This window comes from Spermophilus citellus (assembly GCF_964194105.1).
Source record: "Spermophilus citellus genome assembly, chromosome: X".
Lineage (NCBI taxonomy): Eukaryota > Metazoa > Chordata > Mammalia > Rodentia > Sciuridae > Spermophilus > Spermophilus citellus.
Genome location: NC_138190.1, coordinates 28,914,106 through 28,986,194, shown reverse-complemented (window position 1 = coordinate 28,986,194; position 72,089 = coordinate 28,914,106). Strand labels below are relative to the sequence as shown.

General features: G+C 35.4%; 1 long non-coding RNA gene across 1 annotated transcript; it reads right to left on the bottom strand.

The window, feature by feature from the left end:
• Positions 1 to 21,292: 21,292 nt before the first annotated feature.
• On the bottom strand, positions 21,293 to 54,180 carry LOC308639277. The gene is made up of 5 exons (XR_014020029.1): positions 54,108 to 54,180; positions 43,610 to 43,793; positions 40,513 to 40,639; positions 33,379 to 33,680; positions 21,293 to 21,772 (listed from the first exon to the last, which is right to left on the bottom strand). It is a non-coding gene; the product is annotated as an uncharacterized lncRNA (long non-coding RNA).
• Between the last annotated feature and the right edge of the window lie 17,909 nt (positions 54,181 to 72,089).

Below are 72,089 nucleotides of genomic sequence, written 5' to 3'. Positions count from 1 at the left end.
TTTTATGATCTTTATTACTTTTCTATAGATATGAGTTCTGTGAGTTAGCAAGACATTTTCTAAACCATAGTTAGTTTTAATCATTTGTAGATTTTATAATCAGTTTTCAAAGTCATCTTTCTTATTTATTTGCAAATTTTACTTCCAAATATTTTTGTTGAGTGCTTAGTCATTCCCTTTTCATTTTATCCCAATTGGAGTGAACTGTGACACAGATTTTTTTTAACAGCAAGCCTATGCATTCCTTTTGCCCAAAAAAAATATCCAGGATAATTTATATTAATGTAAACACAGAATACTTGCTTTTGGGTAATGGTATAGGTAACACTCAAGATCTTGGTTATCAAAATATAATAACCAATTTACTTTAAAGTACCTGGCTTTGTGTCTTGAAATAATAGTTTCACAAAAGAAATAAAGCTTTTGTGTTAAATAATAATACTATCAGTAGTTTATGATTCTAACCCTCAAATTTTCCTGTCTCACATCTTTCTCATAGCTGTTTTTTTTTCCACTTTTGTATATATCATCCACTACTCATTGGTGACAATCACCCTGGGCTTAGGAAATTGGGAAAACAGTACAGCCAAATAATAAAAGCATATAAAAAATAGATGTGAAACAATTCTTCATAATTGACATTCTAAAGAGTGGCAGCTATAGATGTTTGCTCATTCTCATAATAAGATATTCAAGCTTTCATCTTATTAACTGACAAACCCTTTCCTTCAACTTCATACTGTTTCTAAACTGACAATCAATTTTCTTGGTTTAATGGTTTTTTCATCTGTAAATGAAAATTATTTTCTTCTTACCAGTGATTGAACCCAGAGGCACTTAACCACTGAGCCACATCCCAGCCCTTTTTATTTTTTATTTCGAGACAGGGTCTTGCTGAGTTGCTTAGGGCCTTGTTAAATTGCTGAGGCTGGCTGTGAAATTGTGATCCTCCTGCCTCAGTCTCCTGAACTACTGGGATATCAGGCACGTACCACCATACCTTGCTGAAAATTATTTTCTAATGAGGTTTTTGTTTGAATCATCAAATAAATGGAGATAAATATTTTAAGTATATGGCTTAAATATGAATAAATATCTGGTTACAATTGAGTAGTGTAGCTAGGTGTGGTGGTACATACCTGTAATCCTAGCAACTCAGGAGGCTGAAGCAGAAGGATTCCAAATTCAATGCCAATCTCAATAACTTAATGAGGCCCAAAGCAACTTAGTAAGACCCTGTTTCAAAATTAAGTAAATAAATAAATAGGGATGGGAATATAGCTCAGTGGTTAAGCAACCCTGGGTTCAATCCCTGGCACAGCAACAACAACAACAAAAATAGTGTATACCACTATACACTTTATTTAAAAAATTAAGATTTGTGTTGGGTATTTTATGAAATATATCAGAATGATATTTTATCATATTATTGGGGAAGTCAAATTATATGTAAGAATATTTTTGACTCAATAATGGTAGAAACATATAAAATATAAATTCTTTTATATTTAATATACAAAAGAAACACATTCTTCTCAACAGTTTCCTCATGAATCTCTATCCTAATTCTAATGTTAGGATGGATTCAACAAAGCTTATCTAATTTATACTCAATATTACTGTCATAGCAGCCTCAGAGTTTCTCAGTTGCCAAATTATACTTGATTTATATTGGGCTTTAGGCAAATAAACTCAGGAGGTTTTGTTAGTTTTTTTGGTTGTTGGTTGGTTTGGGGTTTTTGCACATTAATTTTAAGGTAATTCTTCATCATGCAATTGATTTTTTAAATATAAGTGCTAAATATTGTCATCCAATCTCTTGGTTATGACTCAAGTTCTATAATTCTACTTGCAAGAAATTCCTTTTGTCTTTAATCAGTTCTCCCTTTTTCTCCATCTGTCTTTCTCTTATTCACAACCCAGCCCCCCCCCCCACACACACACACCACATACCTGGCCAAGGCCCAGTGGAGAGACTTAAACATATTGCTGTTACTGTTCTCTCTATAGGTTACCTTTAGTTTTCTATTTACCTGTTCACACTCCTTGAATGTAGTTATTCTATTCAACAGACAATGTTTTGTCTCTCATACTACATTAAAAACAATTTCTTAATAGTTTAAGAAAAGATTAGGTGCACTTAAAATCCTAGAAATCTATCCAGAACTTCCTAACCTACTTTTATTTTGACTCCAATGAAGAAAAGGAATGAGGTCAGTTTGGTAGTGACTCGTACTTCAGAGAATGTATAGGTTCCTAGTGACCATTGGTGTTCTTTTTCATTCTTGTGTTCACATACCATAGGCCTGAAAATTCATTTTGGATATTATTTGTACAAAAGAACTAAGGTTACTTAACTTTAAAGGTCAAGTTCTACCATTTTCCTTTAGTGTTTAGTTTCTTATATTACTCTCATTCTCATGATATCTTAAACATGACTTCTGCAAGACCTTTCAATACTCTAAAATTGGATTAGGGTTAAAAATTCATTTTAAGATCTGTTTATTTTTTTCATTTTTTGTGAGTACATAGGAATCAATTTTAATCTTAATAAAATGCAGATTTTTGTTCAGTGGGTTTGGCCTGGGACTTGATATTTGTCATTGCTGACAAACAGGTGATGCTTATGCAGCAACTTGGGCAGCAAGCAACTGAACAGTGATTTTTCAACTTCATTGTTCATTGGAATCCCCTGGTCAACTTTGCAATAAACAATTTCTGGGTTCCATCCCCAGAGTTTCTGATTTAATTGACCTGGAGTATAGCCTGAATATCAGGAATTTTAGGAAGTTCCTGATTGTAATGTTCAATCAAGTGTAGTTTTTCCCTTTCAATCTTTTCTGACCCAGTGACTTATTTAAAGGATAGTATGAAGCAAATTAGGAATTATTATTTTAAAATAGAGAAATTTGCTTTCATGAAAATATACTGATGCTTCTAATAAGGCAAGAACAATATCTTATGATATGAATGCCATATTCTGCCACTAGCATACTAGGACCCTGCTACTGTCAGTGTGCTCTGGGGACAATTCATTTGGAAACTTTAAGTACAGAATCTTAGGCCTCATCTCAAACAATTGAGATCCAGAATCTATCTTTTACCGAGATGTACCAGGTGATTATTGTGCACATTAAAGTTTGAACCTCTCTATTCTAGGAACCTCACTATTCTCAAATTCTGTGACAAAAAAATGAATTATTTATTTTAGTTTACAATTTCAAAGATTTCTGTCCATGGTCAGCCAGCAGAGTATTTCTATGGGCCTGAAGGAAGGCAGAAAAACAGCAGAGTAAAGCTGCCCAGCTCATGGCAGTCAGGAAGCAGAGACACAAAGTGGTGGGAAGAAGAGGCCAGAGACAAGATACAGTTGTACAGATATGTCCCCAGTGATCTAGGTCCTTCAACCATGTCCCAACTCTTATAGTTTCCATCACCTCCCAGTAGTTCATTCAGCTATCAGTGGATTAATCCACAGATAAGATCAGAGGTCTCAAGATTCAATCATTTCCCCCAAATCTCCACCTCTGAACATTGTGGCATTGGTGACCAAGCCATCACCACATGAGTCTTTGCAGACCACTTCATATCCAAACCAAAAAAGAGGCTTTTTCCTCTTCGCAATTGCTCTGTGCCAGATACACAGTTCAGCCAATCCTCTCTGTTATAATGGCCTTAGAAGGAAAGAGAAGAAAGAGAAAGAGCAGAATAAAGGTGAAGTATTGAGAAAATTTTTAATAAAACCTTGCAAAAAAGTTCCAAAAGATATTCACAATACAGAATAGGTTTTGAATCTGTTAAGAAAGTATTCATTTATGTAGCAAAATTTAGAATAATAATTATGATTCATTTATACAACAGTCTTTAAAATACACACACACACACACACACGTATGTATATATATTTGGCAATTAGCTACATCAGCATGCCCTGCAATTCTACAACTCTTTATCAGTAGTTTTTAACAGGTGATATTTTTGCTCTACAGAGAATATTAGGCATTTTGGTTGTCATGACTTGAGGGAAGGGGCATAAGTGTTATCTAGAGGATAGAGGCAGTAATATATTACCAGGGATACATCCTATATAATGCACAGCCACCCACAACAAAGAATTATCTGTCCTCAGATGTGACATCATCACTGAGGTTGAGAAGCCTGTTCTACAACCTATCAATTTAGAATAATATATAGATGTGATTTCTTGGAAAGGCAAAACATCACTTGTACAAATGGAATAAGATAGTTAAAGATATCCTCAACTAAATTACTCCATTATGAGGTGGTGAATGATCAAGATATTAGAAAGGGCTAGGGATACAGCTCAGTTGGTAGAATGCTTGCCTAGCATGCACAAGGCTCTGGGTTCAACCCCCAGTACCACATTAAAAAAGAAATCTGCACCTGTGGTGGACTCAACAACACATAAATGCTTTAAAAAACGATATTAGAAAAACAGGATGGTCTCAATTTGTACAAGCTGGTAAGAATGCATTTGTAGCTCTGGGGTATAAAGTTTATTTTCTTAGTGTGTGCATTAAACACTGCTAATTGGCATTGTACAAGCAGTCTGGTAACAGTTCATTGTCAACTTTTTAATTCTCATTAGTGAATCCAATGTCAAATTCCAGGAACTACTTAGTAAGCACCCTTGAGATGATGCCATTCTATTATGCACTCTTAACAGGTTAATCCTAACTGTAACCACTTGTGAGAGTAATTTACAATTTTTAAAATGCACAATTATAATATCTGCAGAAGAGTTCTCCTGGTTGTACTCTCTGTGGTCATTTAATGAGATCGCCTTTAATCTGCTGGAGTTGTTGAGTCTCTGCTGAGGAGAACCTGTGTTGAAGTATGTACACAGGAAATCATCAGCCAACCATGGACATTGATAGGGTTCCTTGTGTAGAAACAAGGTACGTTAACTGTCAGTGCTGGGCATCAATAGTGAGGTGCTCAACAAACCATGATGGGGATAGTTCTTGGGAACATGAAAGCTGGAAAAAGATGGAGACATAGCCCCAGGGATCTGGCAGGCTAATGGTTTTGACCTTCTTAAGTTCTCTGCCTCCTACCTAGAACACACCTTTTCAAGGTGTGCCATGTAACCCTTGGGGGTGCTGGAAGAAAGTATTAGACCTTCCAGTAACAGTGATTTTCTAAAACTGGAAAGCAATGAGGTTTGCTAATGATTAATATCTGACTTTCACACTTGGTTTGTCTGCCAAATGTTTGTATCACATTCTTTCCTGAGGAAAGCTTGGGGTCTATCCACAGAAGAGACTTTATTACTTTATTTGTTTTCAACAGATTGTGATTTACACAATTCAAGTATATTATTTTACCATAGTAAATGGTAGAATCCTCACAATATTTCATATTGGAGTGAGGTGTAAGCATAATATATTTTATCCCCACCAAGGTTCACCATTTAACCCCTGATAAAATGCAAGAGAAATAGTTGAAATTAGACATATCAACATTGTCTTTTAGAAAATGATTGGTGTCAATTTGTTGACCTTTTCAGGGATGATCAGTGACTCTCAGTAGCTGCTACCTCACAGGCATGTAAAAGCAAATGCATACAAGTTATCTGTAGCTTTAATATTAAGGGGAATTTTACACATAATGAAAAGTAGTTGTTAAAAATAACTTTTGCTATATAGAGAGTATTATAAAAATAGAAGATGTTTTGGACTTTTTCCCATTTTTGGATAGTTTTATTGTTGAAAAATACATGTGGCCTATAAAAATTCCGAGATCTGGTTACTTTAGAAACTAAGATTTAGTTTTCTAAAGTATTTATATCTTTGATAAGCATCTTTTAATGTTTTTATTAGTGCTTTATAGTTATACATAATAATGTGGTTCATTTTTACATAATCACATATGCATGAAATATAGTTTGCTTAATTTCAGTCCCCAGTACTTATCTTTTCCTCCCTTCCTCCTTTCCCTGCTCTCCTTTCTCTATTCTTTGTTCCCACACTGAGTTTCACTGGTGAAGTCCTAGCAAAGCACACACACACAAAAAAAACAAAAAAACATGATGTTGACATTAAAGCCATGATTCTTTTTCTCCCTGATGCTGGAATTTGAACCCAGAGCCTCATGCATGAAAGGCAAAGGTGCTATCCATGAGCTACACTCTGATTCTGCTATTAATGCTTCTTTAAAAAAATATAAAACAATAGGACTTGATTGCTGGCCTTCTCAGAGATAAGCAACTGTAGTTGCTACCTCATTTAAAGACACAGACAACCAATCAGAAGGACAGTCATCAAGAATACGAACTAATAAATACTGGAGAGGATGTGGAGAAAAAGGAACACTATTACACAGTTGTGAGAATGCAAATTAGTATAATAACTATGGAAATCAGTATGGATGTTCCTCAAAAGACCAGGCAGGGTACCACCTATGACCCAGCTATACCACTCCTCCTTATTTAGCCTAAAGAACTAAAGTCATCACCCTACAGTGATACATGCGTATAGCACCACAATTTACAATAGTCATACTATGGAACCAGCCTAGGTGTCCATCAACAAATGAATGGATAAACAAAATGTGAACCAAACTCAGAAGGTCAAGGGTCATATGTTTCATATGTTTTCTCTCATATGTGGAAGCTTGAGAGGGAAAAAGGAGAAGAAAAGTGGAGAGGGCAGAGATCTCATGAAAATCAAAGGGAGATATGTAGATGAAAGGGGGTGGAAACAGGGGAGGGGGTAAGTGCTAGAGAGTGATAATGGCCAAGTTATAATGTTGTATTGTGTTCATGTACAAATATGTAACAAAAATCCCATCATATGTTCAACTACAATGCACCAATTTAAAAATGTAGAAAAAGACAAAGAAAGACACAGACACATTCATTTTTGATATGTCAGTTAAGTATGTATTAAATAACTGTTTGAGTCATAATACACATACCTTAAACTTCACACCCATTCAATTTTTTTAAAGAGAGAGAGAGAGAATTTTTTAATATTTATTTTTTAGTTTTCAGCGGATACAACATCTTTATTTGTATGTGGTGCTGAGGATCGAACCCGGGCCACACGCATGCCAGGCAAGCGTGCTACTGCTTGAGCCATATCCCCAGCCCTCAATGTTTAATTTAGGGGTTTTGTTATCCACATAGTTGTACAACCACCTGCATGATTTTACTTCAGAACATTTTTATCACCCCAAGGAGAAAATTATATCCATTAGCAGTAACTTCCCATTCCTACCTCCCCTAGCCTTAGACAATATGGTCATAAAAGTCTACATACTGAGAATAAGCAACAATAACTTATATACTTGCTTCAAAACATGTTTTCTCCTAAAATATAAGATTGAATTCACTAAAGTTATTCAAAGCTTTTATATTATAAACTAAGTCCAATTTTAAACAGTTTCCCACTTCACAAGATCAGTTTTAAAATCACTAAAACCAGCTGGGCGCTGTGGCACACTCCTATAATCTCAGCTACTTGGGTGGCCAAGGCAGGAGAATTGCAAGTTTGAGGCCAGCCTTGGCAACTTATCGAGGCCTTGTCTCAAAAAATAAAAAAAGGGGGCTGGGAATGTAGCTCAACAGTAAAGCACCCCTGGGTTCAATCCCAAGTACAAAAAAGAAATACTAAACCCAGACTCTAAAAGACTATCAATATTTTTTCCTGACTTCCCCATTCTGAGATGCTACTGAGACTCCATGGAGTTCTTTCTTATGACAGTGAGTCTAATCAACTTTGCTTTGCTTGATCCACAGGTGTTCTCATTCCTTCAGTGAATCTGATAGACTCAGCTTTGAGTAACCAACAGATGTTTGTGGTGGACACTTAGAATCCGCATTTGGCAGTTCCCTCACTCTCATAGTTGGGTTTATTGGGCAAAAAGTCAAAGTGGTTCCAGCCCTGTCTTGTTTGTGATCATGAGTAACACACATTTCCCCTTGTCAAGCTCTTGGAGTGCAAGATGATTTTAATACATTTACCTTTCTTTTCCTTTGCCATCAAAAAGCTCTGAATTTTGCATCTGACTTGCCTTCATAGTTTCCTAGCCAGTAGTGATATTCCATTGCACTGTCACTTGAAAATGCCAAGAAACACACATGAGGGTCTCGGCTCCTTTAAAACCCCTCTTTTTAAGTTCAAGGTGGGATATGTCCATCCACACCTTGCCCCCCTTGGGATTGGTGGAAGATAATCAATAAGACCACAGTATGGCAACAGCTTCCTTCAAAGAAATGTCACAAATATATTCTTCAAAGTCAGCTCTTTAACACCCTTAAAAGATGTCAATTTTTAGAAAATAGCAGTCTATTTTCTTTGAAAGCTTGAATTTGGGATGACAGCCACACTTTGGAATACCATGTCTATTGTATCCCAGCACTTCAGTCAAAACTCCCAGTGTGACATTCAAGTACAACTTTGGGTGAATGGACCTAAAGTTTATTTACTGAGAAATATGTGCCATTAAAAGTAATTTAGGAGACCAAGTATATCATCTAGAGTTTCCCATACTTTAATGTATATACACAATTGCCTTGGTAATCTTGTTAAAATGCAGATAAGTGGATTATGGTTCAGCATGTCTGGAGTAAGGTCTGAGCTTGTGCATCACTAACAAGCTCCCAGAAGATGCCAACGCCACTGGTCCACAGACCCTGCTTGGCATAGTGAGACTTCAACCAGCCTCCCTGTTCAGAAATTGGATCAGAATTGTGAATTCTGTGAACTGAGAAATTGAAAACAGAACAACCAGAATGTAATCACTCATCCTGTTGTTGTCTAAGCAAGGAAAGAAGGAACAAGAATCTGGCAGAATATGAAGAATGATGAAATTGAGATATTGTAGTGGTATAGGAGGTGCAGGAGGATTTCAAATGGAGCCTAGCTGAAGATGTGAGACAGCAGGAAGGAGATAAGAATAGGTCAGAAGAGCAAGTGAGATTAATGAGAGGAAGAACACAAAAAATCATTATGCTATGGCATTTATGGTACATGTTTTATTGGATGAACATACTGCCAAATATCAGCTTTGCTTATTGTACTTATGAGAAATATTAGGTTCTCAGATTTTTTGACTGATATTAAAAGAAACCGAAGGGGTGGGAGAGAGTCTAATAATTGGAAAAACATGGTTCTATCCCAGGCACAACATGCCAATTATTTTCTTTTCTGTTTGTTTTCACATCCACTGTTGCTATGCCACATTCACAAACTTTTCTTGAGTATCTAAACTGATAGTAAAAAATATTGCAGAAGTTGGAAAAATAGAATTATGAAAAAGTTCAGCCTACACAAAAATACATTTAATTATCTTGTAAATTTGCTGTAGCTAGAAAAACTTCCAGGATTTTCCCTGTCAAGGACTATTCACCATTATTTTTCCTTTTTTAATTAATACAGAAATTGGGGTGGGGTCAAAAGAATCAATCATTTTCATCAGTATTTCTTGAAAGAGCAGAAATGATACTGCATAAAACAGAAGTGTCCATAGGCAGGGATTCTGTTACTAACCATTGCCATCCAGGGAAGAACTAACCATGTTTTATCATTTTATTGCAAAGCAACAATGAAAGTCAGGACATCTCACCTACCTGTCATATGACCTGCTTGTAAATAAATGTGTTGAGACAAATTGGTAAGTGAGACACTTTGCACAGACTACAATTATCAGGGGTAATGAATCTGTTTCTGGTTCAATGACATGACTGAAAAAGGAAAAGAAAAGAAAACGAATAAAAACAAGTAACATATTTTTAGTCTACTCACTGAACTAGAGAAAAATACTTTCGGTTCTAAACTTTAAAAATATTTTACAATGGTTCTATTTATAAGAAGCTGCAGGTTATTTCAGAGGCAACTTACCATCTTAAAAGTTGAGAAATGAATTTGACTCCAGCTAAGCAACATATGTGGTTGCCATAAATTGAAAATCTTGACAAAAAGAAAATAAAAATTTTTCCTGTTTCTCTACACACACACACACACACACACACACACACACACACACACACACCTCTTTTGATTACCTTTACTGTCTAAAATGTATGCCTTGGTTAACTTAAAAATAATTTTTCCAGTCACTATATTTATATGCTGGTATCCTTCTCATTATCATTTCTGTTTCTTCTTTTGGGAACAGTTTTATGAGTGGTTTCGTGACAGAAAAAATAAATGCAGATGAATCATAAAGATTCTTTAAATGAACCTTAAGCCATGTTAAAATAGTTGACTCATTTTTGTTTCCCTCCCACAGGAGTAATAAAAATTCATTTAGTCTAAATCTTTTCACTTTATCTACCAGTTTCTGTATTTCTCAAACCTGAAGGATTTTTCTGAGTATTTCCATCTAAGGGATTTAGAACCTGTGTGTCTGACCCTGGGTAGGAAGGATCATTTGACATTATCTTATATGATGATTTTAACTTTGGGGGGCATATCAACATTCAAAATGTTTAAAAGAATAAAATAGGGGCTGGGGATGTGGCTCAAGCGGTAGCGCGCTCGCCTGGCATGCATGCGGCCCGGGTTCGATCCTCAGCACCACATACAAACAAAGATGTTGTGTCCGCCGAAAACTAAAAAATAAATATTAAAAAAAATTCTCTCTCTCTCTCACTCTCTCACACCTCTCTCTTTAAAAAAAAAAGAATAAAATAAGTGATGACTATCTCCATTAAAGTAACCAAGAGAATGAATATTCATTTTCTTCATTTGCTAATTATAGGCCATTTTCTCTGTCTACATATCTGCATTATCCTGATGACTAGTTTTATTCCAAAGAATGTAACTTTCATGAATTAAAGTGAGCTTCTTGTTCACTCTTATTGATTAGCTTAATTAAAAATTAAAATTTTTGGTACTTTTTAGCCTTTAGGGGTTTTCAATTATACTGATTTAAGGTAAACCCTGGAAGGGACCTTTTTGGAATAGATGTGGATGGCAAGTTATTGAAACCAAGATGATAAATACATTCCCAATCTATGCCCACATAATGATCCTGAGTTATTATTATAATTGTGGTTAACCAGTGTTATTTCAGTTAACTATGTATTCAACTAAAAGTATGTAAGCCTTGGGCTATTAATCATTCTTAAAAGACAGAGTATCATATCTCCAGCTCCAATGGAGGTGTTAATTGTTTTTTTTTTAATTAGTTGTTCACAACATTACAAAGCTCTTGACATATCATATTTCATACATTAGATTGAAGTGGGTTATGAACCCCCAATTTTACCCCAAATGCAGATTGCTGAATCACGTGGGTTACACATCCACAATTTTACATAATGCCCTATTAGTAATTGTTGTTGTAATGGTTCTCTAGAACAGAGATAAGTTGGCTTAGAAACTTGAAATTCAGTTCTACTATACTGTGTTAATCATTTGTATTGAGTTTAAGGGAAACATCTTAACAAAGATTCCTTTTGACTTAAACTTTAATAAGGCTCCTCTGAGTCCCCAGCTTGACTAGAGCACACCTTAAACTTCCTTCCCTGTCCTTGCAGAATCCAGTTTGAGCAAGAATTCTATTAAGTCAATTTAGGGAACATCTTCACCCTTCATACCTGACCACTTTTAATATTGGATGACCCTAGACTACCTGTAGCATTGATCCTATGAAGTCTGTTTAGCCATAAACACCTTATCTTTGATACCTTCTCTTAGTAATTCCACCCACTCACCCCATCCTGCTCTTGGATTATAAATCTCCATCTGTCTTTGTTATGTTATAGTTAGAAGTTATAAATGAATATGGGCAAAATAAAATGATTTCCTGCTCATTTCTAAGACTATTATTGGACTGGATTGGCATGATATGATATTTCAAAGTAAAGACATCTATGAGAAAGCATGCTTACACTGATGCGCTTCACTACCAGGTTGATAAATACAGAAGTGTCAGATCCCAAGGAGACAAGCTCTATACCATCCAGTATGTGTAGATGAGTTCATTCCCCACAAACACCTGTGTTCTCAACTTACTTTATGCCAAATAGCTATTAGTGTAAAAGAAAATTGGCTAAGAAGTACATATAAAAGGATAAATAACTGGGTAGGGCAAACTTAGATGAAAAATAAGCAATGCTGAAATAGGAATATGTATTTCTTTTGCAACTTCTTCTGATTTGGATATTATTAACCTGTGAACTAGAAGCTTTCTATCCATGCTAGGGTTACTGCAGGATATTTTTCATACTTTAGGTTCCTCAAAGGTCTCTACTATTTTGAAATATGTTTTAGAGAAATAGTGTTAATTTATTTCCTGACACTTCACTATTGTGTGAAGACCAAGTGTTCTTAATTCTTCTCCCTCTACCCTGTGCTTGTTTAAGTTGTTCAAATCTTTGAATTACTGAGAATTATCTATTTTCCATATATTGAAGTGACTCAAAGTACCTTTCTGATGGTAAATCACCTCCTGTTTTATATTCCCTCTTCTTGGAGGGAATATAGCATTTTTCCTGAATACTAAGGAATTAAAAAATAATAATTTCAATAATATTAATATTATAATACTAATAATAGTAATATTATCTCGGGTGACCAACACCATTTAGAGTGATACCAAATTAACTTACAGTGGGAAAGTGCTTTTCTGACCAGTTTTAAGAGAAATGGACTATTTTGGCACCTAAACATACTTGTGAGAAATGATAAAAATGTTAATATCCTGGTATAGAATTCTAAATAAAATCTGCCATAAGATATGTAAAAGTGCATGTAGGTTTATTTTTTGGTTATGGAACAGAAGATGGGTGGGTGGAGATATGTGGGAGCTGAGTAGCACAGTGAATACAATTTATTATTCATTTTGGTTTGTTGGAGAAAAATTACTAAAGGAGCTGGGCTACAGCCAGTAGGATTAGCAACAATTCTTTATGGTAATGATTCAATGCTGCATTGGAGCTCACATTCCTGGGATTGTATTGTGCAACACAATGGAATTTGAACATCAAAGAAGATCACAACTTAACAGGTATTTTTGGTTAAGCAGTACTTTCTTAGAAGGAGCTTACTTGTCTTCATTAATGAAAATATAATTTAGAGAACCAAATATTCAAAATACTGTATCATTTTTGTCAATGTGATAGCTTTCAATACAGGTTTACATTGAAAAAAATGGAAGATTAAATTTTGAGTTAAGGAATGATGAGTGTTAACTGGGAAATGTATGAGAATGGAGACTTCAAGGTATTTCTCCCCAAAATCAGTCTCCTCTAATAATTAGATCAGAAAGAAATAAATGGATTTGTCTCTATGTGACAGGACTCACAAAACGGTACCAAGTCATATACTAACAAGATCTGGGGTGATCGAGAAAGCTAACAAGTTGGAGGAGGTCAACTAGCCTTCAGGATGGGTAGATATTAAAAGAATTATGAGGATTGAATTTTATACAAGGTAGACAACATGAGACCAAAAAATGGTTTCACTAAGACAAATATATCTTCAGAGAATGGCGATTGTTTAAGTCTGCCTGGATCACAAGGCTCTTTACCCATAGTAGCAAGAAGAAATTTTCTTTTGGAGAATTTTGACCATCAGCCAAAAGAATATGGTCACAACATTTTATGTGTATTTGATTTTATTTTTAACAGACAAGAGACATTCTCACTGAAGTATTTCAGGAAGGTAAATTTAAAACCATAAAAACTTAATTAGATATAGGAGACTCTTGAGACCATTAAGAAAAAGATTGGGATAACTTCTGCATGAAGTGATAAGATTTGGGCTTTGCTATATGAAGGGCAGTCACTATGAAAGGTTGTGTGAAGGGAAAATCATGAGGATTTAATGAACTAGTCTTGAGGGAGGAGCACTAAGAAAATTCAGAACAACAGAGCTTTAGAATATAGTGACTTGGAGGTCAAAAGTAATTTTACTAGTGAAACAGAAATTCCAGAATAGGGCATAGTTGCTTTTATATAATATACTGGCCAGGGTAATTTTGGCAAGATCTATAAGACAATAAAGTGGCAATTACATTAGTAAAATTTTTTTATTAAAAAAAATCTTTTACAAAAAAAGAATACTGTTAATTCATGGTGGTAAAACACAGGCATTATATTTTTCTTCAGAATTTTCTTATTTTTTTTTTCTTTTTTAAGGTAACAAAAGAAATTACATAAAAAAGAATAATTACATATAAGTGTGTTAAGAACCAAGAGTTCAAAGAGAAGTAGGTTGGCATATTCTTAGTTTGGTCAAAGCAGAGAATGCAAGTGAATAAGGGGAAATTGCCATTTAGTTTATGAAAATAAAAAGATGGAAGGTAGTGGTCATAGAGGAAAGGACTGATCCCATAATGCCATAGAGAAAAGTACGTTTCATGAAATCAGGAGTTCTAGAAACTTTGGCAGGAAAATGGGCATCTTTTTCTGGGATAAGGGGTTGAGCTGAAATTCAGAAGATCATGTGGAGGTGGAGGGGTGGTGTTTAGAAGGTGGATTTCGAATCTTATGTGCTTCAGGTTTCAACCAGTTTGGACATTATTCATCTATTAATAGTAAAAGATGCTGTAATTAAATTATACTCTTGAAGAATGTATAAATAGTTTGGAATGGCTTCCACATTCATTATAATAGAAATTAAACAAGAGGAACACTTTATTATTATTATTATTATTATTATTATTATTATTATTATTATTATGGAGCAGTGAAAGAGCACATTAATTTTTAGTGGATTTTCAAAAACAATAATCATAATTTTCTTAAGATCAACTCTTGATAGCAAAAGCTTGGGAATTGGTATAGCAGGTCAGGTAGTTTAGAAAATAAAAATTGCTACATGAGAAAGAATGAAAATAACACTCCTGAGAGTCAGCAGCTGATAACTGGTTTTGTTGTTACCAGGTAGGTTATAGTAGATTCTTGTTAAACATAATTTTACAGAACATCAACATTGGACAAGGATACTCTGTGACTCTAATAAAACAAGACAAAAATAAAACCACTCTAGGATCTTAGTGCAACAGAAATTTAAATAGCAACAACAAACAAAGCCTCTTTGCAACCACAAAAGTGACAAAACAGTACCCACCAACTTAAGTGACTGTGTATATTCTCTAGCCCTGCTCATGAAGTTCCTTCTACCAACTAAGAAAAATTGCTCCTGCTTTCTACAAAACACATGCCAGAACAGACATTTACTTTGAGACTTCTCTAAAATCAATTAACATAATCCTAAATCCTAGAATAATCCCCCACTGCTTATTGGAGTGTCTTACTATTCCTCATGGTTTAGTCTCTCTTGTTGCAATCATAAACTTGTTGAACATGTGTATTCCTGGTGGTTCATCGGAGAAGGGCATCAATATAGGGTACAAAATAACGTATCACCATCATTAGCATAGCTACTCTTGGGTACAAGCTAGGAAAACACAAGCAAAAACAGAAAGAAGATAATGGATTGAGAGACAGAGGGGCCAGAGAGAGCACTTACAATAATGGCAGAAAACTGGTTTGGTGTATGAGGGATTTGGGGCATGAAACAGCAAAGGACAAACTTCAAAATGATAGTGTCAAATTGAACTCAGCACTTAGTATTTAATGTTCAAAGAAAAGCTTCTTGAATTTGGTAGACTATTACTCTCTTTAAGGACTGATTTTATTTCAAAAATTGAATTTAAGGCAAGGTTTTTTTTCCCTTCAAATGAATAGACATTTGCACATCAATTCAAATTTGCACAGTATGTTAAAAACACAAAGATGCTCTAATGTTCCCTTTCCTCCAATAACATGGTATGGAAGAAAAAAGAGAAGCATCCCTGGTCCAAGAGGGGAGTGTGCTTTTTTTTCCTCTCTTGCAGGGTAAAGGAACTTAAATTAAATGAAATCCATTTCTGTTGTCATTCAAAGATCACCATTAACTACCAACTTGTCAATGGAGAAAAATATATATCATTAAATATTAAGTCTGGTTTAAAGTTAGTCTAAAAATACTAAAGGACATTTTTCAAAAAATATATATGATCAGATTTAGAATAAAATATGTTATGTATACCCCTCACCAAATCTCCTACTTCTCTCCTTAACCTAGTGTCAGAGTACATGATGGAGAGAGTGGATTTGAGGATTTCTGTGACATGAAAAAGAACCAAGTTCTTAGATATGACACCCTCCATTCTTCTTGTCTCTGTCACAATGTTCCCACAAACATGTATGTAATTAATCTTGCTGCCAGTTATGGCTGAACTCTGTGATTGGTTCACTTAGTTATCTGGTCCTCTTTCAACTTGTTCAATATGACTGGACTTCAAGCAGGTCTCCATTGGCTACTGATCACAATTGATCCCCCATCATATTTGCTGGATAGACAGCTATAGTAAGCCCCTTGGCTGGCTAGCCAGATCCCAAACCAATGCCTGTGCCATATGAGAATTGAGGTTGCTCCAAGGCTTCCTTCTGTCAGATTTCATTGTAGTTTCAAGTTCCTTAGAGTCTTGTTCAAGTTTTTTGGAAGAGGAGCAGCCCAAGAAGTGAACCTTTTCTAACTCTCTCAAGAGCCTCCTTCTCAGCTTTTAATGTTATCCTTATACTCTACAGCCACCAGTGGAGAATGTAAGAGTCTGCTTATATTTGTTCCTCTGTCCCTCCTTTTTTTTCTTCCAAGAAAAATTATTTCCTACACAAAACAGGAAATATTTCTATACATATTCCTATCTTCTTTATATCGCCTGGAAGTAAGCTAAGATTCTAAAGTCCCACATGGGTAGGGTAAGGAATAACTATAAATTGTCTTTATTAAGTTGGCACTTCCAAGTGTACTTGCAAACTACTTGCTAAAAAACAATACCTGGTTTGCAAGGCTGCCACCTTGTGGCATAAACCAACTTGGAATATGATTAATTATTACCTAGGCCTTCTGTAACAATTATCATTACTCCACAAGAAAATGGATACCTAGAGAAAACATTCTTCACTCAATTGTAGTTTAACGAGAAAGTAAAAAAAAAAAATGTTGGTTCAAGGAGAGCTGATTGATAATGGAACTAAAATTATAATAATGGTATCAATTCATGATACCATAACAACAACCAAACAGAGCACTAAAGTTTCTGATATTGCATATCTTGACATGTTATATTGGTCTGAGTGTTTCAGGTGGAGTTGGGGTCCTCTGATTTCTTCTGTTCCTAGAGGAATATTTGTTTGATAACTCTGAGAGAGACCATACCTTTATGATTGTATATTTTAGGCAATTTACTTTCCCTTTTAAGGTCAACAAGCATATGACATGGTGAATATATGCCTATATATATATTTCATTAAAAATCTGTAGTCTGTAGTCATCTCAATGAATGATTCTATTTTTCCGTCTACAATTTGATTCACTTGATCTATAATTCCCTGTTGTAACTCTACTAGAACCACAAGGGAAGTGCCAGGCATAAGATGTGTGCATTTTCCTAATCAGAGCAGAGAAATATTTTTAAAAGTCTGTTTAAAATGCTCTAGAGTCTATGACGAAAATTCTAACATAACAAAAAAGCATACTATTAAACATATTTATACACCAAATATTTCCTAATGTTGCACAAATACTAAATCTTAACCCAAACTGGTTTATGTTCCATTATTAAAATTTATTTTTTCTACTTCATGAATTATTTCAAAAGCAATTTGTAGGAGCATGTGACTATAAAGTGCTGGTATTTTTAATCCTCTGAAAATAAATCCAAAGTTTAAACACAGTGGGAAGTTTCTCCTCTGTTGGAAATTTTATACAGCTGTGCTGAGCAAAAGATGTTGAGTTGTCTTTCAAATTGGACATTAATTTAACTAAAGTAAATTAAATTCCATACTTTAGGATGTCAACCTGATTTTAAAATTTGTAGCTTAAAGGTTAAAGAATACTCATTTCATAAAATATTAAATTGTAGGGTAACAAATAGGATAATTATCTAACATCAGTTAAGATGTCAAGTTGCATATATTTGGAAATAAGTGGTTTACATATATGGCATAGTGTAGTGCTGATTTAACAAAATATGTTCTATTTCCATTAAACATTTTTATATATACATGTACATAAACAGCCTGCATAATATTCATTATATTCTATCATTAATATTCACTTAATAAAAATACTGTAATATCATTTCCATAATTATCATTAATTTTCTATATAGGAACATTTTGTCTTGTTTTGACTAATTCTAAGATTGTACTATGGAGTGTTTTCATGGATTTTTAAAATTATTTTATTAGTGCATTATAGTTATACATAATAGTGGGGTTCACTTTGACATATTCATAAATGCATATAACATAGTTTGCTTTTCCCTCCTCTCCTCTCTCCAGCTTTTACATTTCAAAGGGCAAAGGATGCTCTTCTAGGTAGAAATTTCTGGTAAGTCCCTACAAATAGGGCAGGAGTCATATAAACTAATCCTTTGATTCTCTCCAGTGATCTCATGTGCCTACATTAAAAACAAATCTTTCAGTATTTGGAACTATGTCCTGATAAAAAATTGGCCTTTTGATCTAACCCTACTCAACCAGATAGATCACAAACTGAATAGAATGTGAAATAGTCTATGAGGTAGTAGTGTTGACTAGTGCATAAAGGCAAGAAGATAAATGGAGAGATTCCGTTCCACTTTGCTGAATTAACTAAGGGTACTAGGATGATGGCTAATGTCCAGAAGCTTTAATCGATATAGCTGTTAGATCCAGAGAAGCCTTAAAATTTTAGGCTCATTAGCAATAAAGACTGAAAACTCTTATTAATTAATCTGAGCACAGTATATTGTCCCCTTAAGCACAAAGAAAACAACAGAATTCAGCAATGTTGCGTAACTTTGGGGACAGAAAATAGTGACAAGAAGGCATTGAGTTTTAGGCCATCATAGTGAAGGTTTTGTGGTGATAATGTATAGGAAGTCAGAGGCTCAGTGGAGGGAACCCAACTAGAAAATGGTAACTAGATAGGAAAGGCAGTCACCTAAAACAAATAAGAATCAACACTAAAGAGAAAGATGTGTGGGATGTCTTCAAAGCAGGAGCACAGATTCTTAGACAATTTTACTGATAAAAGGTGATGTCTAATTCTCTTCTTGAATGTAGACTGGTCTTAGTTACAAGCTTCTAACTAATATAATGTGGCTACATTGATGCTTCATGACTTCTGAGGTTAGGTTTAAAAAGGCAGTAGTTTCCCCTTGGTGTTCTCTGTCAGGATGTTCACTCTGGAAATCCATGCCACATAACAAGGCACTGTGTAGGTGTTTCACTGACAGCCTTTGCCAGAATCCCAGCACTCAGTGAGAATTACCTGACAGCCATCTATGAGCTGAATTCTCACAGATGACTCTAGTCCCTTTCACTGTCAAACTGCATGAAAGACTAGAAAAGTGCTTCCTAGCTAAGAACAGTCAACACTTCAAACCTTAAGGAGAAAATGACTGGTGTTGTTTTACTTCTTTATTGGGAGAGGTCTTTATTTATTTATTTATTTTTTTTGGAGTTGAAGATGGACAGCATGCCTTCATTTTATTTATTTGTATGTTGTGCTAAGGATCGAACGCAGTGCCTCACATGTGCTAGACAAGTGCTCTGCCACTGAGCTACAGACCTAGCCCTTGGAAAAATTTTTATGCAGTAATAGACAACTGAAACAATGTGACATTTGCAAGGGCAGTGGTCCAAAGGGGGATTTGAGAGGACATTCCTGCTGAGATTAGCATGTCACCTTCATATTTTCCAGGGTTTAAAACAATTCTCAAATCTCCATTAGAGGCACTGAAATGCAATTCATGTAAGAAAGCATGTGATTGCAAGTAAATATGATAGCTTTATGCAGTGGCTCTTAACTATGAAGTGAAGTGATTGTTATATATTCTAAGAAAAGTGGTCGGGTGTAATCCCAGCCGCTTGGGAGGCTGAGGCAGGAGGATCACAAGTTCAAAGCCAACCTCAGCAAAAGCAAGCCCCTAAGTAACTCAGTGAGACCCTGTCTCTAAATAAAATATAAAATAGGGCTGGGGATGTGGCTCAGTGGGTGAGTGCCCCTGAGTTCAATCCCTGGTACCATACCCCACCCCCACCAAAAAATAGTGGAGCTAAAGAGTGAGAATTCTTCCACTCATGTCCAACATTATTCAGGAAAAAACTGTGATTTGATCATCTGCTATAAGTATTCTGGATACAATAGTCTGATAGAATTAATCATTTAATGATTTATGCCTATTTAATTATTTACTTATACCTAACATTGTTTTAGAAAAGATATGAAGAAGCTTAAATGGATACATCCATTTGGAACAAAACATAATAAATATAAAATGTGGCAAAAATATGACTCTAATCATTATAACATTTAAAATAAAATACAAAATATAGACAATTACATAATTTTCAGGGTTAAAAATTAAACAAAACAATTGCCTAGGAGTATTCTTATTCCTAGAAAAAAAAATTGAAATAAATTATTCTTCTTTTTGGACATTGTCACAAAGAAGTAATTATATGTTGTATATAAGCAATGTCTTTTCAATTACTACACACGTAAGTTCTTGAATATTTTTTCCTGGCAGTTATTTTAAGTTCAAAAAGTAATATATTTTGCCTTTAAAAAACCCCCAAAATAGTAGGAAGGCATGTGAACTCAAAAATGATAAAATATCCCTTATTTTTACCCCAACCCCGCCATCCAATTTGAAATGTTACCTTCATCAAATGAGAAATTGGGACTTTATTTAATTTCATAGATTTGTTTTTTCCTGCAACAGTACCTCACAGTTTAACAAGATGTTAAACTCAACTTCAATAAGGCTAGTGGTAAAAACATTTCTGCATATAGGGGTATCAGGGATGCAGTCAATATGTGATTTAGGCATTAGATCTTCTGGTGTAAAAACTTAAAAGTAATTTAAAAATATCTAGAAAAAAAATATATTGCTTTAGTCAGCTTTTTGTTGCTATGACCAAAAGACCTGAGGAGAACAAGTTAGAGGAGAGAAAGTTTATTTGGGCTCAGAATTTCAGAGGTTTAGTCCATGGTTGACTTGAGTCTATTCCCCTGGGACCAACGTAAAGTAGAACAACATGGTGGAAGGGAATGGCAAAGGAAAGCTGCTCATTTCATGACAGCCAGAAAGCAGAGTAATCCACTCACCAGGGACAAAATATAAGCTCCAGTGATCTACTTTCTTCAGTCACTCCCTACCTGCCTACAGTTATCACATAATTAATTCATATCAGCAGATTAATCCACTGATTAGGTTACAGCTCTCATAATTTTAATAATTTCACCTCTGAACATACTTGCATTGTTTCACACAGAAGCTTTTCACACAGGGAGACATTTCATATTTAAACCATAACATATATACAACACATTTCATTCAAACAACATTCCTGATATATTACTTTTGATCAGTTACACTGGTAAAAAATACTAAATGTTTGAAAATGTAAGATTACTTCATTTAGTAATTGTCTAGAATGTAGACATTAATTAGTTCAGGATAATAGGTTATCTGTAGCAATTTAAGGGTATGGGCTTAGCATCTTTATGTGAAAATGTAATATAGATCCATCTGTAATAGAGGATAAGGACACCCACACTGAGGAGAGTTGAGAGGGGTCAGGACATACCCACTCAAAGATTCTGTATCTCTTCAATAACCTATTTGAATGGACTGCAAGTCATCAAGAATTAGATAACCAGTGTTTTAGGGTTCAGCTTTAAGGCTCTAGTCAGATGGTGATTAGCATTATCTTCATTAGTTTTGTTCAGTAAGTAGGTTCAGACATTATTTCCTACAGAGAAAGGAGAAACAGACATTTAGGTATGAATGTACAAGCCTATTCTCAGTCTTATTTCCAATACAAAACATTTCTATGGCATTTTATTAAAAAAATTTCTTGCATGCTTTGAAGGAATGGGTTGACCATCTAGTACCTAATTAAACTTAGCCAAATGAATAGAATCAAATGATAAGTTGTATTGTGAGTGATTTTATCTTTGTATACAATGAATATTAACTATGTTTGTTGGTTTTCTTGATGTGCTGGGCACTGTCTTTGATGCTGGTTTTAGAATGTTTAGCAAGATGTTACATGATAATCTTCTGTTTTCCTAGATTTCATATTCTATTTGGAAACACAAACAATATATTAAAAATTATAATAATTCCAGTTGCTAATGAGCATTATAATGCTTTAAAACTGGGTTTTGTCTATAGGAAAAAAAACAAGTTTTGTAGTATAATTTAAGGCCTGGTATTATCATGCCTCCTACTTCACTATTTCCAGTAAGAAATGCTTTGGCTATTTTGGGCCTTTTATTTTTCCAGATGAATTTCATGAGTGATTTTTCCATTTCTATGAAGAATGTCATTGGAATTTTAACAGGAATTTCATTAAATCTGTATAGCACTTTTGATAGTATGCCCACTTTGACGATATTAATTCTGCATATCCAAAATATGGGAGATCTTTCCATCTTCTAAGGTCTTCTTCAATTTCTTTCTTTAATGTCCTGTAGTTTTCATTGTAGAGGTCTTTCACCTCTTTTGTTACATTGATTCCCAGATGTATATTTTTTGAGGCTATTGTGAATGGATAGTTTTTCTGATTTCTAGTTCATTTAATTCATCATTGTTGTATACAAATGCAATTGATTTATGGGTGTTAATTTTATATCCTGCTATTTTTCTGAACTCATGAGTTCTAGAAGTTTTCTGGTGGAGCTTTTTAGGTCTTCTAAATACAGAATCATATTGTCAACAAATAGGGATGGTTTGATTTATTTCTTTTGTCTAATTGCTCTGGCTAGGGTTTTAAAGGCTGTGTTGAATAGGAATAGCAAAAGAGGATATCCCTGTCTTTTTCCAGTTTTTAGAGAGAATGCTTTCATTTTTTTCTCCATTTAGAAGAGCTATAGTAACAAAAACGACATGGTATTGACACAAAAACAGACACGAAGACCAATGGAACAGAATAGAAGACACAGAGAAAAACCCACATAAATACAGTTATCTCATACTAGACAAATGCACCATAAACATACACTGGAGAAAAGACAGCCTCTTCATCAAATAGTCTTTAGAAAACTGGAAATCCATATGTAGTAGAATGAAATATAACCTCTGTGTCTCACCCTGCACAAAACTCAACCGAAAGTGGATCAAGAACCTAGGTATTGGACCAGAAATCCTGTGCCTACTAGAGGAAAATGTAAGCCCAACTCTCTACCATGTTAGCTTAGGAACTAACCTCAATAAGTTACCAACAGTGAAAGAAGTAAAATCAAGAATCAATAAATGGAATAGTATCAAACTAATAATCTTCACAGCAAACAAAACAATCAAGAACATAAACAGAGAGCCTACAGAATGGGATAAAGTATTTACCAGCAGCATCTCAGAGCACTAATCTCTAGGATATACAAAGAACTCAAAAAACTCAAAATAAATAAGTAAATAAATAAATAAATAACCCAATCAATAAATGAATAACCCAATCAATAAATAGGCTAAGGAACCAAACAGGCACTTTACAGAAGAAATTCAAATGGTTAAAAATATATGAAAAAGTGTTCAACATCTCTAGCAATTAGAGAAATGCAAATTAAAACTACTCGATATCATCTCACTCCAATCAGAATGGTAATTTTCAAGAATACAAGGAACAACAAAGGTCGGTGAAGATTCACTCATTTGTTGCTGGTGGGGCTGAAAATTGATGCAACTACTCTGGAAAGAAGTATGTAGTTTCCTTAGAAAACTTAGAATGGAACCACCATTTAACCCAGTTATTCTGCTCCTCAGTTTATACCCAAAAGAATTAAAATTAACATACAATGGTAACACAGCCACTATAATGTTTATAGCAGCTCAATTCACAATAGTCAAGATATGGTACCAACCTAGGTGCCATAAAACAGATGAAGGAACAAAGAAAATGTGGTATATATACACAATGGAATAATACTCAGCCATAAAGAAGAATGAAATTATGGCATTTGCCAGTAAATGGATAGAACTGGAAAATATCATGCTAAGTGAAATAATAATCTTCCAAAACAAAAGGCAGAATGTTCTCACTGATATGTGGATACTAACCTACAACAAGGGAGGGAAAGATTAGAAGTTCATTGGATTAGACAAAGGAGAATGAAGGGAAAGGGAGAAAGATGGGAATGGGAAAGACAATAGAATGAAATGGACTTTTATTTCCTGTCCTTATGTATGAATACATGACCAGTATAACTTTCCATTATGTACACCCACAATAATGGTATCCTAATTGGAACAAGTTATACTTATTTTATGTATGTATAATATGTCAAAATGCACTCTGTTGTCATGTATATCTAGAAAGAATAAATAAATAAATAAATAAATAAAGTTTTGACTGAAAACTTTAAACACTAATAGGAACAGAATATACACACTGTAATCTAGTTTGGGTAAAGTCATTTCTCATGGGAATACAGAGTAACTGTTCCAAAGTTGATATATCGGTATACTGGGATGGAACAGAAAATAACTGGATGGTAGATGGTGGGAATCAGGTTTCTCATTGTTGGAGCAGAGGTTCAGAGAAGCAAAGTAGGTAGGAAAACAAAACATTTATTCTGGATCAGAATTGGGGACATCAGTATAAACTCTTTTAGTTTAATTTAATGCGGATGAAGATGAATATGTACCTAAATATTTTAAATAACTTCATATATATGATTCAGAACACATATTTGCTTTCCTTACCTTTGCCCATTGAGAGGGCTTATAAGAAAGCATATCTCTGTAGCAACAAGCTCACTCTGTGAGCAGCTTTTAATTTTTAATACCATTATCCAATTAAAGTAACTGGTGCTTCTTGGAGAAACAGCTTGGGTAGAGACTACAGGAAATGAACCTGAAGCATCTTATAGTACTAGACATATAATGTAATGTTCAAAAAACAAAAGGTTAACAGTGCACCAAAGGGACACAGGAGTCAATCTGAAATAGTTCCTAGTGGCCAGACTAAATTGAGCAACAAAAAATAATATAGTAATGGGTTATAATAGAGAATGGTAAATAGATACCATGTGCCTATGCAATAAATAAATAAGCAAGTAAATGTGGAAGAGAGGGCAGATCTCTGGTACAAAAGTACAATTTAGGTAGATCCTCAGTCCTCATGGAATTGGACTTAATACACCACCCCTTGAGTGTGGAATGTACTTAACTGTGATGAAAGAAGAGACAGTGGAGTAATTTTCCAGTGGAGAAACCCAGTAAACACTACTCCTTATCAATGGTCAAGGTTAACAACATCAATGATGTTATCAAGTTGATATTATATATATTGGATATGATGTCATGAGAACAGCACCTCACTTCTGATGTCTTCCCCCAAAAACCCATAAACCCAGTCTAACCTTCAGAAAATCTTTAGACAAACCTAAATTGACTACTGGGTTTTTTTTAAGAGAGAGTGAGAGAGGAGAGAGAGAGAGAGAGAGAGAGAGAGAGAGAGAGAGAGAGAGAGAGAGAGAATTTTTTTAATATTTATTTTTTAGTTCTCGGCGGACACAACATCTTTGTTGGTATGTGGTGCTGAGGATCGAACCCGGGCCGCACGCATGCCAGGCGAGTGCGCTACCGCTTGAGCCACATCCCCAGCCTAAATTGACTACTGTTTTACAAAACATTCCACCAAAAATTTCACAATTTAGGTAGATCCTCAGTCCTCATGGAATTGAACTTAACATCCCACCCTTTGAGTGTCGAGTGTACTTAACAACTTTCTTCCAAAGAGAACTGTGATGGGAGAATTTTAGTTTTTAATCTTTAAAACATATAAGGTCGCAAAAATAATGAAAATTTGAGAAACTATCATAGACCAGAAGAAGATAAGGAAACAAGGTAACTAAACATAATATATACTGATTGTACCCTGGAAACAGAAAAGAACATTAGGTAAAAACTAGCAAAAATCAAATACAATGTGAAGTTCAGTTCAAAGTAAAGTAATAATGTCAGTTTTTCTGTTGTAAGACATGTATCATAGTAATGCAAGATGTCAACAATAGTGGAAGTGAGGTGGTGTATATAGAAACTCTTTCTACATTCTATAAATCTAAAACCAGTCTAAAATTATTTATTTTTTAAAAATTGATTTTTGTGATAACAGAGGATTGAGGGGCAAAGTAAGTTGATTACTTTAGATTGGAGTTTGTCAGGGAAGGTTCTTCTTAAGAAGTGATATTTGGATTGAGAGGGAGTCAGGCATGCAAAGATCTGGAGGAAGAATAATCCCAGCAGAGACAATAGCAGGTGCAAAAGCTGGAGGCAGGCATAAGCCTGGGGTCTTTAAGAAATAGTAAAAAGCCCCATGTGGCTCATAATAAATGAATAGAGAAACTGGGAAAAGACAAGAGCGAAAAAGAAACCCAGGGAGTACAATTCATAGGGCTTTGTTGTCTACATACCTTTTCTCATATCAGACTAGGAATCACTTCAGCCTAGCACACGGGACATCCTTTTCTCTCCAAACTCCCCATACTCTGGCATACTATCTAATAAAGTATTTATTTTCAGAATGACTTAAAATTGGCATACTATAGTGATGCAGCCACATCAATGTTTATAGTAGCTCAAATTACAATATCTAAGCTATGGGACCAACCTAGGTGCACTTTGACAGATGAATAGACAAAATGTGGTGTATATACTCCATGAAATATTACACATCCATAAAAAGAATGACTTTAAACTTTCACTGGTAAATGGATGGATCTAGAGACTATCATGCTAAGTGAAATAAGCCAGTCCCCCAAAACCAAAGGTTGAATGTTCTTTCTGGTATGAGGATGCTAACACACAATAAGAGGATGGGGGGAAATAGTAATTCAGTGGATTAAACAAAGGAGAATGAAGGGAAGGGAGGGGGGCAAGAACAGGGAAGATGGTAGAATGAATCAGACATAACTTTCCTATGTTCATACATGAATATGTGACTAGTGAAACTCCACATTATGTAAAACCTCAAGAATGGGATACTAATTAGAATAAGTTATACTTCATGTATGTATAATATGTCAAAATACACTTTACTGTCATGTGCAATATAAAAAGAACAAATAAACAATTTCAAAAAATAGTATGCTAGTAAATGTTTAAGAAATGAGTCTCAAGAAGAAAATAAAGCTCAACTTTGTAATGTGGGCTAATTTTCTAGATGTGAATAACCCCATCATGACCATTTCCAAGTTACCAATGTGATATCACTCAATCAACACTCAAAAGCTAGCACAACTCTTGCACATCACTGTGCAGAGGTCACTTAACATCTCTGTGAATAAAACTCCTTGCAGTTTTCATGAGGCAATAATTCTCCCTCATTGCTCAGTCACAAAAGCATCTTTTCTCCAACTCTTTTATAAGAACCTATGAAAGACTTTATTAGGTGTCTTACATTAGAAGTCAAATAAAATTATCCAGGAAAAGAAAGTTGAGTTGAAATACTTCATCTTGTTCTTATTGAACTAATGTTAGCATCTCTAACTCACCAATTCCTGGTCACAGTTCTTACAAACCATCCCACTTGAGTCATTCACCAAGTTTTTCTATGTATTGATAAATTATCTGCCAACCTTTGTTTGACCAAATTAAATTCTTCACATTTTTAAAGATTGCAACCTCTACTTATTTTAAATAACACCACTTTCATATCAATGATTGCTCAATGATTATTGGCAGTAATTTCATAACTTATGGCAATGAAGCCCCTTTTAGTTTAAATAGCTGATTGGAATCTCCATCTTGAGGTCCTGGAGTATGGCCAGCATGTGAATATTGGAAAAGTCTTCCTGAAATTGCATAATCCTTTCCGGGATGCACAGACAATGAGGGAGAACAACATAATAAAATAGTTGCTCTGTGGCCTGCTGAGTCAAAAAAAATGAAGGGATGGCATGAAGATGTATGAAAAGACAACAACTCTAAGAAGTTGTTGTAGCATACAAGAAGCCATAACTTTGATGAGTCCCTTGGAAAATTCTCATATGATGAGTTTATTTTTTTGTTGTTGTTTTGTTTTTTTGTAGTCATCATTCAGAGTTCCAAAGTATGAAGCAGATTTTATGGGTATATGCAATGAAAATTATTGCAGGCCACATTTCAATGGCGTACAATGCTCAAATATAAAGATCAACATTTATTAATAATGTGGTCTCCAGGAAAGATAAAAGAAAAACTCACATTATAGCTTTAGAGTGCATTACTTATAAAAGCTCATTTAACCCTACAAGTAGGGTTATGATCCCACATAAAATGCTGAAAATATTTTTTTACTGTCTTTCTTAATCCCATTCCCCTTCCCTTATAACTTTCCTATGTTCATACATGAATACATGATCCCTGAAACTCCATATCATGTACAACCACAAGAATGGGATCCTAATTAGAATAGGTTATACTCCATTATGTATAATATATCAAAATATACTCTATTGTCATGTATAACTAAAAAGAACAAATTCTGGAAATGGTGCTCAGATAGTTAAACCATTAAGCTGAACTTTAGAAAATCATTATTTTATGGGTTGAAAGCACAAATATCAATAGTTTCATAAGCAGCCTATTTTTCCCAAAAGTCACTGTTAGGAACAAAGCAAAGACCCATTTTGTCAAGGAGAATAGAGGAGATGAGGAAGAGGGTCTTTTAAAACCAGATTCTATTCTTTTTTAAAGGTAAATCTCTCACTTTTAAACTTGTACAGGTGGGGTTTCTGACTTTTAATACATGGCTTGAAGCAATAAATGGTGCAAAAAATCATTAAAAAGTCAATTGCATTGCTTATTTAGTATTACATTGACTAGAGTTCTTAGTTCTATTGCTTATCAGCATTGCCTGGAGAGATTAATAAAATGCATATTCCCAGACTACATACCCAGTAATTCTAATTTATGAGGTTTTTAACAAGGTTCAAATTCCATATTTTTAATAACCATCTAACCTGACTTTGATTTACCTGGTTCTTCAGAAACATTGAGTAATCTTTGAAACAGAAAAAGAGATTGTTGTAATGAAATGGATTTTTCTCTTTGTCGCAGAGTTGTTCAGCACCACACAGATACACTCTTGAGTCCAAGTATTGAGTTTGGGTAGTACAAATAGGTAACTCATAACAATTAAGCATGGGCAGGCTGAAGTGAAGTGTACATCTATAGACAACTGGCTACGACTGCATCTTCAGTTCAGCCTGTACTGAGAATACCTGAGGGGAGTTGAGGAAATTGGAGTCAATTCTTTCCCTCTTTTGCACATTCTCCCTCTTCCTCATCTCCTCTATTCTCCTTGACATTCCCTGAAGCCAACAGCTGCCACTAAATAAAATGTAACCAATCAAGCTTCTAGTAGAAGAAATATTCTAGATATAAAAGCAATTTTCATCCAAAGTTGAAAAACAATCTTTTATTTTGATATCATATGATAAACCTTGTTAACTAAAGCAGATTAATGTTTCAAGAGACAGCATACACAAGCTAAACAGCAAATAAAACATAAATAAAATAATTACTTTTTCTTTCTTCAGATTTATATTCTATTTCTTTCTTCCATTAGTAAATTGTCTTTTTATTTGTTTTTATAACTTACTGAATTTAGGTTATATGCTATTCCAGTGTATAATTATATCTTCTCTATGTCAGTCATGTCAAGGTCACAGGGATCTCGGGTATTCTCTACTTATTTCTCCTCCTTCCTCATCTTCCAAAACAGAGAGAGGGAGAGGAGGGGAGAGGAAAGGAGAGGAGAGGAGAGAAGGGGAAGAGAGGGTGGGAGAGGCAGGGAGAGAGAGTTCAATCCTGTTTTACTTTTAATTTTATATCCCCTCACTGAAGGAGACTAGGGAGGAGGGATAAGCATTTAAATTTTCCCCCTTTTCAGCTTTAACTCACAGATCATCAGGTACAATCTGCATGCTCTACATACCTAGAAGAAATCCAGAAACAATAACTAATGTATTTATTTCAGAACATTTCCTGAGCAATCAAATAAAAAGGTACTATGCTAAGCTAGGGGGCTATATTCCTTCAAAAAGCCAGACTTCAGTCATGACTTTTTGCATTTATATTCTAGTAGGAAAGACAGACATTAAACCTTTTTTGAAACAATAATAACTTTTATGAAACACAGAATAACACTTAAAAAAGAGTACAATAGGGAGATATAACCTAACATGGGATTAAAAGAAAACCATGATTAAGTGCTTAATGTACTGGGCACAGAGGAATCAAAAGGAAAGGATAGCAAGATATTGCAAGGTCAACCATCATTCAAAGTTGTTGATGGATTATTGAAAGGTTTAATATATACTTTCATGTCAGGTAGCTGAATTTATGCAACATAATGAGAAAGCAAATCCAAAGCATATCCCTCCCAAAACCAAACTCAAACTTTAGTACTCTTCTTAAAAAAGATAAGGGTTGTTTGAACTTTAACACTTTATGTATTAAAGAGATGTCTCACGGTTGGCATTAATTTCCACTAATATTTTTCAATTTTTAAAAACAAAACTTTCATTAAAAAAATCACAAAGGATTTTACAAAATGTAAAACAGCTTTTATAAATTCATAACTTGATGAAGTAATATGAAATGAGCCTAAACTGAATGCACTCAGATTTCCTTTAAGGACAATCTAATTTCCAAAAAGTTAAGGAATAATGCTTGACAAAATCTTCTGAATTCATTATTCCCAAAATATCTTTTAAAAATGAGAACAACTTGAATTTGCTCATCCTTAAAGAGGAGCCTGTTGCTTCCACTCATTTTGGCAATAGTAATTTAGCTTGGTTCTTGTTATTCACTCTGATTCACTCTGTGGGTTATGTACCCTCCTGGGTGCTTAATAAATGGTTGTTGTCGGACTGACTGACAGATGTGTTTGATCTCCTAAGCACCATGGTAGTGAGCATAAACAGATACACAGATGCTAGGAAAGAGAAGTGCATAGATTTAGGAAGTAAGCAGGGCAGGGGAGGGGGGTAGTGCTCATCAAAGAGCTCATACACTGAATCCAATGTTCCATTTGAAATTCATCCCTGTCAATTATTTGGAAGCATAGGCAGCAACCTAGTCAATCTGAGGTACATCAAAATAAATGCTACCGATTGGTGTTATTATTAAAGAAGTTACAGTTATAACTCAGGGTTTTGTTTTTCCTCCTAAAATATTTTATATAATTCAAATTCATGCAGAATTTACCAGTAGTGAAGTCTATGACCCAGAATATACCAAATATTTATAACCACTTCCCAAGGGCCAAATTTTCTGCTCTGGATGGACATGAGAGATAAAACAAATCTCCCTGGAGGAACTCACAAGCCAGTGTTTCTCTCACTGTGGGCACCTAAACCTCATTAATAATGAGTAGTATTTTCTATATTCTCTTGTTTTCACATTTTGGATCTTAGAGTCTTTCTGACTTGGGAGAGGATGACCCACTCAGAAGTAGCTAGTTCCTAGAGAGAGCAAACCACTACCCTGGGAGCATAGATTTCATTTGCAAACCCATCAATCCAGAGCCCACACACTCAACTATCTCTCTTATCAGGCTGTTATATTCCAGACCACTATTCACCTTCCCTAAACAATCCAGGCCCAGGTTCCAGACAACTAGGGGCATATATTGCTCATAGCCTCCTGAAATTATTCAAATTAGCCAATCCTATATCTGCTTATAGGGACTCACCCATTCCTTCCTGCAGAAACCACAATAAAAGCTCTTGTACACATTCCCTCCCCTGCCCCTTCCTAACTAACCCTGGTGCTTCTGCATGTAGTCTTGCATAGTGTGATGTGCCTCCCATTTCTAGAGATCTGTGAGTATAAAAAAATCATTCCTTCAAAATAGTCATTCCATGCCTGATGAAAACAATCCTGGGTACCTTTAGGATATATAACATTCAACCAGTCTGTTTTCAACAAAGGGCTCTGAGATCATCTGCATTTTGTTGCAGGCATAGGCATGCTGATGACCCAGGCAGCAAATATCTACAATAGATAATTAAACGACTTAGGAATTTTTCCTAAATCTAACATCTAAAACAATGTCAAAAAATGAGACCGTCTGTTCATATGAATCACATTTTATTTATTGTTTTTCTTTAATCTACTTTTTTTTGTTTGCAATCATGTAGCTAGGTTTTATAGGGTGAAAACATCTGTGGTTATAAAATATTGATGGTAGTAGTTGAAAGTACTTGTACTTTGAAAGATTATATTGAATTCCAGGATTTAATAATTTTTATATAATTATGAAAAATCATTGAATATGTTAAGCTTTATAGAATTGTAGTTAAATATATTTTGGGAAGCAAAAATCAATATGAAAATTGATTTGACTCAATATTTTAAAATTCGTTTTTCCTAAACTTTATTAGTAGATTTATGAGTTTGAAAATGGTGATTAAAGTAAATATAGCTGGTTTTAGAAGAGAAAGAATACGAGTAAGTGAAGGGATAAAGGCGGAGGATCAGATATTGTAAACATATGGGGAAGATGAATAGGAAAGAAAAGGAGATTAAGAAGGAGGAAGGAGGGATAGGAAATGGGAAGGAATGCAGAATAAATTTAACAAAATTATACTATGTGCATGTATAATGCATATATTCCACCTTTATGTATAACTATAAAGCACCAATAAAAAAAACAAATAAATAAGCAAGTGAAGGGAAGATCAGTACAGTAGAGGTAAAATAGGGGAATAGAGGGTGGGAGGGAAAGAGAGGGCACTGGGGATTAAAATGGAATAAATCAAGTTCTATGCATGTATGATCTTGTCTAAGTGAACCCAACTATTAAGTATAATTATAATGAACTAATAAAAGAAAATTTATTTTTAAAAGGATGGTTTTTAATTTCAGAATGTGAAGAATGATATAATTCTTTCCTTTCTCAGCATGAAAATATGCCAATGTTTCCATGGCCAATTTGCATGAAGACCATTCATAATGTAATTACATGCTTAGCAGTGCCCATGATGTAGGCCTGCTTACACCTGGTACTACCAGATAACTGGCTCAGCACTTGGCTTCCCTGTCTTCCTATCATGCATATACTTCACCGCAGTTATTGAACAGATGATGCAGGTGCCCTGTGGAGTTTTTTTATTGTTTTTCCCACACTAATTAGGGGTGTGTGTGTGTGTGTGTGTGTGTGAGAGAGAGAGAGAGAGAGAGAGAGAGAGAGAGAGAGAGAGAGAGAAACAGAGACAGAGAGACAGAGAGACAGAGACACAGAGAGAAAATTCTCAATGTGTTCAATATTGTTAAACACATGTTTCATATGTGTGTGTGTCCCGTGTGTGTGCATGTGACATAGCTGATCAAAACAATAGAGAAAGCAGAAAATGCCTAGAAAATTACCTCATAAAATTTCACAGCAAAACGTGTTTACTCTTCACATGGAGGTTCATTCACACTGTTATGTTTTTTTCCTGGGAAAGCATCCCTTGACATGCTGCAGCTGTAGAGCCTAATGAAAATCTTGAGCATCTGTACTGTGACACACATTCATTGCTGAGACCCTGCTGCTGGCCCACTGGTGGGCGTGGAGAATGTCCACCACTGTCTTCAAGAACATTCTTCAAACATTCCAGAATCATAATGAATGGTCCCATGGAAAGACACATTTATCAAGGCATTGCAGCAGATTGTTGATTTTTTTTCTGCAGTTGACATATAATAGAATGGAATGGCATTCATTACAAAGTCAGAGGTCATATTTGTCTAAGAAGGAAATATACATAACAAAAATCTATTGCTAATAGATTGTTAAGAAATCCGACTGGTCTATTGTAGCAGCAACCCATCAAGTGTGAAAACTGAAGAAAAAAATAAACTCCCACAGGACTGAAAGGAGTCATGGAGCCTACCCATACATTATATCCTTGGTGATGGAAATAGTAAGGAACTTTACATATATTGAATGGTTAGATTGTTCCATGCTCTATGCCAGAGATTTTACCTATGTGATCATAAATGAATCACTACAATTATTCTATGGGTAATGATAATAACAAGAATAATATTCTTTTTTCAAAAAATATTTTTTAGTTGTCAATGGACCTTTATTTATTTTGTTTTTAAATTTATTTATATGTGGTGATGAGAATTGAACCCAGTGCCTCACACATGGTAGGCAAGTGCTCTACCACTGAGCCACAACACTAGCCCAAGAAGAATATTCTTAATAACAAAAATTTATTGACTGCTTGCTATTTGTCAGGTAGTTAAGAGTTTACATATATCAATTCAGTATTAAACCAGCTCAACTAAGCTAAGTGATAGATAATATGGACGTCGTTTTAGAGTTGTAAAGATTGGAGCACAAAGAACATGCAACATTCCCAAGAGCTAGAAATTCAGAAACCCAGTACCTGCCATGTGAAATACAGTTGGAAACTTCAGTAATGAGAAGGGAAGATTCAGTATAGAATACAGAATCATATTGATAAGAACTTCCAAATATGTGAATATTTATCATCCAAAGAAGGAATTAGATTGCATCTCTATGGCTCCATGACTTCTTGCCAAAAGAAATGAGTGGAGGGCATAGGATGATATTCTAAGTTGTTCACACCACAAACCCTCTGTGTGTGGTGGTGCCCATATATAAACTCAACTACTCAGGAGGCTGGGGCAGGGGAATTGCAAATTGAAGGATATCCTGGGTACAGCAAGACCCTATCTCAAAAATAAATAGATAGATAGATAGATAGATAGATAGATAGATAGAGTTAGAGATGTAGTTCAGTAGTAAAGCATCTCAGGGTTCAGTCACCAGTAGCATGCATGCATTTGCACATCTACACATACAAAACACCACAAACCTACTTCCTCAGGGAATTGGGAACTCTAGCAATCTCACCATCACAGAGTAATTCAAGTAAAAGTAGGTGACTACCAGGTAATCTTTGGCATATCATTGATCTGAGTTTGCAACCCAGCTTTGCCTCTGCTGTGTAAACTTGAAGAAGGTACTTTCTCATCAGTCCCAAAAGAAGAAATAATAGTACCCGACTCACAGATAATAACATTTGTCACATGGTAAGCTCAATACAATGCATCACTTGGCAAATGTGCCAAGCACATTTTGAAAATAGGTTTATATTTAGCACATTTCTAAAGTGTGGAGTTGTATGCCCTAAGTGGTACATACACAAAATATATACTAATGGGTTTTTACCCTTTTATCTTCTTTTTGCTTGTAGATCCACCTTATTATTGACAGTTCTGTGAGAATTTTATGCCTAAGGATAGTACAAAGATACCAGTGGGGAATATATTTAGGAAATTCTGGCTCATGAATTCTCTTTCTCTGAGTGAATTCTAAAAATTTACTGAATATTTTGGTGGTTGGAATGGCTATGAGGGGCTTTCTAAATATTGAGGGGATGATGCCTAACCTTTTACTCATTCTGCAGTTTTCCTACTATGGTGATTCATTTGAAGAGGATCCTTTTTGTGGATATGTCCTTTTCTTACATTTGTCTGTTGTGACATATTTTCCCTAAAATATAGCTGCCAGTTTGATCTACATGCTGCGTCAGCTGGAGGGGTATGAAATGCCTTTCTCACAATTCAGCTGGTCCAATAGAGTAGCTGTGATTTTCTTTCCCCAGCTGTTGTGTAAATTGGCTGTTCCTTGAGTGTATTAGAACAAGTTTACATTTCATAGCATTTAATAGCTTTAGAATCACCAGAAATAGCAGTCAAAAGAAACATGAAAATGATAGCACTAATTTTTCCCATAGATAAAAGACACAAACTTTCTTCCATGCATTTCAACCCCCGCTCTGACATGTAAAGGCAAATAATGCAAAAAAACTATAATTCTGAATTTGCAATCAAGTATTTTGGAAGGCTCTGTAAATCTGCCTTCTTTAATTCCTTCCTGCTTAAACTTTGGTTTACTCATAGCCTTTATTTTAATCTTTTCTGTGCATGAAAATAATGCTTCACCTCCTCAATTGCACATAGAACAAAAGATGAGATGCATATGACATCTATTTTCTGAGCTAAATATGGTCTATTGCCATGGAAAACAAGATGCAAAAATGAGGACTGGAGACAGATAAAGAATTTGAGATACACAGTATGTTCTGCCCCTTCACCAATCCTAAACCACCTATGTTTTTGTTTTTAATCCCTTCCAATTAAGCAAGGTTGTTCTGAGCTTCCAAATGAACTTCCTTTAATGGACCCTATAAATATATTTTTAACAAAGATAAAGTCTTTATTTTCTAAGGAGGACAAAAAATCCCTAAATATAAATATTATATAGAAAACTCCACATGGGATTAACTTCACACAGAAAACAGACATAATTGAGATACCCATCAGGAGATTTTGTACTGATCTGCTGAGCAATTTCAAAAGGAAGATGACATATCTATAGAAAAAAATGACAATGTTTTCCCCCAACTCTCACTAGAATTTGCCCTGTCCTTAGTCAAACATAATAGAATTTTGACTTCAGTCTGATCTTCAGGTTATCAGAGAGAGCATACTTCTTATTATTTTTTGCTTTGTTTTGTTTGCTTTGGTTTGGTTTGGTTTAGTACTAACTTTTAAATCTAGTAGTACTTTATCACTAAGCCACATCCCCAGGCCTCTTTATTTTTCATTTTGAGACAGGGTCTCACTAAATTACCCAGGTTGCCTCAGCCTCCCCAGTTGCTAGGGTTACAGGTGTGTATGACCATGCCCAGTTTTGTTTTGTTTTGTTTTGTCAATCTGCATTCTCTGATTTGACTCTATTTATTTTCCCTCCTAATATCCCAGGGAATTTAGCTTCCTGAATTCTCCCCCCAATTCTCCATCATGAATGACAGAAAATGCTTATATTAATATAAATACTAGTTCTACTTACTCATAATTAAGCATAATGCATACTTCCTTCTGCCCTAGAAGGAAGCAGTCTGCCTGATATTTAATGAACTTATTTAAGAAGACTCATGGGAAAGTCAGATTATTTCAACTTGATACTGGGGCAAACTACATAGCCTTTGGAAAGAAATAGAGATTTTTTTTGAAACTGTGCAAATTACAAAAAGAAAGTTTTAATTACTTGGTGTTGCATTTTTCCTACCAATTAAAATTCAAACTTGGATCCAGGACAGTGGCTATCACCAAGCTTTGAAGAATTTTCACACTCCCAGGACGCTAATTTTCCTTTCCACCCTTGAATTTGTTTTAGTGCATGTTACTAAGGATTTATCTGCCTATGCCCTGTCTTGGCTTGATATAAAGGAAAGTAAAGAGAAGCAATCACCCTTTTGGCATTTACAATGCCAGGTGGAAAGCACACCTCTAGTAAGGTCATTTTAACTATCTCTTTTATGACAATGTTAGTTTTTCTCTCCCTCTCTTTCTCTCTCACTTACTTCTGTTGATTTTACACTTAAAATATCCATTTGAACATGATGAGTTCAAGCTCATTCTTTTAATGGTGCTAGGTGGCACGGCTGAGTGTCTAACCTTCCTTTCATTTAAAAAAAAAATGTTTTATTTGTGCTGAGACAGCATGGCTTCTATTCCAGACCCAAACAAAAACTGAACAGGCACAGGATGCTTGGCCTGTCTATAACCATCTGGTTCATGTGACTTTCAACTACATCAAAATCTGTCCCCACTTGTAAATTCACCCTATGTAACTTAGCTAAGAGAGCGAGAGTCACAAGGTCAGTAAGGGTTTCCCTGAGTTATTGCTGGGATTAGGTTTCACATCTGACAAGATGGATGTGGTCAGTCAACGGGCATCCCTCTCATAACAAATGCAAAGTTGTTTAAGCAATCTTTTTTATCCCAAATTTTTATTGTCACATTATACTTGTATATAACGGTGGGGTTTGTTGTTACATATTGGTACATGTACATAATATAACAATATATTATGGCTAATATAACTCCCCAGCACTTGACCCTGTTTAAGTAATCTTGAGGATCAGAAAATACTTTTACAACATTTGTTTTATTCATACTGTGCAATTTTTGGATTGATAGTCTAGGCCTGCACTGTAAACAGAAATAGAAGACAAAACTGGATTTCATTTTTTGGGACATTGTTGTCATCTCAGTAAGATCATATGCCCCATGAGAAGACACAATTAGAGCTGACTATCTTCTTACAAATTTTCATGTTCTGTCTGTACGATAATAAACTCCCTCCATGTGCTAACAACAGATACAGAGTAGTAGATAATGAAGATCAAGCCTCAGAGGTACATGGTTCAGTGGTAGCTGGAGAATCCTGCCTTTTTGCTACAATTTGTATGATCTTAGTACTTTCTTTTACATGTCACCATATTTCCATTCACTCTCTCTAATGTTTATTCAATATTTTGAAATGTCTATTTTATAGCCCCTGCAATAGCATCACTATTGGTTCTTTGATCATTCATTATTGTCTCAATATTTATAAGATTCTATGCATTGTTTTGCATTTAATCAGTTTTTAAAACTTTAAAGCTCCAGGCTAAAATTTAGATTACAAAGATTGAGACTGATGAATGCCAAAGTATACATATTTGAGGGGATTTTATTTTAATTTCATTTCTTCAACTGGCAGTTGGAAACAACAAAGAATAAGCAAAACAATCAATTTTAATACTCAGAGTTGACAAATTCTAGGATAATGAGATCTTTAATATGATGTACAACATGAATGTTCTCTTGGTTATATTCTATATCAGGCTCTGTTAGTATATTTTACAATCCTTACCAGAATTTGTTATTGTTGTTAAATAGTCTTGCTGTTTATATGCTTGCCTCCTTTTAGTTAATTCTCAAAACAACAACCAAGCCTTCCTGTTTTTGTTCCCTGGCCATCTTAGCAGCTGCTTTTGATTGTGTGCCATCTCACACCTAAGGCAGCAAGATGGTGGCCATGAAGAAGATGAAGAAGTCATTGGAGTCAATCAATTCTAGACTCCAACTCAACATAAGAAGCAGAAAGTATATACTGGACCTTGTGAGTAGAAGCTGACTCTGAAGATGATCAGACAGCAAAAAGAAAAATTGGTGATCATTGCTAACAACTGCCCAGTCATGAAGAAATCCAAAATAGAGTACTATGCCATGTTGGTAAAAACTGGTGTTCATCACCACAATGGCAATAACATTGAATTGGGCACAGCATGTGGGAAGATTATAGAGTATAATTATAAGATTATAGAGCACCTGGATATCATTAATTCAGTGATTCTCTAATCAGAAGCATGCCTGAATGGGCTGGTAAAAAGCAAATCACTAAATCATGCAGAATTTTTCTTTAATATCACTTTCCAAGGCTAGTTTTACAAGAAAAAAGGCCGACAACATTATTATTTGAAAATATCAGAAATGCTACACTTTGTTCAAAACCTTCCTAATGGCTTTCTGTTTGATTCAGGTGATTCTCATTGATTCCAATAACTTTTTCATCTTCTTCATGGCCACCATCTTGCTGCCTTAGGTGTGAGATGGCAAACAATCAAAAGCAGCTGCTAAGATGGCCAGGGAACAAAAAAGGAAAGCTTGGTTGTTGTTTTGAGAATTAACTAAAAGGAGTCAAGCAAAGGTTTTGGCAGAGTAGAATAGATTATACATTGAAGCCAGGAGTGGTGGTAGAGGCCTGTAATCCCAGCAACTGGGGAGGTTGAGACAGGAGGATCACAAGTTTGAGGCCAGCCTCAGCAACTTAGTGAGGCCCTAAACAACCTAGCGAGATCTCATTTCAAATAATAAGGACTGAGGATGCAGTTCAGTGTTAAAGCATCTCTGGGTTAAATTCCCAGTACCAAAAGGGGGAGAGGGAGGGAGGGAAGGAGGGAGGGGAAGAGAGACAGAGAGAGAGAGAGAGAATATATTGAGAATATTTAACAGTTTAACAGAACAGTCTAATGAAGAGACTATACTTAGAGTGGGTTAAAGAAAACAATAGGAAACAGTAAAACAAATAGGAACTACCAATAGCTGGAAGCCTTTCCTTGCCCAGGTTTGAATAAGTAAAGGGAAGCAACAATTTCACCAGGACAGTGTGAGAACCACAGTCATGTGAGAAGGTTGCTTGAGGAGAGCTGTGGATATACATAACCAGGACAGAGGTTCTTGTTTCTCTGATCTGCCGGTGTATTCTTTCAACTGGCCAGATCTGAATGAATGGAAGCCATCAGACATGGGATCCAGGGTGGTGCAATCCACAGATTCTGCCTCCCAAAGTCCACTGAGAGTGGAAAAGAGACAGGTGGAAATGTTATCTGCAAGGGCAAACGATGCATGCCATCTTCATAGTGGTACAAGCCACAGCTTCTATAACATACAAATCCTTAGACATATATCCTTCATACCTCACTCTCTTAAATTTTTGCTTTATTTCCCTACTAGACCTCCATCAAATCAGTCTTCTTTCAGTTGTCATAACATAATAGCAGGTAAACTTCCTCCCTGTGGATTTTACACCAACATTCAATGATTTTGCCTCAGGTATGTGTGTATCCCTGTTGGTTGCTTACTCACCTACTTTAGGGCTGTGTTCAGATGTCATCTTTTTTCCTTGGTCACTTCTTTAAAATTGTTTTACACCTCTTCTTATACTGTTTGTCTTCTTCCCTGCTCAATTGTTCTCTTTTGCACTTACCTCCATCTAGTATGCATAAAAGATACTCTCAGGAGGAAATAATGCAATTACATATGTAAAGTTATTAGCAGAGGAACTGGTTTATAAAACATTCAGTAATGGAAACTCTCTTCTATATTGTATCTTCAGCTTAATGGTTCATTATTCCCATAGAGTCAAATGATGCTTTCACAAATCTCCCCAAACACCCTGACCTGATACAACTCTTAGTCTTTTGAATCTGTATCCTCCAGCATATGCCAGGAGGCCACATGCAGCCCATCTGGGGTATTAGGGAAAACATTACTTCACTAGTTATGCTGCACATTATTAGCAGAGTATAACCACAGCTGGCAAGAAATCTTAGTAGTCTGGATTAAACAAAGAAGTAGGTTCAATTGGTCACATATTTAGTGCCTATAATGAAAGATGGGAACATTTTAAAGTTTCATGTCATTTAAAATTTCATTTTAAAAGGAAAGTTTGGTGTACCCAATTGTCATCAAGTCATTCTCAAAATTTGTAGTTTGGACCACAGCAGGTGTATGTTGGAGTTGTTCTGTATTTTCCATTTATTGGCTATTTTTCAGATTTTATTTTAATGCAGTTAAATGTCAAGACTAAAAAACTTTACTGAAATTCTTTCTTAAAGCAAAGGTTTTGGGGAACTCATGGATTCTGAAAGATCTGACTTGTTGAACCCCTCATGGCTTACAAGGCTTTATGATCTTGCTGATATAATAACTGGACACAATAAACTTGAAATTTTATGTCTTAAAGAATATTCACGACTAGAAGACAGTAATGTTTATTCACACAGAAGGACAGGTATGCAGATGCAAATTGGACATGTGGATGGAGCAGACATCTGGAGACTCCATTTATTTCTCATTACCAAACTGCCTTGAGCTCAAGGAAATCACATATTCCAAAGAATTTTAGAACTACTTGGTGGAAATTGTTAGCATTTTAGCAGATATTCAAAGACTTATGAGTATGAATTATGTTGTAAGTGTCTGTAGCTGTCTGAATGTAAACCTCGGGATATGTCTAAGTTACCAGATATCTTCCCCATTACATGGTACAATTTTAAGAGGATCTGCCTGAACTAAAAGCATACTGAACTCACCCAAAAGCATCATCAGAATATCAGCATCTAGTATGCAAATATGAGAATTAACCTAAAATTTCTGATGAATTAATTCTTGAAATATTTGAGCACACCAAACTCACTCTCGGACATGGAAATACTAACAGGGAAGTTGAGTCAGAATTAATAAGAGAACTTAATAAATGGACTCCATTATTTTCCACAATGATTTGATTGTATTAAAATTAATTTTCTTCAAATTAATAAAAAATTATTCAATCTGCCAGGCATATACCTATAATCCTGGTGACTCAGGCAGCTGAGGCTGGAGGATCATGACTTCAAAGAGAACCTCAGCAACTTATTGAGGCCCTAAGCAATTCAGTGAGACTCAGTCTCAAAATAAAAATTAAAAAGGCTGGGGATGTAGATCAGTAGTAAAGCACCCTTAGGTTCAATCCCCAATATTAAAAATATATGTATATTCAATCTGTCTCAAGGACTTTATTATGCATTTTAGTATAACTAATGTTCATTAGGAATTTTTGGTTCTCACTACAGAATGTCATTATTATTATTGCTGTTGTTGCCACTTTAGTTAATAGCAGTTATTTTCACCTATATTATCTTGTTAATTACCCCAACAAAATTTAAATATGTGTAAAATATTTCAGTTTTGCAAATGATGGTGTTGAGTCACAGAGGGTTTAATTGATGCAATGACACAGTTAAGGCTGATGTGAACAGTAATTTTACATTTATGCAGCAATTTGAATAGGTGAATGGATGGCTCTAAAGGAGTGGGTATTTTTGCCATGTTATAAGCAAAATAACAGTCACTTAAAGATGTCCATGTCCTAAGCCCAGGAAACCTGTGAAAATGTTGCTTTATACGTCAAAAAGAACTTTGCTGATGTCCCTAATTAAGTTAAGGATCTTGAAATATAGAGATCATACTGGATTCTCTGGGTGGTCCAATGTAATCAAAAGGGTCATTATAAGTAAGGTAAGGAGGAAAAGAGTCAGAATCAGAAAATATGTGAGGAAAGCAGAAATCAGAATAATGCAAATACTAGAAGGGGTCCATGAGCTAAGGAACTCAAGTGAACTGTAGAAGCTAGGAAAATCAAGGAAAGAAATTCTCACTGCTATGGTTTGGAGACAGTTAACAAGTGACCCCACAAAGGTTCATATGATTAGAGGTTTGGTTCTCAAAGTGGGACTATTTTGTGGTGCCATGCAACCCTTAAGAGGTAGGGCCTAGGAGTGAGCCACTGCGAGCCCTCCACCACTGCGCCTACAGATCTCACCTAGATGGAATACTCCATCTCTGAGAGTGTTAGAGGACACCTATCCAGCTGCTCTCCACAGAAATCTCCAGCACTGTGACCCCATGTGGGGCTCCAGGCCTCAGCGTTTGAGTAGGATGCCCGGCATTAGAGCAAGACCCAAAACCTGAAGTTCCAATCCACGCAAGACTCACTATCAACACATCTACAGATCGCAAGACGTCACTCCACTCACCACGCAGGTCACTCAGCTGCTACCTGCCTACAGAACAACAGCATCACCTGGCTCCCCCCACCTCACTACGCTCCCCCCACCTCACCAGACACCCCCGTGCTGAAAGCAGACCGCTGGCATCTTGGCTCAATATTCTCGCTATGTTAGGTGGGGACAGTTCCCAAATTTGATTGCCACTGGCCAGGTACCAGTTTTCCAACCTTCCCCCCTCCCCAGCGGCAGTAACACAACACAGTAGCTGCCCAACATAGGTGTGCAGGGCAACCAGGGAGCCATCCAGGGGATTCCCCGGGGTTAGAGTTTCCTCAATTGGGAACTGACTGCTAGAAGAGAGGGAGACACCAGGAACTGGGAAATATACAGGCAAGAGAGGGAGACAGTACCTGGCGCTTATGTCACAAGAGTGAGCAGTTCCAAAAAGAGACCCGTGAGGTCCAGTTTTCTGCAGGGACTGGTGGGTGCCACTCCCCGCACCAGGCACCCTGCATCAGGACCAGTCTTCCCACTCTAGTTTCCTCCACCATCCAGAGGGCAGAGACACCAGCTTACAACAGAAGAGGCCACCTACTAGATGAGCAGAGAAGGAGGAAAGATAAGGATCTCTAAAGCTAGCTACAACCCTGGCTTCTTCCTTCGAGTTTTTTGTTTGTTGGTTGGTTGTTTTTTTTTCTTTTCTACCCCTCCATCCTCCAGCCCTAACATCCCCAACATATGTGAAACCAAGAACTTTGCATGAAATAAGACTTTGAGGACTGAGTCATCTGAATAATATAATATAGAGGTGTTGTATATACCCTTTTTTCCCTTTTTTTGAGAGAGAGAGAGAGAGAGAGAGAGAGAGAGAGAATTTTTTAATGTTTATTTTTTAGTTTTCGGTGGACACAACATCTTTATTTTATTTTTATGTGGTGCTGAGGATTGAACCCACTGCCCCACACATGCCAGGCGAGTGTGCTACCATTTGAGCCACATCCCCAGCCCCTCTTTTCCTTTTTATTCTTTCATTTTCCTTTACCTCTCCAAATTTTACTGTTTTAACATCTGTATTTTTCAAAATACATATGTATGTTTGTTTTATTTACGACTGTCATCCCCCGTACTTGTCTACCCTAAATTACTCCCTGTCTATTCTCTTGCTACTAACCCTCTCCCCACTAGATTTCTCCTTCATACTACCTAAGATATATTAACTCTATATCCTCACATCCCACATCCTCAGCCTATCGTCCTAAGCCCCACCCCAAGTTTATTGTCCACTGTCAAACCTTTTTATAAAACTATTGATTATATTTTAGATGATAATTCAATCCAACATTTCTGTACATCAAGACTAAACTGTAAACATCTTAATAACAACAAATTGTTCATAGGTGGTATATTGTTGATATTGGGATCTGTTAACATTGTCCTTCCCCACAAAGGAGAGGTCTTGGAACCCTACAAGAGCACTACAAACCTATAGGGTAAAAACAAAAACAATCTAGACCCACAGAGCTAGAAAGGAAGACACATGAGCAACATGAAAAGACAAGGGAAGAAAGTACCCCAAACAAATGAAGACACCACATCATTAGAATCATTGGCAGCCACAGCAGAAAAAAATGACAAAAAAAAAAGAGTTCAGGATATACATGGCTAAAATGTTCTGTGAACTCAAGGAAGATATAAGAGAGCAAATACAGGCAGTGAAAGATCACTTAGACAAGGAGCTTCATAAACAAATACAGGAAGCAAAAAATCACCTCAACAGGGAGATAGGGGTGCTAAAAAAGAAACCAAACAGAAATCCTTGAAGTGAAAGAAACAATAAACCAAATTACAAGCTCAAATGAAAGCATCATCAACACAGTAGACTACTTGGAAGATAGGACATCAGACTACGAAGACAAAATATATACTCTTGAAAAGAACATAGACCACACAGTGATAATGGTAAAAAACCATGAGCAGAGCATTCAATAAATATGGAATAGCTTTAAAAGACCAAAAATAACAGTTATATGGATAGAGGAAGGCATAGAGGTCCAAACTAAAAGAATGAACAATCTATTCAATGAAATAATATCAGAAAATTTTCCAAACATGAAGAATGCATTGGAAATCCAAATTCAAGAAGCCTACAGGACGCTGAGTGTACAAAATCACAACAGATCCACACCAAGGCATACTATAATGAAAATGCCCAACATACAGAATAAGGAGAGAATTTTAAAAGACACAAGAGAAAGGAATCAGATTACATATAGGGGAAAACCAATTAGGATAACAACAGATTTTTCAATACAGACCTTGAAGGCTAGAAGATCCTGGAAAAACATACATCAAGCTCTGAAAGAAAATGGGTGCCAACCAATAATCTTATATCCAGCAAAATTAAGCTTTAGATTTGAAGAGGAAATAAAAACCTTCTATGATAAACAAAAGTTAAAAGAATTTATAGCTAGAAAACCAAAACTACAAAACATCCTTGGAAAAATATTCCATGAAAAACAAACAAAAAGCAACAATGAAAATCAATAGAGGGAAGTAGTACCCTGAAGGAAACTCGAATCAAAGAAGAAAATCAAGTCAAGTTAAATAACAAAAATAAACAAATATGGCTGGTAATATAAACCATTTCTCAATAGTAACCCTGAATATAAATGGCTTAAACTCACAAATCAAAAGACACAGAGTAGCATATTGGATTTAAAAAAGACCCAACAATATGCTGCCTCCAGGAATCTCATCTGATAGGTAAAGACATACACAGAGTGACGGTGAAAGGTTGGGAAAAATCATACCATTTACATTGACTGCAGAAACAAGCAGGAGTTTCCATCCTAGTATCAAATAAAGTAGACTTCAAGCCAAGGTTAATTAGAAGGGATAAAGATGGACATTACACACTGCTCAAGGGAACCATACACCAACAAGACATAACAATCATAAATATATATGCCCCAAACAATGGTGCAACTATGTTCATCAAACAAATTCTTCTCAAGTTCAAGAGTCAAATTGATCACAAGACAATAATCTTGGGTGACTTTAACACACCTCTCTCACCACTGGATAGATCTTCAAAATAAAAGTTAATAAAGAATCTATAGAACTCAATAATAAAATCAATAACTTAGACTTAACTGACATATATAGAATATTTCAATCTACATCAAGCACACTTTCTTCTCAGCAGCACATGGATCCTACTCTAAAATAGACCATATACTATGCCACAAAGCAACTCTTAGCAAACAAAAAAAGTAGAGATACTACCATGAATTTTATCAGATCATAATGGAATGAAATTGGAAATCAACAACAAAATAAAATTTAATATTTCTCCATCACCTGGAGACTAAACAATATGCTACTGAATGAACAATGGGTCACAGAATACATCAAGGAGGAGATTAAAAATTTTTAGAGGTAAATGAGAACATAGACACAACATATCAAAATCTCTGGGACACTATAAAAGCAGTTCTAAGAGCAAAGTTAATTGCATGGAGTTCATCTCTTAAAAGAAGAAAAAGTCAACAAATAAATGACCTCACTCTACATCTCAAAGCCCTAGAAAAATAAGAACAAATCAACAGCAAAACCAGTAGAAGGCAAGAAATAATTAAAATTAGAACCGAAATAAATGAAATCAAAGCAAAAGAAACAATTGAACAAATTTGCAAAACTAAGAGTTGGTTCTTTGAAAAAGTAAATAAAATTGACAGACCCTTAGCCATGCTAATGAAGAGAAGGAGAGAGAGAACTCAAATTACCAGCATATGTGATGAAAAAGAAAATATCACAACAGATACAACAGAAATACAGAGGATAATTAGAAATTATTTTGAAAACTTATACTCCAATAAAATAGAAGATAGTGAAGGTACCGACGAATTTCTTAAGTCATACGATGACTTGCCCAGACTGTATCAGGAATATACACACAATTTAAACAGCCCAATATCAAGTGATGAAATCCAAGACACCATCAGAAGCCTACCAACTAAAAAAAGCCCAGGACTGGACGGTTACACAGCCGAGTTCTACTAGACCTTTAAAGAAGAACTAATACCAATTCTCTTCAATTTATTTCAGGAATTAGAAAAAAGATGCAGCAATTACAAACTCATTCTATGAGGCCAATATCACCCTGATTCCAAAACCAGGAAAAGACATATCAAAGAAAAAAATTTTAGACCAATATCTCTAATGAACATAGATGCAAAAGTTCTCAATAAAATTCTGGCAAATCGAATACAAAAACATACCAAAAAGATCATCCACCATGATCAAGTGGGATTCATTCCAGTTATGCAAGGTTGGTTCAACATAAGGAAATCAATAAATGTAATTCATCACATCAGTAGACTCAAAGATAAGAATCATATGATCCTCCCAATAGATGCAGAAAAAGCATTGGACAAAATACAGCACTCATTCATGTTCAAAACACTAGAATAACTAGGGATAACAGGAACATATCTCAACATATATGCTAAGCCCCAGGCCAACATCATTCTAAATAAAGAAAAATTGAAGGCATTCCCTCTAAAAACTGGAACAAGACAGGGATGCCCTCTTTCACCACTTCTGTTTAACATAGTTCTTGAAACACTGGCCAGAGCAATTAGACAGATGAAAGAAATCAAAGGGATATGTATAGGAACAGAAGAACTTAAGTTAGAACTATTTGCTGACGATATGATTCTATACCTAGAAGACCCAAAAAACTCCACCAGAAAACTTCTAGAACTAGTAAACAGATTCAGCAAAGTAACAGGTTATAAAATCAACACCCATAAATCAAAGGCAATTCTGAATATAAGTGACAAATCCTCTGAGACAGAAATTAGGAAAACTACCCCATTTACAATAGCCTCAAAAAAAAAAAAAAAACACTTGGGAATCAACTTAATGAAAGAGGTGAAAGATCTATACAATGAAAACTATAGAATCCTAAAGAAAGAAATCAAAGAAGACCTTAGAAGATGGAAAGATCTACCTTGCTCTTGGATAGCAGAATTAATATTAACAAAATGACCATACTTCCAAAAGCACTATACAGATTTAATGAAATTCTGATTAAAATGCCAATAGCATTCCTCATAGAAATAGAAAAAGCAATCATGAAATTCATCTGGAAAAGTAAGAAACCCAGAATAGCTAAAGCAATCCTTAGCAGGAAGAGTGAAGCAGGTGGCATCACTATACCAGATCTTAAACTATACTACAGAGCAATCATAACAAAAATAGCATGGTATTGGCACCAAAACAGACTGGTAGACCAATGGCATATAATAGAGAACACAGAGACTAACCCATAAAATTACAATTATCTTATATTAGACAAAGGTGCCAAAAACATGGATTGGAGAAAAGATACCCTCTTCAACAAATGGTGCTGGGAAAACTGGAAATCCATATGCAACAAAATGAAATTAAATCCCTATCTCTCAGCATGTACAAAAACAAAAAGGATCAAGAACTTAGGAATATAACCAGAGACCCTGCATCTAATAGAAGAAAAAGTAGTCCCTAATCTCCATCATGTGGGATTAGGTCCCATATTCCTTAATAAGACTCCTATAGCGCAAGAATTAAAATCAAGAATCGATAAATGGGATAGTCTCAAACTAAAAAGTTTCTTCTCAGAAAAAAAAATCTGTGAGGTGAATAGAAAGCCTACATCTTAGGAGTGAATGTTTACCCCTCACACATCAGAATCAGAGCACTAATCTTTAGGGTTTATAAAGAACTCAAAAAGCAAAATGCCAAAAAATCCAATCAATAAATGGGCCAAGGACCTGAACAGACACTTCTCAGAAGAGGATATTCAATCAATCAACAAATATATGAAAAAATGTTCATCATCTCTAGCAATTAGAGAAATGCAAATCAAAACTACTCTAAGATTTCATCTCACTCCAGTCAGAATGGCAGCTATTATGCATACAAACAACAATAAGTGTTAGCGAGGATGTGGGGGAAAAGGCACACTCACACACTGCTGGTGGGACTGCATATTGGTGCAGCCAATATGGAAATCAGTATGGAGATTCCTTGGAAATCTGGGAATGGAACTACCATTTGACGCAGCTATCCCTCTCCTCAAACTATACCCAAAGGACTTAAAAACAGCATACCACAGGGACACAGCCACATCAATGTTTATTGCAGCACAATTTACAAGAGCTAAACTGTGGAGCAAACCTAGATGCCCTTCAGTGGATGAGTGGATAAAAAAATGTGGCATATATACACATGGAATTTTACTCAGCAAAAAAAGAGAATAAAATCATGGAATTTGAAGGTAAATGGATGGCATTGGAGAAGATAACGCTAAGTGAAGTTAGCCAATCTCAAAAAACAAATGCTGAATGTTTTCTCTAATATAAGGAGGCTGATTCATAGTGGGGTAGGAAGGGGGAGCATGGGAGGAATAGATGAATTCTAGATAGGGAAGAGGGGTGGGAGGGGAAGCAAAGGGGCAGGGGATTAGCAAAGATAGTGGAATATGATAGACATCATTATCCAAAGTACATGTATGAAGACATGAATTGGTGTAAACATACTTTATATACAAACAGAAGTATGAGAAATTGTTCTATATGTGTTTTAAGAATTGGGATGCATTCTGCTGTCCTGTATATAAAAAATAAAACCAATCAAAATTAAAATTAAAATTTTAAAAATGAGCTGGGGCTTTAATGGAAGGTCTTTAACTCACTGGGGATGTACTACCAGAAAGTAGTTCTTGTTAGATCTCTAGATTTCTCCTGTTATAAAATGAGGGCTGTTATAAAATGAGTAAGTCTGCCTGTACACACAGAAAAATGAGAAACTATATCCCATCTTATTCAAATATATGATATGTCAAGATCATTGCACTGTCATGTGTAACTAATTAAAACAAATTTAAAAAATAAAATAATAAAATAATATATACTCTATTTTAAAAAAATGAATAAGTCTGGCTCTACCCAGCTCTCTGTGTTTCCTGCTATGGATCCTAATCTGTTTCCTCCTTCATGAGCTCCACTATTGCTATCTACCATAAGGCAATAAAGCCAAGGGGAAGCCTTTGCCAAGTTTTCACTATGTTGTTTGGGCTTTGAACTAACAGACATATTATTTAAATAAACCTCTTTTTTTAATAAGGAGCCTTGTCAGATATTTTATTATGGTAATGGAAATCTAACTATTACACTCCTCTAGAGCCACCAGAAATGATACAGTTCATCTGGTTCTTCATATTTATCTTACTGAGAATCATTTAGAACTTCTGACCTTCTAAATTGTATAACTTATAAATTTGTGTTGTTCAAAGGTACCAAGCATATGGCCATTTGCTCTGTTAGAAAAATAAACCTAATGCCAGGCACAGTGGTGCATGCCTATAATCCCAGCTGCTTGGTAGGTTGAGGTAGGAAGATCACAAGTGCAAGTATAGCCTCAGCAACTTAGGCCCTAAGAAACTTAGCAAGATCCTATCTCAGCTTCCCAACCCTCTGGGATTATAAGTGTGTGCCACCACTTGTAACTAATTCATTAAGCACCCCGGGTTCATTCCCTAGTACCAAAAAAAAATGAATAAAAATAAATAAAGCTAATGTTAGAGGTAAGATAGATCAGATGTTGTATTAGTCAGCTTTTTCACTGCTATGATTAAATGACCCTACCAACACAATTATAGAGGAGAAAGAGTTTATTTGCAGGCTAAGGGTTTCAGAGGTCTTAGTCCATATAATGGAGCCTGGCTCCATTCCTCAGGGCTCGAGATGAGCCTGAACTTCATGGCAGGAGATAGTGACAGAGGGAAACAGTTCACATCAGGAAGCAGAGAGAGAAATTCCACTCTCCAGATACAAATATATATACTAAAGCCATGCCCAAATTCCCACCTCCTCCAGCCACACTCTACCACTTCAGTTACCACTCAGTTAATCCCTATCAGGGGATTAAATCACTGATTGGGTTACGACTCTTACAACCCAATCACTTTTTTCCTCTGAACTGTCTTGCATTGTTTTACATGTGAGCTTTTGAGGGACACCTCACATCCAAACCGTAAGAGATGTTTAATGTAATAACCAATTTAAAAAATCTCCCAATCATAAGTCTACTGTAAAAATATCTGGCTTATAAAATTTTCATTGACATCACCTACATTGTCTCCTTTCCCGTATCTATGATCCATCTTCCTTTTCTATTTATTCATGTCAGATTAACAGAAGACTCAGTTAATCCTCCCATAATACTATACATGCTAAACAAAAGGGTCATGTGAGCTGAAATTTAACATGTATAGATTAACTTTAAACTCTGCATTAAGTTTTCCTTCCACTGAACTCTTCCAGTCATACTGTTTGATGGTTGTTATTGTTTTTGCTTTTTCCTTAATTCACATTTGATTATCCACCTATAGGCCTTTGCACATAAAAGTCTCATCACTGGCAATGTCTTTCATATCCTCTCTGTTTCCATCTATTCTACTTAAAAAAGTCTGCTCTTCCATATCTTCTACAGATTATTTCTTATTTTCATGTTTTTGAATTTTCTTGTCAATAAATCTGCACTGGTTTTGTTTTGTTTTGTTTTTGTTTTTATTGTTGAGACAGAGTCTCACTAAGTTGCTTAGGGCCTCACTAAATTGCTGAGGCAACTCACAATCTCCTGCCTCAGCCTCCCAAATCTCTGGGATTATAAGTGTGTGCCACCATGCCCAGCTCCGCGGAATATTTTTGAAGAAGATGGAGGTAATTCTCCATATCATACCACAGTAAAAGTATTTTCTATTTCTCAACTGTGACCCTCTAAGCCTCACATTTATAAATGGCCAAAATGAGGGCCCATATACACATCTCTGAGAGGGTTTAAAAAGAGTAATTGATATTGTGTATGTGAAACTATTTGTGTTAAACTCCACATGAATTAGTCACTCATATATATTAGATTTTTATCTCTTCCTATTCATAACATGTGATTACTAAGTATTTTTTTACTAGGGTTCATACAGATTTTTAAGAATATAGATCAGGATTATCTCTAAAGCCATTTCAGATTCAGGAATCAGTTATAAATAAAATCAACTAAAAATGGATTAAATACTTATATGTAAGATCCAAAAACCATGGAACTAACAGAAGAAAATCCAGGGGAAATATTTTAGGACATTGGAATGGAAAAGGATATTTTTCAGACAGGACCCCAAAAGCACAGGAAGGAAGCAAACACAAAAACAGATTAATGAGATGACATCAAACTAAAAAGCTTTTGCACAGCAAATGAAACAATGAAGAGACAACCTACAAAATGGGAGATAATATGTGCCTACTATACATCTGATAAGGGGTTAATATAAAAAACTCAAAAAACTCAATAGCAAAAAAAAATCTGATTTTGAAAAAATAGTTGATAGACTTATCAAAAGAAGACATAGAAATGATCAACAGGTATGCAAAAAAAAATGCTCAACATCACTAATCATTAGGGAAATGTGCGCTAAAACCACAATGAAATATAACCTCACTTCAGAAAGGACAGATATTATAAAAAGACTAAAGATAAGAAGTGATGGTAAGGATGTGAAGAAAGACAGCCATTGCACACCATTGGCACAAATGTAAATTACTACTATAATTATGGAAAACTGTGAAGAGCCTCAAAAATTTAAAAATAGATCACCACATGATCCAAAAATTTTACTACTGGGTACATATCCAAAGGAAATGAAGTCAGTGTATCAAAGAGACATTTTCACTCCTATGTTTATTGCAGCATGATTTACAATATCGAAGAAATAGAAACAAGCTGAATATCCATCCACTGATGAATGGATAAAGATGTGGTACATTGTGATACACAATGGAATATTATTCAGCAATAAAAAACAATAAAATCCTGTCATTTGTGACATGTTTATAACTGGGAGTCATTAGGTTAAAAGAAAAAAATTCAGGCACACAAAGATAAATACCACATGGTTTCATTCATGTGGAGTTTAAAACAGTTGATCTCATGAATGTTGAGAGTAGAATGGTGAATGCCAAAATGTGGGGAAAGTCAGAGTGAAAGAGAAATGAGAGAGGTCAATCGATGAGTATGAAGTCACAGTTAGGAATGAGTAGGAAGTTCTGATGGGCCACAATAGGTTGACTATAGATTATGATAATGTACTGCATATTTCAAAAAAATACAAGAAAGAATTTTGAATGTTTTCATCATAAAATATGATGAATATTGAGGAAATATATGTGCTTACACTGATTTAAATATTACAAAAGATGTATCAAACCATCACATGTACTCCATAAATATGTATGATGTTCATGTTTTTATGTAACTGTTAAAAGTAAATTTAAAAAGTAAAAGTTGCACAGAAGATGGAAGGAGAACCTCATTGTTATACAGAATACATATATGATGTTATAATGAGAAAAAGGAAAAAAAAGTGTGTCACATTAGATTGGATAGAGAGAAAGGATGGGAGAGGAGGGGAGGAGTAGGGAGGATAGGAAGGGCAGCAGAATAGAATAGAAAATATGACTGATGTGTGTACGTTCCATGTATGTATTATATATCAAAATGCATTCTACTGTCATGTATGACTAAAAAAATAAATAAAAATTTTAAAAAGTAAATTTTATGGCATTTTTCTGTAATCCCAGCAACTCTGGAAGCTGAAGCAGGAGGATAGCAAGTTTAAGGCCAACCTGGACAATTTAGTGAGACTCTGTCACAAAATAAAATTTTTGAAAGGACTAGGGAGGTAGCTTAGGGGTAAAGCACACATGGGTTCAATCCCCTACCAAAAAAGAAAGTAAATTTTAAAAATGTTTCTGTCAAATAAAAGTAAAAAACAAAGGAATGACCATAGTTCTGTGGAAGGATACATACCTGGAGAAAAACTTGAAGGCTAGACTTGAATTGACCTTGGGAGGAATTTGAATCATGCTGTACCTTGTTGTGACTCTTCTTGATATAGCAGTTCAATCGTTTTTGCTCTGGTTTCAAATAAGAGGACATTCAGAGGACACCACATTTGATTCTCCAATTTCTAGTTTGGCAAATGTCAAAGCATATTTTAAAAAAAAACTTTCTGACTTTGAGATAAATTTTACTTACCGAACAATCTCTAAAACTGCTGTATTTTATTCCCAAATTTCTTTTAATTCCCCTTTTCTTGACTCCTTAGTCTTTATTTGAAGGTATCCAAAATGGAGCATGATTGTAGCCAATCAGATTTCAAATAATAGCCAGTCCATTGAGATAGGTAGCTCTGCTGTGTCTCCAGAGCCCACCCTCACCATTCATGAAATAAAACTGCTGCTTTGAGAACAAGTTAAATGTTTTGAAATAATGCACTCAACTCTTTTTTTCCCTCTTAGAAATTTAAATTTGCCTCTAAGGCAAACATGGTGCTTATCAATTTGTTTTACATTGGAATTTACATAGCCTGTTAAGTTTGCTAGGAACAGCATTTATGGTATTGAATTATTACTGAAATTTTTTATGTTTTTTAAACATCAGAATATTTTTATTAAATTGGCTACAAATGGGTAAGAAACATTGGCTCTTTCTGCAGTATGCTTAACCTGGGCATCTCATTTTTAATGTCCAATCTTTGATAGAGATTACAGATCCTGTTCTCCTCTGGGCTCATCATCTATACACATTTTTCTTTATATAATTAAAGGCATTGACTTTATTTCCCCCCTGAAATGCTCAAAACAAAGGGCAAATATGGTATTTTCTTATTTCAGTATGTATCTCCTTTGCCCTATCAATCTCACTTCTTCAGAATTGCTGAGGATTCCACAGATTCATCAAAGGGATATTGAAAAGGAATAATTGGTGACATAATTAAACCATTAAATTCTAGCACAGGTATGAGAACTAGACAGCAAAACTTTAATAATAAGCTTTCAGAAGGACACAAAGAAATGCTTTCATATAAATTGTAAATTTCCTTTTTATATAAATAGTGTACATAAATGATACTCCTCACTGCCCAAATAATAATAATTAAACCATAGCTTTATTTGGATGAATTTAAATTTAAACATAAAATAAAAATAATATTATTAATAATAATAAAATTAAAAATCAAGTTGATGACAATTTGTTAACTTATCATATTTTTGGTACTTCTGTAAATAACTGTTTAACATTTGGGATGGATGCTAATTCTGCTTTGTGGGCAGTTTAGGGGAAGAATGTCAAATTAATAAAAAATATCTCAACCCCCTCATACCAAATTCAGGCATTATCATCCATCTTCAATTAACCACAATAGCCACATAATTAATAGCTTCACTTCTTTGATGCACATATGTGGAATGAAATATATCTGTTTATATATTTCAAGTAGTTTTCCTGGCATATCACACATCCACACACACGGGTTTCAATGTAGATTCCTACTAGCTGGATCGAGGAGGTTTATCACTACAATTCAGAATTGTAGAAAACATTAATCAATATTTTCTCAACATTTAAAGTCCATTTTCTTTTCTTCCTTTAACTCTTGGCTTCAAATATATTTTCTCTGACAGCTTGTACCAACATAACCTACAACATATTGAGCTTTGAATTGTAAAACAAAAATAACCAATTCTATTATTTTGGGGAGGTAGTCAATGATGTTACATAGTAAATGCTGTTATTCTGCTCAAGTGGAATTATCCTCCATGTTAGGAGCTGTAAACCTTCTTATATCATCACTGTTAAGACTCAGAACATAAGCACTAGGGTGAAAAAAAAGCATGATTTTAGCCAAGACAAAGTAGGAGAACCCACCACTGCATGGATTTCTAAGGTTAGCAGGAGAGACTCAGCACTATCTGAGATCTATGATAATAATATCAGTAGTTTGTATATCAGTTAGCATTATTGAATATTTACCAAGTGATATTTTAAGCATTATTTTAGGCTATGCCACCCTGGAAACAGACTTAGCAACAAATGGCATGTAGTAGTCTTTTCAGTGATTCTCTTTTTACCAACTGAGAGAATGGGGGAAACAGAACTGGGCAGGAAAACAAGTTGGACTTAGCAGCCACAACAGAGCTTTCAATCAACACCCCGGGAGCTTTGAAATTGGATGTCTCTTCAGAGTTGTCCTGAATTGAGGCAAGTGGACCAGATAGAATCAAACAATTTTTGGTCTTATGCTGCCCCATGATAGAGCATAAACAAGTTCAAAGCAATTACTTTTATTGGAGGGTAGTCCCATGGGGGGACCCAATTGTGAGCCATCAGCAGCCAACTCCCAAAAGCTGTGGAAAATGAGTGCTTTAGTTCTGAACTGGATATCTGGATGGGGCCACAGAGTCCCCCTCCTTTATGACTTATATATATATTAACTCATTTAATCCTCACAGCCATCCTAGGAAGCAGAAACTACCATTGTCTCCATTATCACCAGAGATGAGCAACTGATACTCAATCATGACTTAAGGAGCCAGGATTTAAGTTCATATCAAGTGTTTAGTCTCCAGCTTCCTAAGGAAAAGTGTGACATTGCACTACTCTCAATTAATGTCTGTCTGATGGTCTTACTTAGGAAGACAAATGATTAAAGTTACCTGCCAATTAAAACTCCAATTTGAATTAAAGATTAGTAGCAAATATGAAAAGATTCATCATATAATACTTTCTACTTTGGTAAAAATTAATGTTTTTCAAATATGCATTTTTTAAAAGCCATAAAAAGAACAGTTAAAATGTGAGTTCTATATGAGATTATGGGATAAAGCTAATTTCAATGTAACATACAGTAAGTATTATAGGTGAATAGAAAAAGATGAAAAGTTCTCCAATATATTTTGATTTGATTTACTATCAAAGCAAATATGATTTAATATCAAAATTGATAACAGTGGGCTGGAGTTGTGGCTCAGTGGCAGAGCTTGCCTTGCACATGTGAGGCACTGGGTTCAATCCTCAGCACCACATAAAAAATAAACAAAATAAAGATATTAAAATATTTTTTAAATTGATAACAGCAGTAAAAAGTATAGCTCAATCTTATTTATAGATATAGATGAGGAATTAAAAATAAAATCTTAGAAAATAAAGTCAGAAGTAGGGTTTATTCTGGGAATAGGAAGATTGGCCAATTATCACAAAAATCAACATAATTCATTCTATAAAACTGAAGTAAGAATGCATTATGATCATATCAATAAATGTTGAAAATAATTTGATAAAACACAGACTTATTAATAAAACTGCTTTGCAAAATAAGAACTAAAGAAAAAATCTCAAGGCAGATTTCTTACCCAAAACCAACAATGAGTATACTGTAAATGATAATCATTGAAAAGAATTCCATTATCAATCAGGAAATGAGATAAGAACATTCATCTTTTGGGATACTACTCTTACAACAGCTGTCGGTTTCCTAGGGCTACTCTAGAAATGTATTACAAACTTGGCTTAAAACATTTGAACTGTATTCTCTCACAGTTCTGGAGGATATGAATCTAAAATCACTAATGTAAGCAAGGCTATGATACCTCAGAAGTCCCTAAGAAAAGAGCCTTCATTTACTTTTTATCTTGGCAGTTGCTGGAAATCCTTGGTGTTCCTTAACTCATAGGTGCAACTTCTACCTCTATCCTCACATGACCTTCTCTCTTAAGTATCTGTGTCCAAATTTCCCTTTGGACACAGATAATTAAGAGAGTCATTGGATTACGCTCCACTCTAATCCAGTATGACCTTGTCTTATTTTTTAATTTTTTTTTACTTCTGCAAAGACCGTATTTCTAGATAACATAAAAAGTCACTATTTTCATGGTTTATGACTTCAACATATTTTTAAGGGACAAAATTCAACCCATAACACAATACATTGAACAGGATAAACATTAACTTTGGCTCAGCAAACTCACTCCTTGACTTTTTATTACATATATAGAGCACAATTTTTCATATATCTGTTATATACAAAGTATATTCACACCAATTTGTGTCTTCATACATGTACTTTGGAAAATAATGACCATCACGTTCCAAGACCATTTATAACCTCATGCCCCCTCCCTTCCCCTCCCACCCCTCTGCCCTATCTAGAGTTCGTCTATTCCTCCCATGCTCCCTCTCTCTACCCCACTCTGAATTAGCCTCCTTATATCAGAGAAAACATTCAGCATTTGGTATTTTGGGATTGGATAACTTCACTTAGCATTATCTTCTGTAACTCCATCCATTTACCTGAAAAGTCATGATTTTTATTCTTTTTTATTGCTGAGTAATATTCCATTGTGTGGTGTTGTTGTTTTCTTATGTGGTGCTGTGGATCAATTTGCACCAATTTGCAGTCCCACCAGCAATGTATAAGTGTGCCTTTTTCCCCACATCCTCACCAACATTTATTGTTGTTTGTCTTCATAATAGCTGCCATTCTGACTGGAGTGAGATGAAACCTTACAGTGGTTTTGATTTGCATTTCCATAATTGCTAGCAATGGTGAACATTTTTTCATATATTTGTTGATTGATTGTATAATAATAAGTGGCACAACTAAATAAATGAGTAACAAATATTTATAGCAAAACTTTAGGAACATGACTTTCCTTGAAAATATTACACATAGGAAGACTTTTTACATGTGTTAAGTGTGCAAAATAACATTTTAAACAACTGAAATTATTTTAACTGTTATGATGGAATTTTGCAGAGGAATATTGCATGGTGTTTCACAGATATCATTTTATTTTCTAGGTACTCTACCCCACTTCCTTGTATGAATGCCTCAGTTCTACAATATTCCACTTCATGCCAAATTATGGAGTGTGAAGCAAAAGTTGTCACATCTATTTTGAGGGTAAGGAGAATTAAGATTAATAATATTACTTAGTTGCAGTGTTATTGCTTTGTTTTTGAGGCAGGGTTTCACTATATTACCCAGGGATCAAACACCTGGGCTCAAACAATGTTCCTGCCTTAGTCTCCTGAGCAGCTAGAATTATGTTCATGTGCCACCAGGCCTGGCAGTTGCAGTGTTTCATCAGATGAGAGTAGAAAAGAAAAGGGATAGTAGGAACTGGAAAAAAGTGGTTCTCAGACTAAATAATAAAAACCCAATAAGTGTTTTTTGAGTACATGCTCTGGAGAGATGACCTAACTGCCTTAAGAATTTGGGTTGGATGCAAAAGAAATTAGAATTTTAAGTTGGGCATAGTGGCATGTGCTTGTAATTCTAGTTGCTCAGGAAGGTGAGGCAGAAGAATCACTTGAGCCCAGGAGCTTGAGATAAGCCTGGTAAACATAGAAGGATTCTGCCTACAAAAAAACAAAAACAAACAAACAAACAAACAAAAACCTTGAAACTTAAAAATTTTCCCCTGCTGTCCTAGAATTACCTGGGAAGAATACTATTGAAGCATTAAGGCTAAAATGGTATTTCATCGTTGGAAGCATCTTTTTCAGAATTAAAACCTGATTGCAAAATCTACCAAACACAATAAAAACACATTTTCAGCGAAGTCACAACACTAGTGAGTATCCATGATGGCTCTTTTGGTAAGTCTCTTAAAAGCAGGGTAGTGATGTGCAAAAACCAGAAGGGAGGTGCAATCACAGCCTTGTTGGCTACACCTTGCATCTGTCTTATTTGAACATTTTTTTTAACAGTTGGTCGCTTGTGATTGGCTGAGACTCAGCTACTTGTTATCAGAAGGTTACTGTCTATTTACACATCAAGTTAGGTTTCATGTCTCTATATACAAGAAACCTTTAGACCAATATGTACAGATGCAAATTGGGACCAAATTTATTAAGTCCTGTGGCTACAACAATGATAATATCCTTCCTTAAAGTGTTTCTACTCCAGAAAAGTAACTGCTTATGTCCACGAGTAACCATAATTCATGCTAGATCAGCATACCTGTGGTAGAAGAGCATATGATACATTAGGAAAACAAGAAAGAAAGTGTAATTATGTCCAAACTAGGTAGCTAAAAATTAATACATGTAAGTAATTCCAGTAAATATTCTCCTACTACTTTACATAATATTAAATATTGTATAATATGTTCTTGTTTCTATTGCATTCAGTAGTTGCAACTTTTAAAAATTGCAAACGAAGTGAGCAGATGATTGATAGGCAAAGTTTTTGAGTACTCACTTTGTTCAGAAGCCTGCCTTGGGAAGTATGCTTTGCAAAGCTGAAAAGCAGGTGTGCATTCTTTTGTACTAAAAATAGTGTAGGCAGTTATATCAAGTGGTCAGCATCATGCTAAAAACAGCTGGCTTCTCAAGTGAAGAAGAGGGTATATGAGGTTTAAAAGTATGAGAACTGAGTTTTAGTCCTGATTTTTTTCTCCATTTCAGCCTCATGTGCTTTGACAAATTATTTACTTCCCTTGAATTCCAGTAGGAATTTAAAATTAATTGAAGTAGGAATAAAAGCTAGATGAAAATAATTCTTTATGGGTCAAAAGCATAACTTTTACATATAAACATTTTTATCTGAATATAAGACATCATTATTTTGAAAATTACTGTGTGCAATAGAAGTTAGATAAAGAAGTTATTCCTATAGTTAGTAGATCAGGAAGTGAACCAAAACTCTCGTAATGTCATAATCTCTGAAGGATCTTTATATAACCAGTATCAATCTTGTTGTCTAACATGAAAAGTTATCTCTAAATCCATTTGAATTCTCAACTTAAATAATAATAAGTAACTAATTTGTTGACTTGGGTAAGTACTTTGTGGATGTTATATACTGTGGTTGAGAATAATGAATATTTGAATCTTAGAAGAAAGTAGAAACTGAATTAGAAGAGGAGTAACCACTGACTCATAATTTAAAAATGAGATGCTATAATTTATTAAAACTGCATTGCAGGGACTTAGTTTTAGCTTAGATATATGAGATGCTTAGAAGCCATCATTCCAATCCTCATAGGAAGAAAAACCTGGAAATAAGAGCATTGACAGCTTTTCTTCAACACATTAGAAATCAGACTGTAGGACAAATGATAATCCCAAAATCTGGTGAGATAGGTTCCTCCAGGAGACAACCTGTGCATTTACTTACCCGTAAGAAGAATCACAGGGAAGATGCTATATAAGCTTGAACAAGCAGTTAACTAGAAATTTTGATGAGTTACTAGAGAGTGAGTTAGAGTGGTCATGACAGTGAGAAGCTACTAAGATTTGCAATCATGGAGAGGTACACACAATTTTATAGACTTTTCCCTACAGAAACCCCAGGTCTCACAGGACCAAGATTCCTGGGAAATCTCCCAACCCCACCATGGCCTTAGGTTGGGATAGAAAGAGTTGCCATGGTTAAATCCACCTAGATCTCTTAGGGAACAAAGGGCTTAATCTCTCAGAGGTTTGACATTGCCAGCTGGCACCAATTCAACCTGGGTGAAGGAAAATGTGCACTGCCACAGTTTTTCTTTGTCACTTAAGAAAAAATAAATAAACAAATATACAAGGAAGATGACCTCCAGAATGACAATTGGGGACACTGGATAACTACTACAGTATGGGAAGAATTAGAGGTTAGTGTTGAGAAAACAGTAACCCATGAGAAGGGGTAGAAATATTTGTAAAGGCCCCATCTCCTGAGGCACAGGCCCACAAGGCACTACAGAGACTCAGACTTAATCATAAGCTAGGAGAAAGCTTCTCTTCCCCCATATCCTACCATTATTATAATAATAAGCCTCAGGAACAGGAACAGTACTTTCTGGCCTTGAGAGCAGCAAGAGACAGACTTTATGGAGTAGTATAAAGCAATGCCCCAAAGCCGAGAAGGGAAACCAATAAAATTACACTAGCGGAATTTAAAATTTGTTTTACCCATACCCACAACCAAAATCAAACACAACTGCTAGCTAAATTAAAAGATGCCCTTGGACTAAAGGTATATTTAATTCATTATTTAGCACTATATATAACAAATCTGGCTTTAAGCAAAAGTAGAAAAAATATACCAAAAATCAAAAAGAAATTTAAACACAAACAGATCCAAATTCAGGTATATCATCAATGTTGTAATGATCAGACTGCATTTAAATAATTATGATTAACATGGTAACTCTATGAATAGTTGGGCAAGAAATTTGTCTACTTCATTTAAGTTACTAAATTTACAAATATAGGATTATTCATTATAGTCTCTTATTATCCTTAATGTTCTATAATTAGTAGTGATGACCCCTCCTTTATTTCTGATATTGACACTTCGTATTATTCTTTTTGACCTTGATTCTAAAGTTTTATCAATTTTATTCATCCTTTCTCTTGATGTTTTAAACTTTTTATTTTTCAGTGTGTTTGCTGCAATTTGAATATTATATGGCTGTGCATGTGTATGTGTGTGTGATTTATCCTGCTCACTGTCCTTTGAGCTTCTTGACCTTTGGTTTGATGTTCTCTTTGCATTGTAGGTTGAGAAATTTATGCCATCTACCTTCAAGGTCACTGTTATCCTCCTTACTATGGTCAGGTCTATTTAAGAGAATTTCTGAAAGGAATTTTTCTTGTATGTGACTATGGCTGTTTATTTATTTATTTTTAGCTTTTTTTTCTGCTTTTTACAATTTCCTTTTGTTACTTTCTCATGGTTACTATCTCCTTCTGATACTAGCCATCTGGCTTGGCATGATGCCCAATGTAAAATCTCATGGAGATATGGGTTAGCAATTCCAACTAGAAATTGAACAAACAAGTAAATGGAGGCAGATAATAAAAGCTAGGTTTCTCACAAAGTAGGAAGTCATAGGTCAGCAAAAAGGGAAGCCAGAATGAGCCATGTTGTTTTGAAGTACAGCTGGAGACATCAGTATTAATTCATGTTTAACTTAATCCATATGCAGATTAATAGATAAAGAAATACTTTCAGATATACACATATATATATATATATTTATACAATATGTATATATGTGTGTGTGTGTGTGTGTGTGTGTGTGTGTGTAGCCAAGAAATAATGACACCCTAATAGCAACTAATATAACCAGTACCCAGATTTTGGTTTCTAATATCACTTTCCAGTTTTGTTGTTGTTGTCTAAAAAAAAAGTTTCTTAAAGAAATTGCTAATTGTAAGGCAGAGGTATAAAATATACCGCCCAAGATAAGCCTGGGCCTTATTGTAGTGCCAGAAGGTAAGAAAAGACTTATAAATCAAAAGTATTAGATATGCCATAGGGATACAGGAGCTAACTGAAAGAGTCCCCAATGACAAAAACTAGAAAATCCTTTTTTTAAAAAAAAAATACTTTTATGTAATCCACAATACCTTGATTTTGTTTATTTAGTTTTTTTTTTTTATATGGTGCTAGGGATTGAACTCAGTGCCTCATGCATGCTAGGCAAGCACTGTACCACAACCCCAGCCCAAAAAACTAAAAAATCTTGACCAACAACAGAAATAAATTGGTAGCCAGGCATGCTAGAGTAAAACTATAATCCCTGCAATTTAAGAGGCAAAGACAGGAAAATCACAAATTCAAGACCAGTCTTTGAAACTTGATAAGACCCTGTCTCAAAATAAAATAAAAAGGTCTGGGGATGTAGTTCAGTTATAGAACACCACTGGGTTAGATCCCCAATACCACAAAGAAGAAGAAAGAGAAGGATGGGTAGAGGAGGTAAAGGAAAAAAAGAAATGTTTTAGTCAGCTTTTCTGTTGCTGCGACTAAAAGATCTGAACAAAACAATTTTAGGGGAAAAAAAGTTAATTTGGGGACTCACGGTTTCAGATGTCTCAATACATACAGAGCACTCTCCATTCCTTGGGGCTTGAAGTGAGGTAGTACATCATGGTGGAAGAGTCTGGTGGAGGAAAGCAGCTCATTTGATGATCAGGAAGCAGAGTGAGAGAAACTAAATATGAGATGCTATAATTTATTAAAACTGCATTGCAGGGACTTAGTTTTAGCTTAGATATATGAAATGCTTAGAAGCCATCATTCCAATCCTCATTCCAATCCTCCAGATGCTAAATATCTACTCCATAGCCACATCCCCAATTGACCACTTCCTCCAGCCATACCCCACCTGCCTCCAGTCATCACCCAGTTAATCCCATCAGGGATAAATTCACTGATTAAGTTAAGGCTACAGCCCAATCATTTTTTCTCCAAACTTTCTTGCATTGTCTCTTCTTGTGAGCTTTTGGGGGACACCTCACATACAAACCATAATAAGAAAGCAAAGGAAAAGAGATATTGGACTGTAACCCAAAGCATAAGTTCCATAATATCCATAAATTCATATTGATATGAATAAATGATGAAATAGGTAAATAAATGGTAGATATACACAATTCACCCATGTAGAAGACTTCTAAATAGTTTATGTAAATACTTTGCCCTCAAAGGTGATGTACCATAACTCCCTATTGTTTTATGTTTGGGCTCTTTCCTTCCAAACAGTACAGTATAAGAAGAAAGAAAAGGACTAACTTTATAATAAAGAAATCTGACAAAACTACCTACACCCGAGTAATAATGTCAACATCAACAGTGACAAATCATGTCAACAGTGTGTTTCCTTTGTATGAGATGAAGAAAATGGCACTTTATCTCCACGGATTGTCTCCTCTAAACTCAAAACCCCTATATAACCATGATAAAAATATCAGAAAAGCCAAAATTGAGTGAATTTCTACAAACTATCTGACAAGCATTTTTCAAAACTGACAAGGTCATAACAAAACAAAGAAATTCTAATAAAATGTCATAAACCAGAGGAGACTAAAGATACATGAAAAAATATAATGTGGTATCCTAGATAAGATGCTGAAATAGTCAAAGGACATTAGGAAAAAAATACTAATGAAACACATATAAACTGTGGAGTATATTCAATAGTAATGTTAAATTATTAGTTATAACAGATATAAGATTGTTAACATAGGGGAAACTGGGTGTGGGATATATGAAAACTCTCTGTACTATCTTGGCAACTTATCTGTAAACCAAAGCCTATTATAAAATGAAAAGTTTACTGGAGATTCCAACATGGCGGTGGGCGCGGAGAGATCAAGTCTCTGACCTCTTCAGCTGTGCAGGCATAGGGAGTCGTAAACAACCTAAATCTGTTTGCTCAGGATCACTAGGCAATGCTGAGCTGACGTGGATCTGGGGCGAACAGTCTGGGCCTCTCAGAACACACTCTGAGCCCAGATCGGCTGAATTCAAGCTCCCATTCGCCTGCTTCCCGCAGACAAACAGCTATGACTCAGCACTAATCCATCCGGCAGAAACAACTGGTCAGCCCTTCTGATCCTACGGAGGTAAATGCCTACCGAGCCTTCATAGGTAGTGGCCACAGGTTAGAAACGGGGCTTGGGAGAGACAGTAAGGACCCACCTGTTGCATTGGTCGCCCGGCAAAGGGAAACGAACTGTCGCCATTTGCAAGAGACACCACCATGGCAGAGAACTGACGTCATCAGACTGCGGTGGAGGAGATAACTTCATTGAAACCTGCGGCTACAGGTGTGTAATTCCCTAGCCTTCTCTCTCCACACATCGGGAAAACCTTAAGGGCCCCTCCCAGTTCTCCCGTAAGGGCCCCTCCCAGCTCTCCCGTGAGCGCTATAGCCAGACAGAGGGAATCAGAGGTGATGCGGGACCCGCGGCGCGGAACTACCGCTCCACCAGTGCTGACAGCTGAGGTCTCTTGCACCAGCTACCGGGGGAGTGGCTACAGGAGGGCACGTAAAATTCGCTGAGGATTCTCAGCCCCGAGCTCTACAAACTTAGGGTCTGAGGGAAGGGCAAACTGGGAGAGTGTGCCCAGTCGTTCATGAAAACAGGGCTCCCGGGAGCAGCAGACCTGGCGTGTAGCCAGTATTGTGGTGAGCGGCACCCGTGAGAGGGGCCTGGCTAGAGGAAAAGTGGGAAGTGACTAGACACAAGAGGAGGCCCTAGGCACTCAGGATTGGAGACGCACTCAGGATTGGAGACTCGCCCAGTCTGGGAGGAGATGATACACAGTGATTGGTTCCCGCGTATTGACAGGAAAAACTTGGCCTGGTGGGCACTGCGCCACCTACTGGAAGAGAAGTTAATCAAACTCTAAGACTGCATTTATTAGTTTTTTTTTTCTTTTTTCTTTTCTCTTTTTTTTTGATTTAGGTTTTTCTTTCATTTTCATTTTTCTTTCTTGTTTTTTTTAAATTTTTTTTACAATTTTTAAAAATTTTTTTTTCTTCTAATTTTAATTTTAATTTTTTTTTATTATTTTTAAAATTTTTTTTTCTTTTTTTATTTCCTATTTTTTGCTTCTTTTGTCTTTTCATTTCTTTTCAATTATCTTATCCCCCCTTCCTTGAATTCTACCTGCTTACTCTCATTCTCTTTAGTGACTTCTTCCCTTCCCTTCTAATACCTTTCCTCCCATGCATCTAATAAATTTATAGGAGTAAACAGTGACTCAGCAGTCAAACAGAACAAGAAGTAACATGAGCAGCTTCAAACAACAAGGAAGAAAAGGAGTACAAACAATGCATGACAGCCTAAATATTCAGGAGGACATAGAGTCATCAGAAAAATGGTCATATAAAGAACTCAAGGAACACCTTAGACAGATGGAATGGAACCTTAAAGAGGATACGAGACAGCAAATTCAATCAGCGAAAGAACACATTGAGAATGAATTACATAAACAGATAAAAGAAGAAGTTAAGCATCTTTATCAGGAGATAGAGATTATAAAAAATAATCAAACAATAATTCTAGAAATGAAGGAAACGATAAACCAAATTAAAAACTCAATTGAGAGTATCACTAACAGAGTGGAGCAAGTAGAAGCCAGAACGTCAGATAATGAAGACAAAATATATCATCTTGAAAACAGTCTAGCCAACTCAGAAAGGCTGGTAAAAAATCACGAGAAAAACATCCAAGAGTTATGGGATAACATAAAAAAACCAAACTTACGAGTCATCAGGATAGAAGAAGGTACAGAGATTCAAACCAAGGGAATGAGTAACCTGCTGAATGAAATAATTACAGAAAACTTTCCAGAAATAAAAAAGGAAACAGATATACAAATTGAAGATGCATACAGGACACCGAGCACACAAAATCACAGTAGACCGACGCCAAGACACATTGTTATGAAGATATCCAATATACAGAACAAAGAGAAAATATTAAAAGCTACAAGAGAAAAGAGACAGATTACATTCAGGGGTAAACCAATAAGGTTAACAATGGATTTTTCATCACAGACACTGAAAGCAAGAAGGTCATGGAACAATGTATTTCAAACACTGAAAGACAATGGATGCCAACCAAGAATTCTGTATCCAGCAAAATTAAGCTTCAGGTATGACAACGAAATAAAAATCTTTCATGATAAACAAAAGTTAAAAGAATTTGCAGCCAGAAAACCAGCATTGCAAAGCATTTTGAGCAAAACAATACACGAGGAAGAAATGAAAAACAATAACCAAAACCATCAGTGGGAAGTGCCTCGGTAAAGACAGAGGGCGAGGGGAAAGATAATCATGGAGAAACAAACTAATTCTTTTTAAAAAAGGATAAATAATCAAACATGGATGGAAGTACAAACCATATATCAATAGTAACTCTGAATGTTAATGGCTTAAACTCTCCAATAAAGAGACATAGGCTGGTATCATGGGTTAAAAAAACAAACCCAACAATATGCTGCCTCCAGGAGACACATCTGATTGGAAAAGACATACACAGGCTCAAGGTGAAAGGATGGGAAAAAATATACCACGCACACGGTCCTCGTAAGCAAGCAGGGGTGGCCATCCTCATATCGAATAAAATCGACTTCAAGAATAAGTTAATCAAAAGGGATAAAGAAGGACATTATATACTGTTAAGAGGAACCATTCACCAACAAGACATTACAATTATCAATATTTATGCACCAAATAATGGTGCTGCAACATTCATAAAACAATTTCTGCTCAAGTTCAAGAATCAAATAGACCACAACACAATAATTATTGGTGACTTCAACACACCTCTCTCACCATTGGACAGATCCTCCAAACAAAAGTTTAATAAAGAAACTATAGAACTCAATACCACAATCAATAACCTAGACTTAACTGACATATATAGAATATATCAACCATCATCAAATGGATATACTTTTTTCTCAGCAGCACATGGATCCTTCTCAAAAATAGACCAGATATTATGCCATAGGGCAACCCTCAGTAAATATAAAGGGGTGGAGATAATACCATGCATTTTATCTGATCATAATGGAATGAAACTGGAAATCAATGATAAAAGAAGGAAGGAAAAATCCTACATCACATGGAAAATGAACAATATGTTACTGAATGATCAATGGGTTACAGAAGACATAAAGGAGGAAATCAAAAAATTCTTAGAGATAAATGAAAATACAGACACAACATATCGGAATCTATGGGACACACTGAAAGCAGTTTTAAGAGGAAAATTCATCGCCTGGTGGTCATTCCTCAAAACAAGAAAAAAAAACCAACAAATAAATGAGCTCACACTTCATCTCAAAGCCCTAGTAAAGGAAGAGCAAAACAACAGCAAATGTAGCGGAAGGCAAGAAATAATTAAAATCAGAGCGGAAATCAATGAAATTGAAACAAAAGAAACTATTGAAATAATTAATAAAACTAAAAGTTGGTTCTTCGAAAAAATAAATAAGATTGACAGACCTTTAGCCATGCTAACGAAGAGAAGAAGAGAGAGAACTCAAATTACCAACATACGGGATGAAAAAGGCAATATCACAACAGATGCTACAGAAATACAGAAGACAATTAGAAATTATCTTGAAAACCTATATTCCAATAAAATAGAAGATAGTGAAGACATCGATACATTTCTAAAGTCATATGATTTGCCCAGACTGAGTCAGGAGGATACACACAATTTGAACAGACCAATATCAATGGATGAAATTGAAGAAGCCATCAAAAGACTACCAACCAAGAAAAGCCCAGGACCGGATGGGTATACAGCGGAGTTTTACAAAACCTTTAAAGACGAATTAATACCAATACTTTTCAAGTTATTTCAGGAAATAGAAAAAGAGGGAGCTCTTCCAAATTCATTCTATGAGGCCAACATCACCCTGATTCCGAAACCAGGCAAAGACACCTCAAAGAAAGAAAACTACAGACCAATATCTCTAATGAACCTAGATGCAAAAATCCTCAATAAAATTCTGGCGAATCGAATACAAAAACACATCAAAAAAATTGTGCACCATGATCAAGTAGGATTCATCCCTGGGATGCAAGGATGGTTCAATATACGGAAAGCAATAAATGTTATTCACCACATCAATAGACTTAAAGATAAGAACCATATGATCATCTCGATAGATGCAGAGAAAGCATTCGACAAAGTACAGCATCCCTTTATGTTCAAAACATTAGAAAAACTAGGGATAACAGGAACTTACCTTGACATTGTAAAAGCTATCTATGCTAAGCCTCAGGCTAGCATCATTCTGAATGGACAAAAGTTAAAGGCATTCCCTCTAAAATCTGGAACAAGACAGGGATGCCCTCTATCACCACTTCTATTCAATATAGTTCTCGAAACACTGGCCAGAGCAATTAGACAGATGAAAGAAATTAAAGGCATAAAAATAGGAAAAGAAGAACTTAAATTATCACTATTTGCAGATGACATGATTCTATACCTAGAAGACCCAAAAGGGTCTACAAAGAAACTACTAGAACTAATAAATGAATTCAGCAAAGTGGCAGGATATAAAATCAACACGCATAAATCAAAGGCATTTCTGTATATCAGCGACAAAACTTCTGAAACTGAAATGAGGAAAAACACTCCATTCACAATATCCTCAAAAAAAATAAAATACTTGGGAATCAACCTAACAAAAGAGGTGAAAGATTTATACAATGAAAACTACAGAACCCCAAAGAGAGAAGTAGAAGAAGATCTTAGAAGATGGAAAAATATACCCTGTTCATGGATAGGCAGAACTAACATTATCAAAATGGCGATATTACCAAAATTCTCTATAGGATTAATGCAATGCCAATCAAAATCCCAACGGCATTTCCTGTAGAAATAGAGAAAGCAATCATGAAATTCATATGGAAAAATAAAAGACCCAGAATAGCAAAAGCAATTCTAAGCAGCAAGTGTGAATCAGGCGGTATAGCGATACCAGATTTCAAACTATATTACAGAGCAATAGTGACAAAAACAGGCGGGTGGACCAATGGTATAGAATAGAGGACACAGAGACTAATCCACAAAGTTACAACTATCTTATATTTGATAAAGGGGCTAAAAGCATGCAATGGAGGAAGGATAGCATCTTCAACAAATGGTGTTGGGAAAACTGGAAATCCGTATGCAACAAAATGAAACTGAATCCCTTTCTCTTGCCATGCACAAAAGTTAACTCAAAATGGATCAAGGAGCTTGATATCAAATCAGAGACTCTGTGTCTGATAGAAGAAAAAGTTGGCTCCGATCTACATATTGTGGGGTCGGGCTCCAAATTCCTTAATAGGACACCCATAGCACAAGAGTTAATAACCAGAATCAACAAATGGGACTTACTTAAACTAAAAAGTTTTTTCTCAGTAAGAGAAACAATAAGAGAGGTAAATAGGGAGCCTACATCATGGGAACAAATTTTTACTCTTTACACTTCAGATAGAGCCCTAATATCCAGAGTATACAAAGAACTCAAAAAATTAGACAATAAGATAACAAATAACCCAATCAACAAATGGGCCAAGGACCTGAACAGACACTTCTCAGAGGAGGATATACAATCAATCAACAAGTACATGAAAAAATGCTCACCATCTCTAGCAGAGAAATGCAAATCAAAACCACCCTAAGATACCATCTCACTCCAGTAAGATTGGCAGCCACTATGAAGTCAAACAACAACAAGTGCTGGCGAGGATGTGGGGAAAAGGGTACTCTTGTACACTGCTGGTGGGACTGCAAATTGGTGCCGCCAATTTGGAAAGCAGTTTGGAGATTCCTGGGAAAGCTGGGAATGGAACCACCATTTGACCCTGCTATTGCCCTTCTCGGACTATTCCCTGAAGACCTTAAAAGAGCATGCTACAGGGATACTGCCACATCGATGTTCATAGCAGCACAATTAACAATAGCTAGACTGTGGAACCAACCCAGATGCCCTTCAATAGATGAATGGATAAAAAAATGTGGCATCTATACACAATGGAGTACTATGCAACAATAAAAAATGACAAAATCATAGAATTTGCAGAGAAATACATGGCATTAGAGCAGATTATGCTTAGTGAAGCTACCCAATCCCTAAAAAACAAATACCAAATGTCTTCTTTGATATAATGAGAGCAACTATGAACAGAGCATGGAGGAAGAGCAGGAAGAAAAGATTACCATTAAACAGAGACATGAGATGGGAGGGAAAGGGAGAGAAAAGGGAAATTGCAGGGAAATGAAGGGAGACCCTCATTGCTATACAAAATTACATATAAGAGGTTGTGAAGGGAATGGGAAAATAAACAAGGAGAGAAATGAATTACAGTAGATGGGGTAGAGAGAGAAGATGGGAGGGGAGGGGAGGGGGGGATAGTAGGGGATAGGAAAGGTAGCAGAATACAACAATTACTAATAGGGCATTATGTAAAATTGTGGATGTGTAACCGACGTGATTCTGCAATCTTCATTTGGGGTAAAATTGGGAGTTCATAACCCACTTCAATCTAATGTATGAAATATGATATGTTAAGAGCTTTGTAATGTTGTGAACAACCAATAAAAAAAATAAAATTAAAAAAAATGAAAAGTTTACTTAACTAAAAAATTAGATAAGTGCTTTAGAGAGAAATAAGTACAGAAATAAGAATGGGGAGTTTAGGATAAGGAATG